This window comes from Uloborus diversus, chromosome 2 (genome assembly GCF_026930045.1).
Source record: "Uloborus diversus isolate 005 chromosome 2, Udiv.v.3.1, whole genome shotgun sequence".
Lineage (NCBI taxonomy): Eukaryota > Metazoa > Arthropoda > Arachnida > Araneae > Uloboridae > Uloborus > Uloborus diversus.
The window spans coordinates 37,359,990-37,427,553 of record NC_072732.1 but is presented as its reverse complement, the minus strand read 5'-3'; the positions used below and the strand labels follow the sequence as shown (position 1 = coordinate 37,427,553).

Genomic DNA, 67,564 nt, shown 5'->3' with positions numbered 1-67,564 from the left:
TACTGAATTGAACAGTAATTTTGGAATAAAAGCAAGAAGGAAAATCTGTTTCACACACATCAAGAAAGATCTATGTAGTCTTGCCTGTTGAAGTTAAGATTGTATAATGCAGTGTAGTTAAATTTAGAGCAACACATTCTAAAAAGGAAAAATTAATTGATAAAAATAAAATAAACTGATTTTAATTAAGGATTTTGATTAAAAAAAACAATTGATTCAAATCAATTAATTTAAACCAATGATTAAAAAAAATCAGATGATTTAAATCAACGAACCCTGATATGTACCCACAAAAAACAGCTCCATTATCCGTATGATTCTATAATGCATGAAGTAGTGTTGTTACATGTGAAGAGTAACAGCAAATGAATTTTCATACACACAGGAATTAGTGAAAATGAAATACTCCAGTAAGAAATTCAGCTGTCAGAGCACATTTGGAAAACTATCAGAAAGTCCTACTACAATACAAATACAAAAGTGACGACCAGCAACAGGCTCTGGGCCCAGCTAGACTGGTCCTAGTCAATTTACAATCCCCAGTGAAGATCAATGGCCCTCTTAAAACTGTCTACTCCTTTGCTCGTTACCACCTCTTCCGGTAAGCTGTTCCAAGGTTCCACTACCCTGCTAAAATAATAATTTTTTCTAATATCCATGTTAGCCTGAGATTTAAATAGCTTAAAACAATGACCCCTTGTCCTGTTTTCAGTGCTAAACTTTAGCCCCGTAACATCTTTCGTTTTAATAAATTTAAACAGCTGAATCATGTCCCCTCGGTCTCTTCTTTGCTCAAGACTGTACATTTTTAGCCTTCTAAGCCTGGAATCATAATCTAAGTGGGAAAGTCCACTTATTAGCCTTGTAGCCCGCCTTTGAACCCTTTCCAATACATTAATACCTTTCTTAAGATAAGGAGACCAAAACTGAACAGCATACTCCAAATGGGGTCTTACCAAACTTCTATATAATGGCAGAAGAACTTCTTTAGATTTATTTGAAATAGATCTATTGATAAACCCAAGCATAAATGACCGCTGCTTTATGAATCATGTTTGTTTGAAACAATTTTGTTTCAATGAAAGGGCTGATTGACTAAAGCAAAAAGTCTTTTTCTTTTTAAATGTGGAATTCTACACACAGTTTAAGATAACTTTATTTAACTTTTAGTGAAACAAGATAAAGTATCATTTGATTAGAAGCATGCTGTTCAGGGTTGTAAAAAAAACCTTTTTTTTTTTTTTTGAAAAACAAAAAAAAAAAAAAACAAAAAAAAATTTTTTTTTTGGTTTAAAACGGGTTTATTTGGTTTAAACTCTAATTCTTAGAATAACGAATTCAATTTGGGAAATTCATGAATATTTAATGATTTAATTGTTAATGAATGTTTAGTATTCACATTTGTACTTAATTACTTGATGATTAATTAAATAATTAAAAGTAAAATCTTGTAAATTCATTTCCTCATACATAGCGCTTTCTGTAGGAGAAATATTGTTTGAAAATCTTTAACTGCTAAAAAAGTACATTAATGTAATAAATAGACCTTGGCACAAACGAGTAATGAAAGAAATAATTTGCTGTGAGAGTTAAGACATAATTATAGAAACAAAAAATAAAATCTTATACTATAAGCATAGGAAGTAGTTTGCAGTATCTACAAATGAATCACAAATCTGATGTACATTACACTATAATGTAATAGTTTACGTAATGTATTGTTGAGAGAACTTATACAAATAGGATAAATTAGGCAGTGAGGCAAAGTAAGTGGACATTTTCAAGTTTTGAGTAAAACGCGCTTTAAGGTGTCTAAGGACCCTTAACCTTCAAAATTGTTGATTTTCTGGAAAAAATATATGTCATGCATAATTTAATTCTGAACAATTTAATATCTTATTTATTACCACATGTAAAAAAAATTTCAAGTTATCGTAAAAATGCGTAACCTTTCCCTATAGAGATTTATGTTAACAGCAGCTGCTTAATAAACAATTTTAAATAGTAAAATGTCTTTATTATTCAGGCGCATTAAAAGAATAGTTTCATCATTTGTATATTGTAAAAAATAAGGAATACATTTAGGATTGGAAAACAAAACTTTAGAACTTTTCTTTTTATTTGAGGGATTTAATTGAAATATTTTTTTTTACAAAGAAAATGTATTACTAAACACATTAAATCAGGAGAAATAATCTATACAGTAAAAAACATAATGATTTTTTAAAGCCTATTTGAGGCAGTCAGAAGCAAAGGGATGTAAATGGCAAAATTAAAAATTTGGAGTAAAGGTTAGGAGGGGAACCTCAACTCTGTTTTGGGGCAAGAGATGGTGCCAGTTTCTCGTTTTGTGTGTGTGATATCTCAGAAAGTTTCTTATATATTTCCGTAAAACTTTTAGTGCATGTTTGTCTGGCTTATTTTTATGATCTGAACCTAAATTTATTTATTTATTTTTATATCATTTATATATTTTTTTGAAATTTTACAAGTTAATATCAAAATTTTGGGCTAAAATACATATTTTTTAATATTAACTTTCATTTTTGGTTCAAATTTAGGTTCAGATCATAAAAATAAATCAGACAAACATGCATTAAAAATTTTACCGAAATATATAAGAAACTTTTTGAGGTATCACGCACACAAATCAAGAAACTGGCACCAGATAAAAAAGTCTTAAACAACTGCTGTTAACATAAAAATCTATGGGGAAAGTTAAGGCAATTTTACAATAACTTGAAAAGTTTTTGCGTATGGTAATAAAAAAGGTAGCAAATTGTTCAGAATTAAATTAAGCATAACATATATTTTTTCCAAAAAGTTTAAAAATTTGAAGGTTAAGGGTCCTTCGACCCAGGGTTCGAAAATATCATGATATTTTCAATTAGCACAAATTAAAGTCTTCAAAATAGTAAATGCATCCTCAAATCACTCTTTATTTTCTTACATTATTATTACAATATGTATAATTTAAATTAAGTTTTCTTTTTATTATTTATATCTAATATTTTATTTTACATTTTTATCAATTTTAATGCATATACTTAGCTCATTTTTCTTCAGTTAGCTACTTTTACAGTGTTATGATTCAGATATAAAAAATATGCATTAGTCGGAGCACAGTCATAAGACTTTTTTTGACCAATGTTTAATAATTAATTACTCACTTTTAATACGAATTAAATTGCTACATTACTAATGATTTCGTGAATATAAAATGAAAAAGGAATGTTACATTACTCTGTTATATTATTGTTGTACTAATATATCATTAAAATAAAATATATAACTTTTTCTTATTTTCAATAATAAATGAACATTATGATGGTAATATAATTTTTATATTGAAAATATTATACTTGAAAAAATAAACATCAAAATATCATGATATTTTTAAAATAAATATCGGATATATATCATGATATATATTGGCGAACCCTGCTTAGACCAATTAAGATACTGTTCTAGGTAGGCTTTCATTGAATTTTTTTTCAAAATCATGCTATACAGCAGCATTTTCCAGGGCTACTGGTTCTACCATCTTTTGCCCCAAAACAGAAGAGAGGTTCCCCTACTAACTTGTACTCCAAATTTTTAATTTTGCCATTTACATCCCTTTGCTTCTGACTGCCTCAAATAGGCTTTAAAAATCATTATGTTTTTTACTGTCTCCTGATTTAATGTGTTTAATAATATTTTCTTTAAAAAAAAAAATACTTCAATTAAATCCGCCAAATAAAAGTTTTGTTTTCCAAGCCTAAATGTATTCCTTATTTTTTACAATATACAAATGATGAAACTATTCTTTTAACGCGTCTGAATACTAAAGACATTTTACTATTAAAAATTAATGTTTATTTATTCTTACTACCTACGTCCTTTTACTATATTGAGATGAAAAAAGTTCTTTAAAAGGCTCTTATAAAAACTTGTAATCTGAGCACAGAGTTACACACGTTTTTTTTTCTTGCTCTGACTGCAGTCTATCATTGATGTCAAAAAGTGTGTGCAATTTCTGAGTTTTTTTCTTGTCATTTAAATATTCTACTGAGTTTAGATTTATATACACACTAGATTGCTTAAGTGATACATGATTTATTGCTATAAAACTTAAGTAATGAAGCAAATTAGGTATTAAAATGAAATAATGGCTGATATGCTTTTTGGACTATTTTGAAATGTAAAAGAGAAATGAAAGGAAAAAAAAAATAATAATAGATAAAGATAAACTACTTGGATTTTTTCTCTATCTAATTTTAGAAAAACATAGTTTGTCTGCTTTATATTTATATACCTAATAAGAAAAGTTTCATTGATTTAAGAAAAAAAAAGAAAAACTATTGAGAAAATTTAAATTACATTAAAAAAAAAGTTTGCATATAATAATAATTATTAATATGTAATTTATCTCTAAAACTTTGCCAGTTACTTTGCATAGAGTAGATTTTATATCTTCCAATCATATGTAAAATTTATGGAAATGTTTGGGGGAAAACAGTTTAGTTTTCCAAAAAAAAAAAAAAAAAAAAAAAAAAAAAAAAAACATGAAAAAAAAAAAAAAAAAACATTGGTTTGAACCATACAACCTTGACGCTATTCACTCAAAATACCCATTCTCTGATGATTTAAAGAACTTATCATAAAACAGTGTGAAAAAGCAATAAAAAAATTCACATGTGCTTCAAAAATATATCTGCTATCGATTGCTAAAAATAGGATGTAATTAAAAATTTAGAAATTCCTTTTTCAATTTCATAAATCGTAACTTTTATGTTTTGCTGAATTGCATGTGCAATGTTCAAAACCCCCTTTCAACAGCACATTTATTCTGTAAAAGGTAGTTTTGCATGTCTCTTCTTGGTATCCTCACGCCCACCGATAGCCAAAACGAAACTGCATTCTTCATCAAATGTTTACAGGTTCAGAAAATAATTAGCCGGCTAAAATTATAAATCTTATTCGAGAAAGTGCGAAATCACGCTCGATTAGTTGTTAAATTTATTATTTATTTAAAAAAAAATCATACTTGTTTTTGCTTCATTAGATTAAAAAAAGTTGGATATTGATGTTAAATAAATTACTCTGATAACACTGATTCTGACAGCAAATTAATGATTAGAAATTAGATTATTTTATAAAAATGTCACATCCGCTTGTTTCAGAAATAATTCTCCCTACTATAGTTAAAAAAATTATCTCATTATTCCCACAAAGAGGATTCTAAATTCAAAGCACTTGGACCCTTCATTTCTTACCTCATCGCTCAAAAATAAGCTTGAAATAAACACTAATTGAGCTCATCAGTTTGACATAATTCATCAGAATGTTACTATATTCGAAAAGAGAAGTCTATGTAATAATTTTAGTTCTTTGTGGCGATATTGAAGTACTAAAATGAATATGAAAGGTTTTACAAGATTTGAAAAACATAAACCAAAACTTATGCATTGATGCCAAACATATTTTAGTAATAATTTTCTTGGATTTTTAACAATGCTTCCTCATTTCCCACTATTTTCATACTTGAAGAAATTCTAGCGACAATCATTTTCAACTGAAATACTGTAGTTGAAATGTGTTTTTGTAAAACATTTTACTTCGAAATATAAGGAAATAACAACGATCGAATAAAAATAAATACATCTAAACATGCATAAACATAATATTTTGGTCAATTTAGTTGTTAAATTCAGACTAGTCTCTTACCTAGTGACGTCTTAAGCCATTCGGTAGCGGAAATTGCTATTTATGCTGCCATCTAGTGATCAGACATGCATATAGTTAATAAAATTATTTCCTGTACATACTTGTTTTCGGAGGAAAATGAAAGTAAACTATCAACATCGTCAAAAAATAAACAAAAGGAGCCGTTTCTAGAAACATTAACTCCAATGAGTAGGGTCCTGTCTCAGTTCGTGATTGCGAAAAAAATAATTTGAATTCGAAATTTCAGAATTCAAATCAATTTTCTTTTTTTAAAATCTTAAGCTCGAAAGAAGGATTTGATAACATTAGCAGAAGAATTTTAGAGCTTAAATTTCCGCCTAGTTTGAAAATAATTAATTTAACTAACCTTTATTATACTGCAGCATTTAGTTGGAATGGATAGTACTATGCAAAATATTTTGTTGAATACGTAGAACGAATACGTAGAACGTTTCGTTCTATAATCGTAGAAGGAAATGAAAAATGTTTAACCGAGAAAGAACGTTTAGAATTAACAAAAACAAAAGCTGAGAAATTTTATCGCCAAATTGTTTAGGGTTATAGTTTTAATATCGTGCGAGCAAAGAGTTCTTGGCGAGAATTTGCGTGTCAGTTAAACCATTTTTATTTTCTATCATGAGTGGATTAAAATGGTAGAAAGAATACAGAATTCGATAAGTTTAAAGCAATAATGGAAGATTAACTAAAAAGAAAACTACCACCATGTATCCCTGAGAATTTTATTGATGATTTGCATAGCGTGACGGAATTAAATCATTTAACCGACAAATTAAAAACTTGCCAAACGGAAAAAAATAAAATTTACCGATTCGACAATTTGAGAAATAATTCAGCTACAAATGTCAAACAATTAACGCTTGACAAACAAGACAACGAAGTATCATCTTCCTCTTTTGATAATGCTCAGATCATGAAACAAGATGGCGGGCGCTAACGTGTAAAAGAGCATTAGTTACCCACTAGATGGCAGCACGAATCGCGAATTTCGGATATCGCCGCTTACTAATGTCCTGGTCTCCTGGTCTGGATTTAACTGTTCGAATCGATAATAAATTTTGTGTATGAAAAGTCACTTGTAAAGTGATTAATGGCATGTGTTTCTTCAGAATTTATTTGAACTGTTCATCATGTATTTGTGACATGTATACAAAGATTTAATGTGACGTACAGTAATATTGGATTAACTTCATTTTTCAACCAACCATGAAACAGGACATGACATCCACTGAACTAAAAGAGCAAGGAAACAGACTTTTTAGCGCTAGAAAGTTTGAAGATGCTGTGTCTTGTTACAGTAAAGCTATTGTATGTTAAGGTTCCCCTCTGTTAAATTAATGTTTTAAGTTTTTTTTTTTTCTATTTTGACAGATACTTATTTTTACCTGTCGTTCATTCTACAGATAAACTATCAGTGGCTATACATTGAGGTGCAATAATTTTTTAAATCCCGTCCTCAACATGTCAAAACTGATAAATTCTTACTTCATTTTGAAATACAGAGCAAATATAGTGACTGGAGAGGCGTAGCATTGGGTTTAAATGTTGCATTGTTTGTAAAGGTTTTCCTATGAAACTCTAATTTTAAAGATAATCATGTAGTTTTATAATGTACGTCATTTTGGGGTCAAAATAACATTAGTTAATTCTAAACTTTTAAGTGAATTGGTAATTTTGTTTGATAATAAGAAATAAAGTTTGAGAATGTTTGGTCAAGTAGGGATTATATCAGTAGCGTATCCAGACGATCCTGTTGGGAAGGGCGAATGAATAATGCATTATGGGGAGGGGGACTAACGAAAATAAAATTTAAAAATGTTTAAGAACTGAAACATGACGTGTTTTTTTATTTTTTTCTCTTTTGAAAAATGTTAATGATTCTTTAGTGATGCTAAAAACCAAGGGGTTGAAAAACCCGAATTTTTTTTCGAAATTTAAGTCTTAAAACCGCAATTGTAGGCCACTTACCACCTTTGATGACATAGCAATTCGAGGGCTTCCCCCGGATTTTTTCAAAATTGAAGTCTTGAAAACATAATTGAAGGCCTTTAAAGGCATGAAGTTCAAGACTCTCTCGGCAACAGTGGTGCAGCTACGGTAGGGGTTTGGAGTTAAAACCCCTCCCAGAACTACAACATATTCATTTCACTCTCCCCCTCCCCCCAAAAAAATTAACGGAGGGGGGAAAGCAGTATTTAAACTTTTCAAAGCAAGGTAGGTTTGAACAAAATATTTCACTGCTTATTGATCGGGAAGCAGTCACAAATCACTTTCCAATTCTTAAACATTTAGTAATATTTCGGGATGAGCACCCCTACTTTTGTAAGAGGGCTTAAATGGTCTTTACGCAGCACAAAAGGGGATCATGTTCCCGCCGCTGCAGACAGTGTTGCCAGATTGGGGGAAATTTCTCCATTTTGGAGAAATCTGGTGCTCTCTGGGGAAATTTGGGGGAAATGGGTTTTGAGGGGAATTCTTTGGGGAAAAAAAAACCTCGGGGGAAAAAAGATTTTTTTTCAGATTTAAATTCGCGTCAAGAAGTAGTGGGAACATTGTTTGTATCAAACAGTGTTGGGTTAGCTTTGCTCAACGTTATGGAATTTGCATTTCGCATTATGTGGAATATTATGCTATGGAATTCGCATTAATGTTCTGCGTGAATAACTGATTAATACGTGAAACAGGTAAAAATAAGTGATGAAGAGTGTTCTTAAATATATACAAAAATCATATTTTAAATGTACATACAGAAGGAGAGTAGTAAATGCGAGTAGAAAAAAAAATTTGGTTATTTTGTATCTCTCGTTCAGGCACTTGTATTTATGACTGGTGGCACTCGCACGGCTTTGCCCGTAGTAGAAAGTTAAAAGGTCTTTTGGTCTCCCTGTATATTTACAAATAATGCATAATGAATTTCTCGCCAATTGGCTTGCCCATGTTATGTTTCCACGTTATGGTAACTTGGTAATTTACTCGTCTATCTTATGATAATTTTGCTCAGGAAAATGTTCTTAAAATTGGAATAGAAAAAGAACAAAATCAAATTTTGAAATGTGCACACCTCCATGCTACAAATAGTCCAGTCATTTGGTCGAAAAAAAAAGGGGTTACCTGGAAAGTTTTCCGGGAGTTTTGAAAATTGGTAATTTTATAGATTTTGATGTGCTCTTTTCGAATTTCTACTTTGCCACCTCGTATCTTTGCCGCTCGCGCCACCATATTGAAAAAATGGCGTCTAAAAGCGGTATTTTGATGATATCTCTGTTCTGACTTATTTTACGATAAAAACATATTTTACAAAATTAAACTAGAGAAAATTTCCTACAATTTATATCACAACAATTTTTTCGTAAAATAAATAGTTTCGGCGTACGAGCGCCGCAAAGTATTATTTAACACGCGTTATCGCAGAATAAGTCGTTCCACACTACTTTGAGGTTTAGTTATCATAACACATCGAGGAGACGCAGAGTTTAATTAATAAGCAATAGTACAAACACAAATTCAATCGATTTACAAGTTAATTTACTAACTGCATAAAAACTCACAATTCACAAATTAAAATTATTTTTGTGGTAGAAATGAGCGAGAGGAAAAAGGCAATATGGAAACCGAGTTCCAATTATTTCTTCCTAGCTGCACTAAAACACTGATTCTTCCATCCAGGTGCCACATGAATTCCCCCCTCTCTCCCTTTCCGAAATTTCTACCGGTAGAACTCAATAAAATATTTTAGTCTGTGTCATCGGTATACTTGTTACGAAAAAATTATTGAAAAAATGGCGTCTAAAAGAGGTATTTTGACGGTATCTCCTTTCTGACTTATTTTACGACAAAAAAATCATATACAGAATTAATTTAGGCATTATATATATTAATTTACATGACTCCTGGAAAACTTTCCAGGTAAAGCTACCAGATGACTGGACTAAAACTAATTCTTTGCCAAATTTCATGAAAATCAGCCGAACGGTCTTGGCGCTATATATGCGTAAGAGATCCTGACAGACAGAAAGAGATCCGGACAGAGAGATATCCAGACAGAGAGACTTTCAGCTTTATTAGTAAAGATAAAGAAGACAAAAAAAAAAGTGAAAATGTGAAGAAAAAAGAGTTGGGGAATTTTATAAGAAAGTTTGGTTATTTGGGGAAATTTTTTTTTTCAGAAGACAAAAATATTAGAGGAAGTCGATTCATTTTATGAAAATATTAGTGGAAAAATAATTTTTGCATTGGGGAATTTTGGTAGAAAACATTGCTTTTTGGGGAAAAGTTGGAAGGGAATTGGGGAAATCTGGATTTGACCATCTGGCAACACTGGCCGCAGAAATCTTTTTTAGAGAGGAAGCCTACCACACTTGATTTTCTGTGGCTCCCTCCTAATTCTCATTGAAAGATCGGAACAGTTATTAGCTAGCATTTGACATTCATAAAGACATTGATCTATAAAAAGGTGATTTTTTGAATGACCTTATGAAAAATGAATATAAGATTAAAATAAAGGTAATCAAAACTGTATTGCGCATGTTCATGCATCCCCTCCTTTTCTTCATTTCATAGCATTTGTAATATCAATGTACAAACTATTTCAAAAGAAATAATAAATGAATAAATATGAAGCCACAGAAACTGCTTGATAAAATGTATTGAAAAATATTTTAGCATCATTAAATGAAGGAAAAGGAAAGCAAAAAATATTTTTTGATTTCGAAAATCCCTCCCAGAATTTCTTTTGGGACGCGCCACTTCCCCGAAAATATGTTGATATTGAATTTCCAAAAACATAGTTTAAGATTTTTTTGTGATGTTAGGGAAGAGGTAAGGTTTCGTAGTCCTCTCCTGGGGTACTAAGTTTTGGAACTGGAATATTGAAAACGTAATTGCAAGGGTAATTGCTTTGGGGGGGGGGGGATAGCCCCCCCCCCCTGTGGATCCGCCACTGGGTTATATATCAATGTCATAACATAGTTTTATTTAAATGTAAATTTTTTTTACTAACACTAATTTCTTATTTCACATTGTATGATTCGGTGCTCCTTCATTCACTCCGACTCTGTTTAGTCGAACACAGCTTAATCCAGACTACCATTTTGATGTACATGTATACATACATAAATAAGAGGAAAGTTAACGTAATAATGTAACTTTGTAGGCCTGTGCTATGCATTGTGGCGCAAAAAGAGAAAAGACACTATGACATCAAGTGGCATCAGTAGCAGTAAGCTGGAGTGTTTAAAATTTTTCTGTGGCATAGTGTTCTTATGTACCTTGGCCCAATTTCTAAGTTATTTTGTTTTATTTATACTTTCACTAACTCGGACAATTTGGATCTGCCATTAGTTTGGATTAATGAGGTTCTACTGTAGCAGGGTTCGCGTTTACGCGCTATAGCGGGTTTTTTACGCAAATTCGCGGGAAAGGGACGCAACTTCCGCGAAAAATCGGGTCCCAGGGACCCAGAAAACCAAAAGATAAGAACCAGAAAAAAAATGGGAGAAAATGCTAAAGATCTATATAGTAAATGCTTTTAAGCTTCAAAAGGACCAGAAGAATCAACTGAAACTGACTAAAATGACCCTATCTGTTTATCAGCTATTCAAACACACCCCTATTGTGGACCAGTCAATGGAATTTTAGTGATAAGACTGGAGCTTACAGTGACCTCCTGGGCAGAGCTCAGGGAGCAAGTTCACAAATAGCCCATTGTACTGTATTCTAAGAATAAGCTCTCCCTCAACTTTTATCTTGAGGAAATTCCTAAAAACAGAAATGAAGACTAAAAATGAGAGAGGTTTTCAATGCAATCTTCAGGATTAATACAAGACAATTGTACAGTAAAAATATTGCAATTTGGTATTCATGTAACCAGAATTACTTTTGAAAATCATCATTTTGCATCCCCAATAAAAAGAGGGGAGAAAAAAATGGCGAATATTTTCCAGATCGCGCTAAACACAAAGAGTTCGGAACTTTACATTTTTCTTGTTAAATTGCTTATGAATACTTGAATTTTATACAAAAGCACTTTAACCTTGTTCTTTTTCTAATAATTCATCTCTTTCTGATGGGTTATTTTTATTTGGACTTGCAAAAGTCGGGTATTAATCGATCGCGCCATTTTCAAAATGGCGCGATTTTAAAAATAGAACAAAAATCAAAACAGATATTTTGAACAAGTCAAAATAAAGTCAAATATACTGATTTAAGATTGCAAATGAGCAATTTTCACACTCATATGAGAAAATGTTTCGTTTTTGCGATCGCGATTTTTGCGTTGGGTTCATTTGCTTGCGATTTATTATTATTATTATGTAATTGCCAATGATAATTGGGAAGGGGGGGGGGGGGTCTGTTTGCTTTTTTCACTAAGAAAAATTTCTAGGAAAACAAAAGTTAAGGGAGTGCTTTTTGCTTGATCAATCAGAGGCACTTGTTTTATATTTTATGGTAAAACCCATTTTTAAAGTAAATTTTGAGTTAATCTCATTTGAGTCTTGCAAGTGTATTATTTGAAAATAATTTTACAATGATAAAATCACAAAAAAATTAGGGCAAAAATAACCAATATATTTTATTTCATGCCTTCCCCCCCCCCCCAAGTATAAATATTTTTATATTATTCATTTACGCACTAAGATTTTCTGTTTAAAATTTAAGGGACTCATTTTTTCCACCAAAGGACCCAAATCTATTACATTAATGGGTCCCTGGGACCCATGTTACGGATAGTTGAGCGCGAACTCTGACTGTAGTTCTTATTTGAGACACATATATTAAAAAAAATTTATATTAAAAAAAAAATGCACATTTTTAATGATTGCTATTGAATTTATTAAACCTTAATGATAAACATCTGCTTTGTAAAAGTGTTACCATAAAAGGAGAAAGGAAGCTTTTAAATATACTCTAATCAATATTTTACATAATATCCTACAACATATAAACGACTAATAATCTGAGGTAAAAATGTTCATTCATTGAAAAGAATCAAAATATTTATTTATTATTGCTAAGTTATCATTCATATTTCTACATATACAAATATGACGATCAGTTACAGCCCAGCTAGGCTGGTTCTAGTTTATTAGTCCCCAATGAAGATCTATAACCCTGTTAAAGCTTACCCCTTTGCTCATTACAGCATCTTCTGTAAGCTGTTCAAAGTACCCACAAACATAACTGAATAATAATTTTTCCTAATTTCCAGGTTAGCCTGAGATTTGAATAGCTTAAAGCAATGACCCCCTGGTCCAGCTTTCCATGCAAAAAGTTAACACCTTACCTTCGATAAATTTTAACTACTGAATGTGTCCTCTGACACTTCTGAGTTGCAGACTGTGCACATTAAGACTTTTAAGTCTGGCACTAACTAAATTTGAAAGTTCCCTTATTAGCCCTTCATTGAGCCCTATTAATAAAGAATATAGAACTATCTTTCTTGAGACACCAAGACTGAACATGATACTCCAAATGAGGTTTTACCAAACTTCTATGTGAAGGTCGAAGAACCTTTATAGTCTGGAATTTTTTGTGTAAAAAAAAAAAGAATACCTAATGGTATTTTTTCTGTTTTTTTTCCCACGGTGGAAAAATCCGTACTACCCTAGATTTGGGAGTGCTTGCTAAAGGGAGTGGTTTGAAACAAATTTATGTTACATTTGCGTATTTTTTACAATAAAAAAACAATTATTTCTAGGGATGGTATCCCTCTCCACGTACAGCGTTGCTTATCAGACTAGTTGCTTTGCCCGGAGTACCTTGAAAATACGAGTGTCGATCCAAAAGTAAGTCTGTGCATTATTGTCGACGGTGCCCTAACTTCTGTATTGAGTGTCACAAATTTCACCGCCAACCTGTTGAAAAAGTGTTTCACCCCTTTTTTTGACTTCGTCGTCGTTCTGGAAACGTTGGCCATCAAAGTGTTCCTTAAACGAAAGCAGCAAGTGGTAATCGCAAGACTTGAGCTCCGAACTGCAGTCAAGAACAGAGTGGTTTGTCGACTCATGTCTCACTCAGGGAGTGGAATTCTGTGACACTTGATGCAGAAGTTAAGGAACTGTAGACAATAATGCACAAAAAAGATGGCAATTATGTATAAAATGTAGAAACGTTTTTTTTCTCCAACGATGTAAATTTCAATGAGAATAGACAGTGTTGTATATTTGTAAAATTGATAGGAACCTTACTGTTGGATTGACCCTCGTATAAAATTCTGTCAAGTGACGTACATTCAACAATCAGGCATAACTATGAAAACACAATAAAATAAGTTTAAGGAATTAAAATGGAAAGAATGGAAATAAACTATGGATTCAAAAAGCATAGCCGTGGAAACGGAAAATAAAATGGTTAGCAACTTGAATGAAGATGAGATTTTTCGAACTTGATTTAAAACGGCTTGTAACTCTTTTCTTTGGAGGCAGAAGCTTTGTTTTTCAACCACAGGTCGAGATAGATCTGAAGTAGAAAATGTCGCTTTTTCCAATGGTGTTAAAAAGAAAACTGTAAGAGAATTTCTTCACTTTTTATTGCTAGGAAGCTTACTTTTTATTGCTAATAAGAAAGTAATGCCTAAATTTATGCTTTTTTATTTTCTCAACGCCAATGCATTGAATCTCAATTTACTGCAGGATTCACCAATAGAGACCCCGTTGTTCTGTAGTCTGTAAGGTTATTTATTTTACATAGCTTGAATTATCTTCTTACAGGATTCAGACTGTGTAAAATAAACAACTGTTTGCTCCTTTGTCTTTAAGTAATTAGTGTACTATAATCATGATTTCAAGAAGAAATCATTATTTTTTGGATTAATTTTGCACAAGAAAAAAGCAAAGAAGACAGGGCAAGAATAGCAGACAGGGAAATATTCAGAAGAAACAGAAATAAACTGGGATTTTTTTTAAAATTAACGCTTAGTAATTTAAAAATATTTTCTGCAGAGCCAAAAGTTTTCTGCGAACGCCGTTCGTGTGTGTTCGTCTATATTATGCAAGACTGCATCGCACTTGGTACACAAAACTAGACAAGAAAAGGATAGAAAAAAAGATTTCCATGGAGGATGCATTTGATGAATATTAATATAGTTTTAGACACATGTAAAACTTTTGCTTTTTATCTCAGTTTGTTGTTGTTTTTTTTTTTTAACACCAGACTTTATTATTTCGCTAAAACAAGACGAGAGAAAGAGGAAAATACACAATATATTTTCTTAAGATATTGAATTTATGAATACGGACTTCACTAATTATTTTTGGCACTTTTGTTATATTATTTTTTACTACCACAAATCAGTTTGGAACAAATCTGTTTCACTTGATTTACATTTTCATCGCTCTAAACTAGTCTCAGGATATTTATTGCAGAAAAGACATAAGTCCAAATAAAAAAAAATTTTTAAATTAATTTCAGTGACAAAATGAAACGTAATTTAAGGTGAGGTAATGATCCTACCTGTGGCTATATTAGTCATAAAAATTTTTGTAGAATTTAGTTCATTTTTGAATGAAATAATTAGAGACGTACCGAGTAGCACTTTGGCCGAGTAGCCGAGTACTCGGCCTTTCACTACTCGGCCAAGTTAGGAAGTACCAATTATGTTTTAAGAAGAACCACCGACACACATGTGATGAATTTTGAACTTATTGGAATAGTAGTATAGAGCTCCTTGTCCGTATAATAGTTTTTAAAACTGAATTCCAGTGAAATTTTATTACACATTATATTTAAACAATTTTGTTTGTGTCAAAAATTTTACAAAAAAATTATTTTTAAAATTAAAAATAAATAAATAAAAGGTATGATTAATCAAGTTGGAATTAAAACAAATTACATTGAAATCCCTCTAATGCGGACAATTTTTTTTTGTCCGCAATAGAGAGGTGTCCGGTTATTTGCATTGGAACTGGGGAATTAAAAATTGTCCGCATAAGCGGGGTGTCTGTTAGGAGGGGTTTCACTGTATACCAATCAATTATAGTTCTAGTCCACCAAACATAAATAATTTTTAAAAGCAGATAAAACAAATGTACAGGAACACTGCAGACACGTGTTTCTGACCCCCCGTTACAAGGAACGTCTTTTTAAGTACATAACATGTGAGTTAAAGAATTTAAAGACATACAACAAAAAAATCCGACTTTTGTTGGATGCCTTTAAATCCATGAGCTCCCATTTTGTGCATTGAAAAAGAAATTCCTTGTAACGCCAAAACATGTGTCTGCAGTGTTCCTGCACTGTGCTTTTAACATTGTTTTATTTAATTTTATTTTTTAATCAAAGGTATTTTTATATTTTTTATAACTAATTTTTGTTTGTAGCAAAAACCCATTTTTAATATAAAAATTCCATATTTTCTATACTTACATTTTTTGCATAATTTTTAATAAAAAAGTTTTATTAACTTTGGGGACAATGGAATAAAGATTTATTCCATTAAAGCATTACAAACTTCATTTTTCTCAAAATTTAAATTTGACTTATAAATTTTAATTGTAAATGATAGCAGAATATAATGCTTGCTCTTTTTTTTATAAATTTTAATATCTCTTGTACAATATTCAATTTTTTGCAACTACTCGGTATTGGCCAAGTATCTGATCAGAATTTGGCCGAGCACCGAGTACTCGGCGAATTGGCCGAGTAGGCCGAGTACCGAGTACTCGGTACGTCTCTAGAAATAATCACTTTTTATAGATTCCTGAAAAGTTGCATTAGTTGAACTTACCGCCCTTTCTGAAATAATAGATTCAGTTTTGATATAGAAAATCAGCCACTGAGTATCATAACCATTATCATGTTCTGTTTTTTATGCTGCTAAGTTCAATTGTGGAACATTTGTATACTTTTAATGCATTAAGAAAAGTTAAAAATTTAGTATTTGAGCTAATATTTTAAAATAATTTTGGAGAATGTAGGAATTTGATTTGAATGTTATTAAGCTTCCTTTTCTAAAAATTTTTAAATTATAAATATTTATGCCTTCTTTCAAACAAAAATTTTCCACAAAAATGAAGCATTCTATTCAGCCCACAATTTTATTATATAGTTGAGGCTTCATTTTATGAACTCTCGGGGACCTCTAACACTAACCACTAAAAAAACCGAATAGTTTTGTTTCAATAGAAGGTTTTTCAAAGGCAGGTAAACTGTTGTAAAATCATGAGAGTTCGTGAATTAAAGCTTTGTAAAATGGAGCATCAACTGTAATAACATTTCCAGTGTTTGAAAATATCTGATATTTCACTATATATCCCATATTTTCAATCAGCACAAACTAAAGTCTTGAAAATAGTAAATGCATTCTCAAAGCACTTTATATTTTCGTATATTATCATTACAATACGTAGACTTATATTAAAGCTTCTTTCATTATTTATATCAAGTATTTTGTTTTTATCAATTTTAATGGAGAACTGAAGTTTAATGGTAATAACTTATTTAGCATTAGCTGTTTTACACATTTTTCTTCCATCAGCTACTTCTACACAGTTATATGATTCAGAAATAAAAAAAATATGCATTTCTGAATCATGCAGCAATAGTTGGTGCATATTCATCAGTCATTTTCTTTTTTTCTGATCAACGTTTATTGTTTAATTAAGCACTTTTAATATGAATTAAAATTGTTATCTTAATTTTTATTTTATGAATATAAAATAAAAAGGAATATTTTATTACTTTTTTTAATACATCATAAAAATATAGTACATACTTTTTTGGTGTTTTTTTTAATAATAAATGAACAATATTATCGTGATTAATATAGTATATTTTTTGAAACTACCGTAGTTGAAAAAATACAGAAAATATCATGATATTTTCAAAATAAATATCGGACATACATCGTAATATATATCATGATATATATATATTGACTGGAACATTTCATTTAAATTGCTTTAATTGCAGTTGTTCAGAAATATTTTCTGTCAATGGATTACTTTGTAAAGTGATTTTTGAGCCTTTAATTTGAAAAACTTTTTTTTTTTTGTAGATTTTAAATCCTCAGATTCCTACATACTTTACAAACAGAGCATTATGTTATCTAAAGCTTCATCAGTGGGAACTTGCTTGCCAAGACTGTAGAAGAGCACTCGAATTAGATTGTACGTCAGTTAAAGGCCATTTCTTTTTTGGACAAGCTCTACTAGAATTAGAAAATTATGATGAAGCTATAAAATATTTTCAGAGAGGTATGTATCTCTTTTATACTATTTTTAAAATTAAGAATCAGCCAGTGTATTAGTTCCATGATTGAATTTTAGCTCTAAAAGATTAACTGATGTCTATTTTCTTGTCAGTGCTTTGCAAAATCAGATTAAACCCGAGTTTTAATTATGGTGTTGCAGTGCTGTTTGACAACCAAGTTATTTTCTTGAGAATGTTTTCATGGTTTTTGCTTATTATTGGGAGATGTAAAAACCAATTTATGGAAAGTAACCAGAAAAGCTTTATAAATAAATTACAGATGAATAAATTTGCAAACTTATTTTTGTTTAATGTTTAATGCAAATTTGCTGGATAATTTTTCATTCCTTTTTTTAAAAATAATCAATGTAAGATTTCTAATCTATCTAACTGTAACTTTTCTTATTAGGTACAAACATGTACAAGGCAGACGAATTAAGTTTTTAAAAAATATATGAAGAAAAAAATCCAAGTAGTTTGTCTATTTTATTATTGTTTTTTCAATCTTTTACATTTCGAAGTAATGTAAGCCAATAAAGCATATTTCAGCCAAAACTTCATTTTATTACTTAATTTGCTTGACTGCTTAAGATTTATAAACACAAATGACGTATCATTGATAAAAACCATTGTGAATATAAATCTCAACCCTTGAAAATTTTTAAATGACAAGAGAAAGAGAAAAAAAAGAAAAAAAAAAGTCCAAAGAAGTCCAAGAGTACTTAGAGGCATAAAATGGATCAAACTCTTGGATTTGGATGGAAAACAGCAGAGTCCTTTACCCCAAAACGACCCTTACTCCACAGTCCTGGTTATAGGAGGATAAAAAATAGGATCTGTTACTTTCCCCTGGTTATTTATTGTAAGTATGGTTCCCAAAATGCAGATTAAGGCTGTCTTTGACATTTTAAGGGGGCGGGGGTCAGTTCTTGAAAGGTGCAGGTAGTAGTTGACTGAAGCAGATTTTAGTTATGTGTTGAGTTACCAATTTTTAAAAATTATTTTTTTTTATACTTGTAAGGATAGCATTGTGCAAATCAGTGGGGGAAAATTCCTTAATTTAATGGGACGATCAAGTTATCCTTGAGTAAACAAGGATCCACTGTAATAACACATTAACTTCATTATATTTACTTAAACTTGGAATATTTGGTGATCTAACCTTTGATTTTTTTTTTTTTTTTTTTTTTTTTGCAGCTAGTGATTTAGCAAAAGATCAAAGTCGAAACTTTGGTGATGATATTGCTTGCCAGCTAAGGATAGCAAAAAAGAAACGATGGACAGTTCAAGAAGATAAAAGAATCGACCAAGAAATTGAACTGCAAACATATCTGAATAAACTTATACTTGAGGATAAAGAAAGGTGATTTGCTTCCCTTTTCCTTTTAAACAACAATTTTATTTCAAATATTTTCAAAAATTGCAAGAGGTAAATGATTGAATTAATTAAATAATAAAAGATATTTGTTTTGTAATATTGGATGAGAAAAATTTATAAACAAATTTATTCCTGAAGAAATATTATTTACTATATAGTTCCCCTATAATTATTTTAATTAATTTGCATAAAACAGTGATAAACTTATAATTTTTGAATTAATCCTGTTGAGTTAGCTGTTGAAGCTAAAAGGGACACTGAAGAGCAGTTATTTTTTTATGAAAAATATGTTAACATAGGTATAAATACTTACATTTTACCATTTCGCTAGCCAAATTTTGTTAAAAAAATATTATTAAATGCAGTGCAGCATAAAAATCTCACATTTAGAGGGATGGACTGTGGGAGTGGAGAAATGATGCTGGTTTCATGCAGTTATCTAGTCTTTACTGTTTTCAAAAATTTTGCTGTGTCCACAACAGTAGCGCACACAGGAGTTTTTCAAGGGAGGGGGGGGGGGGGGTCCAGGATCAAAGCTCCGCCATTCTCATATCAAACTCCAATATGTATCCAAACTTATGCTTTTGATTTTACCGATTTTCGAGAACAGAAAACATTTAAAAAAAAATAAATAAATAAACTGAACAATAACTTAGCATTAGTTAATAAAATAAATTTTATAGTAAGAAATTCTGAATTAAAATACCACAAAGCACGGTAATTAATGCATTTACTTTTCTCACAATCTTTACTAATAATAAAGCTGAAAGTCTCTCTGTCTGGATCTCTGCCTGTCTGTCAGAATCTCTGTGACGCGCATAGCGTCTTGACTGATTGGCCGATTTTCATGAAATTTGGCACAGAATTAGTTTAGCATGGGAGTGTGCACCTCAAAGTAATTTTTTGAAAATTCGATTTTGTTCATTTTCTATTCCAATTTTAAGAACATTTTCCCAAGCAAAATTATCATAAGATGGACGAGTAAATTACCAAGTTATTAAAGCATGAAACCGTAACATGGGCAAGCCAGTTGGCGAGAAATTAATCATCAGGGTATGCTCTGGGAAAACCTGGAATTGTCAGGGAAAATGAAACAGCTAAAAATGTCAGGGAATTTTCCAAATTTGCCCCCCAAATTTTTTTTTCCAATTTTTTCCCAGGGAATTTTGTTTCATGAGATCTAATCTTCCTTTTTATCTATTTTTCCTAAATTGTAAAAATTTTGAGGTAAAATGAAACTGGCAATTAAAGTGGCGACCCAAAAAAACTTTCGCAGCCGCCATTTTTGACTCTCAATAGTTCTCAAAAAAATAATTCCTTGGGGCAGGGGCGTAGCTAAGGGGGGGGTTTTGGGGACAAAACCCCCCCCGAAACGTTAGTCTCAAAAAAAAAAAAAAAAAGAGAAAAGGAAGAGAGATGAGAAAGAAAAAAAAAAGAAGAAAAGGAAAAACGATTATATATATATATATATATATATATATATATATACTATATATATATATATATAATATATATATATATATACTATATATATATATATAATATATATATATACTATATATATATATATATATATATATATATATATATAAAAGAAGTAACCCCCCCCCGAAAGTCGGGTCTAGCTACGCCACTGCCTTGGGGGAATAGGAATTATGCACAAACTTAACAGGGAAGAGGACAATTTACAGCTTCGGAAGCACAAGCCTGAAAATGGGGGTGGGGGGATCTGGGAAAATCTTTTTTTTTTAAATCGGAAAGTCTTTTAAATACGTGTGAAACATAGTCGCCATTTTTGGTCACTCACAAGATAGAAGTTGACACGATCCTTAAATGCCTAAGTTTTCAAAAGCAAAGCATAATTGGATGTTTTCTTTAATTGCAAATTAATGAAAGTATCACAAAAATGTGCTGAAAATTGTTTTATTATTATTATTTTAAATAATTTTCTTGAGAAATGAAAAATTTTGTTCTTAAAACTTAATCTTATCTTCATTGCATTGGATGCAATTTGTGCCAAAAACTTTTCAACTGAATTGTAGTTCCATGAAGATTTACTATTTTTTAATTGTTTTCATGCTATAAATTCAAAAAATTACTTCTTTTTCTGGGGGGGGGGGGGGGGCGCAGCCGCCATATTTGGTCATTCCCAAGATGGAAGTACACAAGACTTTTTAAGTGCCTAAGTTCCCGAAAACGGCATTGGATGATTATTGCTGTGCAAAGTATTGAAAACAACGCAAAATGTGCCTTTTTTTCGAATAATTCATAATTATTTTCTTGAAAAATGCAAAAATTTATCTTCAGAACATTTTTTTAAAATTCTAATTAGACTCTTATGTGCTAAAAACTGACTATTTCGTCTTAACTGCAGTTTTTTAAGGATTATTAATTATTTATAACTACTTTTATGCTACAAATTCAAATATCTACTTATTATCTTAAGTTTTTACTTAATCGCCATATTTGGTCGTTTGCATGATGGAAGTAGACGTAAACTTCCAAAAACAGAATTGGGTGTTTATCTCTATGTGAACTATTGAAAGTAACATAAAATGTGCAACAAATTATGAATTTTTAAAAATTTATTATATTCTAGAAAAGAAAAATTTTAATGGAAGCATTCTTTAATAAGCAAAAGAAAAAAAAAGTTTATTGGAATTGGCCTATAATCGGCAGATGTTGATTTTTGTTATTATGCATTTTCTGGTATGGCGAGCGATGCAACAAGTTAATCATATTTATACTGTAAAATAGCTTTGTATTTTGCTCAATATGTTTTGTGATATACTAATAAGAAAAAAAAAATAAGTATTGTGAATCAAAAGACCAAAAGCAGATGCTAAAAGATTGCTGCACGACTACAGGAAAAGGCTAATATTACGCATGACACATGACATCGAAAAAATGCTAAAATAAGTTGAAAGCAGTTTGTTTTCATCAATTAGTAAACCGATTAAAACAATTTTGAACAAAGTGTTTAAAAAAACTTAAAATTTGAAAAAGGAAAAAAAATCTAAGATTTTTTTTAAATCTAAGGAGAAAAGTTTCGGTTCTTCCGCATTGCTACTTTAAACAATTTTAATTATTTTGAAAATATTGCTATTTAAACTTAATTTTGAATGAAGCGAGTAACCTGTAATTTTCTAAAAAAACAACCTGGAAAAGTCAGGGAATTTTTTTTAACCACAAGTGTATGAACCCTGATCATACATTATTTGTAAATATACAGGCGAACCAAAAGACCTTTTAATTTTCTAATACCGGCAAAGCCCTGTGGGTGCCACTAGTTAAAAATAAAAACAGCGAAGCAATAATCATCATAAAAGAACAATTTATGTTCACATGCAGTTCAATTTTGCAGGGGAAGCATGAGAGAAAATAAACTTTATTTTTTCATTTGCTAAATCTGAAATTATTGTTACCTTTGCTTGAAATTATTTTACGTACAGCATAAACAGGATTATAATCGATCAAAAAATCTCAAGGGAAATGGGAGGGGTACGGCCCAACCCCTTGTGTATGCCACTGGTCCACAAGTATAAACTAAGTAATATGGCACTTACTTCATTGCTTTCAAAAAGTGCAAGAGATTGAAAGTCATATACATCTGTTACTTTTTATTTAAAGATCTATTTATTCTGTGTAGTATTTAGTACTGTGCTGTTCAGTTTAAAAGCAAACAACCCTTGCCTAGAAAACTAGTTATATTTTTATGAATTAAGGAAGTAAGGGAAACTTTTCTGATTTGATTTTTTTTTTTTAAACTTCAAGACATCAAGTTTAAATAACATTTCATTCTTAATTTTTTATCTTACAAGATTTCAAGTAAGGTATTTTGTTGTAGATCTTTATCTATACCATTCTAATTTTTATTTTTTTCTCCAGGCAATTAACAATGTTAGAAAATTTGGGTGTAAAAAGTAAAAATGAAATATCTAGACTTACTGAAAGATATGTAAGTAATTAAAAAAAAAATATTATTTCATAGTTTTATTTATTTATTCATTTATACTCTTGTGTTTTTTTTGTGTGATTTGATTCACTAGTTTACTGTAAGTCATTAAATTTAGATGAAATATTTACTGAGTTCTGCAAGCATATTTATATTAAATGTTCATTGATATTTCCTGTATATACAGTGTGATTCAAAGAGAATGGTGCAGTTTCAAATTCTTATTTTTCTGAATGTAAAAATGGTACAAAAACTAATTATTATTATTTTTACAAACTTAAATTATTCTAAATATCTTCTATTTGCCTTCCTCGCTTCTCCTGATGCCTGACCAATATTGCACATATATTCAAATTCCTACTATACACGTTGTAGTATGTACACAGTCGCAGAAGCAATTGCTGTAGGGATCCAACTTTTCTGTTCATCAAGATCAGCAGTTAAGGGTTATTAAACAGTATCCTTTACATATCCTCACAGGAAAAAATGCATGGTGTTATGTCTGGTAACCTAGGAAAGCCAATCATGCAGTGCTTAAATCACCTATGATCATCGTTTTGAGTAACAGAATAATAAATAATGCGAGGGACGCATACAGTAACATACAACAAAACCATTTAAAAACGGCCAATTGAAACTTTACAACTCTCTCTTTCATTCAAGCTCCACCAGAGTCGAGAGTTGTTGGCCCAATATTCCCAAACAGATACCTTATGAAACCTCACCATTCTTTTTGAATCACCATGTACAGTGAAACCTGGCTATAACAACAAACCTGTCTATAACGATATTTTCCTTGGTCCCAGCAAAATGGCAGCATAAATAGTCAAACTGTCTACAACGATAACCTGTCTACAACAATATTTTTTTAGCTCCCAACAGGATTGTTGTAGACAGGTTTTACTGTACTTTAAATCTATGTGGTGGAACCTCAATCAGCCAATGCGATCCTGCGTGGACGACCTGTCGTGAATTCAAAAATTTCAAATAAAACAGAGTACTTAAATATTGCTCTCAGCAGACTACGAAAACTCTTTATTCTGGATTTATTCAGTACATGCAATAAGAGTGGCTGGCTCTGGTGACCATCCAGTGATATTGTTTACTTACTAAAAAGAGTGTATGGAATTCAACGAAAATCGATCATGGGTTAAATGAGTTTTGGATAATCAAGGTTCTACTGTACTTTAAAGAACTTTTTGACTTGTTCTAATGAAATTGAGGTCTGTTAAGTGAACCACTTAAAAAAATTCCATTCTTGCAATTTAAAATTTTCTTATATTTTCCAACAGATGCCAATATTGCCATATTTCATAAAATAATAATAAACTTGACTCAAAAAAGAGATCACACAAACATGTGTGATTTCTTAGGAAAAGTTTTTTTTACATGTTTTAAAATGCAATATAGACCCTGTCAAAAGCAGGACAAAAGTCTAATTTTCCGTGGAATACCTCATTATTTTTCTTGCCAAAAAATTTAGAAATCTAAAGATGAGTAAAGTAGATTTTTGAATTGAGCAATTTTTAGTTTTATGTCTTTTAATCAGGTTTAAATCAATAATCCTTTTTTGATACTAAATCTAAAATCAACACTTTGACTAATACATAAATACACCACCAGCTCAGTCGATTCCAGCAGAGGACTGCAGTTTTGTGCTTATTAGCACTCATCAGCCCGGCATAGGAAATGACTGAGCTGGAGGTGGAAAACCTCTTAAGGAAGCCAAGAGTGCCAAACAAACAGGTAGCTACTGTCCAACCTTGGATTGTATGGAATTTTCAAACTTTCAGATAAGACGAATCTATCTGAATAAGGGGGAAAAGTAAAAATTTGATGCCGGTATTCCGCTCATTTGAATGAGACTCTGCTTTTGCAAAAGCTGGCATCGCTGAAAAATAATAGATTTGTCCATTTCCGGCTGTAAAACGGATGTTTGTCTTTCCATACAATCCGTTGTCATACAGTAATATAGAATTAGCACTGACCAGTCCTTGGCTAGAATTGACTGAGCTGGCGGTGTATTTATGTATTTCTGCTGCCCATTAGCTCTGGCTAATGGGCGGTAACTTACTGAACATTTTGACTAATATTTAAATTACACTAGTATCTTAGGCATTAAGTACACTGTATGTTTTTATGCTTGAAATAAGTGTTAAAACATTTATCCTTCTCTTATTGCATAATATTTTATGTATCAAGCAATTATGTATTTAAAAATACATTTTAACATTCATGTTTTAATCTCATTTTTTGCAGGATAATTACCAACATGAATTAAATAGTATGTTTGAAAAACTTGATGAAAGAAGAATGGTAAGCAAATATGTAGATGTGAATTTTATATTGATTTCATTTGAACATTCTAATTCATACCCTTATTCAGTGTTTACAGATATTTATTATGTATCTGATATTATATCTATCATAAGTATTGTGGTGAATGGATGGTCTTATGCCGTGAACCATCATCCATAATGCAATTTCTACGATGAGAAGGTTCAAAGTTAGATTAATGTAGAAAATTATGCATAAACCATATTTGTATTCCTTTCCTAGTATAAACTAGGAAAGAAATACCAAGTAATACTTGACATGTTTGTATATAATTAATACCAGCAGCACTAGTTTATTACTGTTTTTAAGCATTCGTAATCAGTGATAGCAGCACAGGAAGAGAAAAAGGAAATAAATGGGGGCAATCCCTAAATAAAATAAAACTAGTATGTTGTGGCCATCACGAAACTTTCTTCTATATCTTTCTTATAATTCTGATCCCTCCCCATGCTTAACGAGGAAGCAATATTCCCAACGAAAACAAAATTACACATGCCAAAACTTGATGACCATCCCAATTCCTGATTTATCTCAAAAGCAAAGCAAAGAATGAAAATTGAAAATTATTTTAAAAGCCTTGCTTAAAATAATTACAAACATTTATCTGTTAACAGACACAAGATGGCAACAGTTAAAAATTTTAAATCATTGAGATAATATTTCGGATCATTTCCATGCAATTAAAAGCACGAGCTGAACGCAGACGACAGTCTGTTACAATTTATCTTTCTTATTGTTGCAATTAAAAAGCTATTTTTATTCACACAAATAAAAAAAAAAAAAATCAGCCCCCCCATGGAGCGATTGGCGCCAAAATTAAACCAACGCCTGTTTACATATGGATTCATATTTATTCCAAATTTCATCCAGAACGTAGCATTACTTCTTGAGATATGGCACTCACAATGGAAAAAAAAGAACGTTCGATTGCGCCACCCCCTTTTTAGCTGTTGACACCAAAATAGAACCATTTCTTATACCCTCTAAGGGCTACTTGTCGATAAATTTTTGTTTGATTACGTTCATTATTTATTGAGATACAGCAGTCACAATTGACGACAAAAAACGTTCTATAGTTCAACCCCCGTTTGAGCTATTGACACCAAAATTGAATCAGCACCTGCTCCTGTTAGGGGCAACAGATGGACCAAATTTTGTCTGATTCCGCCAATTACTTCCTGGGGAATAGCAGTCCCGCGCAACTCAAAAAACGTCCCATTGCTCCACCCCCCTTGGAGGAATTCGCGCCAAAAACCAATGGGCACAAGTTCACATAGGTGCACATATGTGTACCAAATTTCGTTCAATTTCATGAGGTAGTTTTTGCTGTAGAGTGGCCACAAAAAACTGGTCACACACAGACGTGACACACATACACACACACACACAGACAGACAGACATTTTCCAAAAATAGTCGAAATGGACTCAGCACACCTCAAAACATTCGAATCCGTCAAAATTCGAAATTCGAAAATTTGCACGAATCCAATACTTTCTTCTATATATTAGATATAGAAGAAAGTAAAAAGGAAAGAAAAAAAGCAACCGTTGCTGGAAGGAAAAAAAAAAGCATTGTAGCGATTAAAAATTCGATGCCACTGTATTGAATCGAAATCCAGGGTGTGATGTCACAGATAAGAGAAGAATTTTTTCGACCAATTTGACTGACACTTGAAGATTTGATAATGTTGTTCTGCATTAAAAAAAATTGTAGAAAAAAAGTATTGCGTATTTTGAAAAAAAAATTCTTTTGAAGTGGGACAAATGTTTTGATTATTATATAGTTAAATTTTTTTAAAAAAGATGCTTCTATACTTTTTGAGGGATGGGTTAAGCAAAAAATAAAACCCAGAAAAAAGTGCAAAATTAAGTTTTTTTTTCAAAAATTCATAAAAAATACAAAAATTGGTCAATCTGCTTTAATGTTATTCTTCATCATGTTAGAAATTAAATTTGCTACATTTTAGTACAAAAAATATTTTTCTGGCACAATTGGTTCGGTTTCTGAGGGGTAAAAAGAGCTAAAAACTGCTAAAAATCACATAAAACAAATAACTTTTTTCGAATTAAAATATCAAAAATCGAAGCCCGAGGTGCTCACAGTCGGCAAAAGTTGCACATGCATACCAAATTTCATCTTTCTGGACCGTCCTCCCTGAATGCGCGCCACAAACACACACACAAACATCTTGTTTTATTACATGTTTAGATTATTATTTTTTGATAATAGTAACCAAATTTCTTTATGTTTAAGCATGTGTGCAAAGGAAAGGTTTTTACCGTCCTGTTCACAACCCTTGTGTCCAAAACTATTTTTTGAAACTTTATTTTATGAGAAAATATCGAAAACAACAAAATGTGTCAAAATTATTTTTTTGAGTATTTAATATATTTATTCAATGTGAACATTCAAGTATAAATATATATGTAACTTATTTATGCAGCTGATTTTAATTTAGTTGCGTAAAAATTAAATTCTTCGTTAAAAATTTCAATTTGTATGCAGGATTTTTTTTTCCATGAACCAAATTTTTTTACATTTATGGCTGTATGCAAAGCAAAAGGAAGTGTTCAAAATATGGTGCAATAATTGACTTAAATGCAATAAATTATAATTTTTTGTAGTTACAGACTATTATATTAAAAATATGAACTAAAAAAAGAATTGCGCAAGTTTTATAAGTGTTCAATCATCAATTTCTTGTTCTTTAATCTATGATTAAAAGAAATATAATTAAAAAACTATGATTTAAAATATTGCACATTTAATAAGATTCTTTTGTGTTATAAATGGAACTGAAATTAGTTGTCTTTGTTGTGTTGTGAATTTCCTCTCATAACCGTACCAACTGTTACATAAGTAAGTTTTATGTAATAGTTATTGGCAATTTTTTTAAAGTAAAGTATCTCTTAATAAATGGAAAAAAAAATTATCAAATTAAACCTCAGTAATGTCTATATTTATGCATTTCAAATATTACAGTAAATACAAATTGATTAAATTACACCCCTTGAGATTTAGCATAGTTCTGAACAGCTTAAGACAGCTTCAGACACTTTTGGACGGTAAAAACCACCTGTCTTGTCCTGAATCAGTTTTGGACAGTCCAAAATTTAACCCTGTTTGCTTGTTTTATTTTTCTTCTTTCTTGATAAAGAATTCCTAGGTTTAATGCACCCAAATTCACATGTCTTCCTTTTAATCTTTTTATTCATATTTACTGAAGAAAACAGCACGCCATTGTTGTGGATGTATTTAAACTCCATAACTCCTGGGTTATGTTGCCTAAACTTCATCCAAAGTCTTTTTGCTTCATACCAATTAATTCAAATGAAGTTAAGTTTCTCTTAAGTTTTCTTAGTTGTAACAGTAAGTCATAATTTTTCAACCTTGTTGCTCTTGAAGAATTTCAGATACTCATTTTTTAACTCAATGCTCCTGAAGCTACTGAAAAATGGTTTGCAACACTGTCAGTGTTACTTACATTCAACATTATGGACATGTACTGATGAAGTGTTCTTCTCTGGATAAAATTGGTTTGCGCTCATTTTTTCATCTGCTAGAAAATAACCTAAAATGACTTTTGAGTTAGTGAAGGTGAAGCAAATATTTCCCAATGAGCAAGTGTCTTTTAAGGAGGCTTTTTCTTTTTATTATTATTATATTTTTTTTTCAATCTGGAAAATTATATAATGGGAAATATTTGAATTTTGTGAACCTTTTAAAATCTATCTTTAGCAGAAAACCATTCATAATATTAGTTTTCTATCACCCTTTACAAGTTCACTGATATGTAATTAATGATGATGTGCTATATGGAATCTTAAAAATATATTTTAATACAATATTTAACTGTTCAGTACTTTTTTCTCCTCCAATCCAGAAAAGAGAAGTACCTGACTACTTGTGTGGGAAAATCAGTTTTGATATTATGCGTGAACCTGTAATTACTCCTAGCGGTATCACTTATGACAGAAAAGATATTGAAGAACACTTACAGGTCAGTATATCCCCTTTCTCTTTTCAGGTGCAAGAAAGGAAAAACCTTTATTTCTGTTGTTTTAAATTTCCTCTTTGTGATGATTTTTTTTTTTTGTTACTACATCCAAAATCAAGTGGTAATATTTGAAATTTCGTAATGTTGCAATAAAAGTTGTGCTCAAAATTTAGTATTTCTTTCTGTTGATTTTCTAATTTTCTCCTTCCAAAAATTGTAAGCTTTTTAGGTTTTAGATTGATGGCTGTTTATGTATCAGCCATTGCATGGTAAATTACTTATAATGCTTTGTTATTTCTATTCTAAGCTGTGGTGTAATTCAGAGGAGTTCTCTTCTGACATTTATTTGATCACAAGTATCTCCCTATGTTGTTAATGTCTTTTTAATTTCAATAAACTTGGTAAGAAACTGCCAGTGTCCCTCTTCACTTATTTTTTTAAAGCTGTCTCTATTTTATTCACTTATTTTTCTCATGTATTAATAAGTTAAGTTTACTTATTTATTGTTTCATTATCTACTCAGTTATTCATTCATTGTTTTATTTACCCATTCATTTGGGTAAAAATATTTTAAATAATCAAGTAGAAAATATTTCAGAAGAAAAATGTTTTATTTTTCACTTTGTTCATTGGAAAAAAAAAAAAAAAAAGTCTACTTTTGTTTGAAGGAACAAATTTACTACCTAAAATAAATGTTTTAATACAAGTTTTATAATGAAATATATTGTTCTTTATTTACAAACTGTAATTTTCAAACCAAATTTTTAATTCGTTTATTTTGAAAAAAAGTAAGTTATCTATAGTCGGGGCAAACCTAACCTGGCAGCATTATAATGCTGTGATTAAGACCTGTTTAGCCTTCATAATGCTGCCAGGTTATATTTGCCTCAACTGTAAACTAAGTGTTTTGATTTGTCTCGTAACTATTTATTTTTGATTTTTACAGAGAGTTGGGCATTTTGATCCAGTGACACGTACTCCTCTTGTTCAAGAACAGTTAATTCCAAATTTAGCTCTTAAAGAAGTGGTTGATGCTTTTATTGCTGAAAATGAATGGGCTGTGGAATATTAATTCTACTCATTGTTCAACATTATATGAGTTGCAGAATTCAAGCGTCTGTGCACAAGTACATCACTGGTCATTTATTGTTAACTTCCTAATTTTATATATTGTTCATGTTGCAGAGTTTTAAGTAAAAAGAAAATATGAATTGAAAATTTAATTATTGAATGATGAAAATATGTACAAATTTATGCAAACATTTAGTTTTCTGTTTTTAAAAATCTGAGATTCAGGTAGTAGAACCCTGGTTAGACATTTTTCTGGAATGTTTTCAACCATCTTCTGATTCTCTAATAATTTTTTCTTCTTTCACAATTGCTAAAAATATAAATATTTTTAATTCTTCCAAAACGCATAAGATTTCTTCTTGTAGTTAAGTCAAGGTAATCAAAAAAATTTTGAGTGTGTTTCCTTTGTTTATTTAAAACTTAAATGCTGTCTGACATAAAAAGGTTTTTTGTGAAGTCTAAAAGGAGTTTTTTAAACATTGTATGTGATAATCAGTTGAATTTTAGTGTTTTTATTTTTGCAATTTTAATCTATTTTTCAAGAAACTATTATAAAGTTACCATCTCATGTTTGATGAAACAAGAGATGGGCACTTTAAAATGTTATTTATATTATCTGTAGTATTGTATATTAAAAAGTACAGACTATTATTTTTTTTATACTCATTGGAAATTTTATTTATGCAAATAAGTTGAATTTCTGTGTATTTCAAAATAACACCTACCTTTCTGCCACGAAAAAAGGGGGAGGGGTTTTAAACCGAGTTTCCTCTGTATTTGATTCTTTTAAAACCTGAATCTGGGGAATCACCAAGTGAAAAAAAAATCGTAGTAAGACCAGTGAAAGTTGTCACTCTACTTTGCCTACAGTTTCAAGTAGAACTAATGGCAAACAATTCATTACAATATGATAGTTAAATTTATTTCAAATATTTTTAAGACTGGAATAATTTAAGGAGTGATTAAAAAGGGTAGCCATCAAAAAACCTGGAAATAAAGAATAGGCCATGAATGTAACAAAAAAGGCTGAAATTTAATTCGTGAGGAGACTTAGCATCTTAGCAACAATGAATGATTTTACATTTGAATTGTGATGTCCTCATTTGCAAGAGAAATTTGAATAAGCATAGCTGATATTTTTTCCAAGAAATTCCGGCAATTCTCAACATACTAAGATTGTTAAATCTCTCATATTTCTTCTGAAATACATTTTGTAGCATCAATACTTTTATTTTCAAAATGCAATGACTGTTAAATAGCAGAAATTAGTTACAAGGTAATTTTTTCAAAAATGAAATACTTCTAATTTTTTGGTCTTCTATATATAGTCAATTCGCTTGAATATTACTGCAACTCGAAGTTTTTATTAAGCCTTCCTTTGTCTTTAATTCTATGCTAATTATTCTCAATATCTCGTAGTTAACTTCCTTTAACTCGAAGTATAATTCGAAAGAACGAAAAAAAAAAAGAAAAAAAAAGAAACAAACAAGTGACTATGAGAGAAAAATTAATTCACCTTCACTTGCAATTCCAGCATAATAGACCTCTAAAGCAAGAAGAGCATTCTGTTAAGCCAATGTGCGATAAAGGAGTTACATGTGCGGAAATGAGTTCGCTTGTTTTTCTTTTGTTGTACTGTACCGTTTACACTTTGCCATGTTGCTGAACTACGAATTTGCTTTTAAGCAGTCAAGTTGTCAACTGATTGTTGTACCTTTATTCAAACGCTGACCTAAGTTAGGATGCATTCCCCTTCATTCCTTAGTTCGGTCATTTGCAGATAACTTCCTGAGAGACAGAGTGAGCTTTCTTAGTTATTAAAGATGTCTAGGCAAGTACTCTTTCAATGATATTTCTAAAGCGGTAGAATCCATCAATCCTAATTTGAAACAAATAAAGAAGTGCACCTTTCCTGAAGCATAATCAGCTCTATTTAAGTGGTTCCAGCAGTATTGAAATCATTTTGATTTTTTTCTTTCAATATTTTGATTAAACTGTGCACATTGCCCTTAAAAACTTTTAAGTTCTGTAATTTTGTCTGTTATATGTACATATTAATTAAAATATTCAATGGTTTTTTATATTGAAATGTCGAAAACTGAAACTAGCGGTAACTTCGGATAAGCAGGGCCGCTTCCGAACGGGGGGGGGGGGGGGCAATCGGCCCGGGCGCCATGAAATGAGAGGGTGCCGCATGGCACCCCTCGTTTCAATGGAACACGAAGACATTCACATAAAATGAGGGACGCCGTCGTATAAAATGCCCCAATTTTATAAAATAAGGGGCTCCTTGTGGCGCCCTCATTTCGTGTATCATAGATGCACAGTCATAGACACACAAAATAGAGAATCATTGCAATGATTCTCTATTTTTTCCTAGGATACGAAAATATTCCTCTCTTTAAGTCTCCAAAACATTCGTTTGATTTGTATCATTGAAGCAGATACAATTTCTGAAAATATTTGAATCAAACAAAAGGCACTTCTCCTTTGTCTAGTTCTCACCAAATTTGCTTGAATTCTGCCCCTTCGTGCAGGGAAGTAACCAGAAGAAAGATTTAAGGAACACATTGAAAAAACAAAAACCAGCAAAAAAAAATTTTTTTTTTGATCCGATAAGGAAAAGGTCAAAAGGTGTCTGGTCAACATTTTGAAACTTTTAATTTTAAAAACGCAATTTTAGCCTTAAAAACGCGATTATAGGCCATGTTTATTGACGTTAGGGTAAGGGAGGGAGGAGACTGTTTCCGATTGATTATTTTTTAAAATAGATTGAAATCAATTCCTTCTCCCCCTGGAAGTTTTTGAAATTGAATTTTCAAAAACAAAACTTTAGACAAACTTTGAAGATTTTATGGATAGGAGGATCTGGAGCATTTTCCCAGGAAAATTGTTCAAAATTATAGTCCAAATAATTTAAGCTATTTTTTACATTTAGGGGCTGTTCCGCTTAAATTTTTTGTAAATGTTGTTTAAAAAACCCATTGCTTGTGATATTAAAGAAAGGCGGCATGGGGACCCTTGCACGAATATTTCCTTATACTCAAGTCTTAAAACGCAATTTGTAAGGCCATATTTTGTAATATTAGGGCCAGTGATTTTTCGAAATTAGAGCTCCAAAAACGAAGTTCTGCGCGATTTATGATGTTGTTGAGTATTTGTGGGCATCTCCCTAAAACTTACAAATATTTGATGCAAAAGAATAACATCTTTGTTTCTAACATATATGAAAGCTGGTATTAAGTTGGTACAAGTAAAACCAAAAAACTCTTGAAAAGAATCATTATATGAGTCCAGATCGAAATTAAATTTTGGATGTATTTTATTTCGGTAAATATATTTTCCATTTATAATCAGCAAATTGTTTATTCGTGTTCTTAGTTTGATCAATATGAATAACCAATTCAGTTTTAATTGTTTGTTTTTTGTCTAGTGGAATAACATTTTACTAGATAAATATTTGGTTTTTTTAAATATTTCCATTTTTCGAAAAGTTTTTGTGGCATTAATGTTTTACATACATTAGAAACAGATTCTTTGCTTATGTGTTAGTTTGTATTATGCATAGCCCTCTGATTTTTCTGTTCTTAATACGTAAAAAATTCAAATATGATGCGTTCACGCATATTATACTATATACACACTAATGTTATAACAAATGATTTTTTTTTGTTCGTAAAGGGGGTAGGGGGCGGCAGGAAACTTTCACCCCAGGCGCTCTCAGCTCTTCGGACGGCCCTGCGGATAAGTCAAAGTCTATCGTCGATCCCTTTAGATTCAGTAATCGCGAATTGGCTGTACAATCTTTTGTCTACAGGTGGAAAGTAGCATAGGAAATTCTCCATTACACGCCAATTCAACTGCAGCCGTTATGCATATGATTCATGCTTAAAATATTCATTATTTCTTCATATTGAGCCAAATATAAAGCTATATTTTATCCTTAAGTCTTTCTCATAATGAAAACTAATTTGAAATGTAGACTTCTTGCTCTATTTGAAATAAAATGTAATAGTAATTTAGAATATTAAAAGCATAACTATCGTTGAATTCAATGTTTCTACAATGTTTGCCTACTGCAAAAAATATGAAGAATTCAAGTTCTTTCTGATGCAGAAAGGTGGAAAAAATTTCTGGGTATTACTAATAAGCTGTAACAATGTTATAGCATTTGCTTTTGAAAATACTATTTAAAGCTTGTTTTTTCTCACTAAGGCTCTCTTTTCAAAAAGTGGCAATGGATCAGGGGACTTAATGTCTATAAATCATAAAATGAATGAAATACAGCAAGTTTAAAAACATTAATTAAAGGATAGATTTAGATTTTTGTACTTTAATTTGATTTTAATGCTTGCTAAAGCTCATACTGGAGTAAAATGTGTTACTAAACTCAGTGAAATAAAAAGCTCCTTCTAGCTGTAAATTCGAGTAGGAACATTTGAAGTTTGATTGCGGAAATGTGACATCTACCAAACATTGTGATGTAGGCAGAAACAAGTCCATTAGGTAGAGTAGGAAAAAAAGCCTTTTGCCACATTTATGAGTTTAGCGACATTTTGATGATATGACTATTTTTTAAACAAGGTTATGTTAAAGAAGAAATAATTCTGCTTCCATCACATTAGTTATATGTTATAGCAATCAAAGATAACAGAAGAATACCCTGCTGTCAACAAACTGAATATCAGAAAACAGATGACACAGTAGGGAATCATTCAAAATGTACCCTATGCAACATTTATTTTTACTGAGATTGCAGTAAATATCCTGAACAAGAGAAATTAATTTTCAATTTACTGTTTGCCTGGTTGAAGTTTTCAGATGTTCATTATTTATTGTGAAGAGATAACGCTTGTAATTTTGATAATCAATTACTTAAGATTTTTAGAATGAGTTGAACTTAATGAAACTATATCAGGAGAAAAATTCTTATGTGTTAATTTATAATTGAAATGTTTAAGTTTTGGCAATAACTGCGGCAAAAAAGTAAAAATGACAAGCTTTATATTCTTTATTGCAGCCTACTTTCGCTGTTCTGTGTTTCATTTTTTCTCCACGATACATACCTTTATGAAAACAGACACTTCTGATATGAGGCATGGCGAAGTGCAATCTCCTTACAGCCAGACTTAAAATAAATGTATATAAATGAAATATCTAATTTTGTTTCGACATATTCCCAAACCTACACAATTTAACCCTTTTAAAGATTCTTCGTTGGACAAAGATACAAAATAATATGCGGTCTGATGCACTAGGGTTTTTGATCCATTAAAAGTCACAAAAGTGAAATCCTTCCTTTATAAATGAAAAAAAAAGTCACTTAGCTGGTGGTATTGCATTTAGTGGTTATTTCATACCAAATGAGAAAGCAGTAAAAATTTAGTCCCGTACTATCAACGTCATTGATTCCAGATAATTTAACTAACACTGTCTCATATTGCCTATCACTTATGCATTGAGATTTTATTACTAACAGTGTACACTGGAATAAATTAGTATGTTTTGTTGAAAGATTTTTTTTTCTCTTTTTGTAATACTTGAAACTTTATATTGATTTTATCACAACAATCAAAAATAAATAAGTCAGTTTACAAAACTGAGAGATAAAAAATATGCATTTAAGAACAATGGATTTCAAAACAATGATGCATTTTTTAATTCTATCTAAATACAGTTCTTAATTGAAGAAGTGCTGATTTCAAAATATCTTAACACAAATAATTTTAATAATGCTTTTTGTAACAGTGAAGAATGAATATTTATTTTTAGAGGCTTGCAATTATTTTGAAAATTCCCATTTCTTATTCACTGTACTTAATTTCTAAGTATGTGTTATAAATATTTCAAAACAGCACATTTGGACTATTGAATTGAGATCTAATATATGTATGAGCAAAAATTTTAGTTTACCTTTCTTCTACAGTTTGAAAATTAGAATTCCTTGTACTCTTAAAAATTTACTGCAATTTTTCAAAAAAAAAAAAAAAAAAAAAAAAAAAAAAAAACCCTTAAGACTTTACAATCTGTATTATGCATGTCTTAAATTGAATTTATGAAAAAATTATTCATACTTTATTCTTTAACTAAATACAACGACTGAAACAACTTTGTGAAACATATGTCACTGATAAAATTTAATTAAAAATGCTCATGTATATAATGAAATATACAAAATGTCAATAAAATTGTATATATTTGATATTGTTCTGTATAAATTTGTTTTGAAATTCTTTTGTAAAGCAGTTTTTTGTTAGACTAAAATAAAATTATCTGGGCATGCAATTTTAACAAGTCAAAGAAATGTAAGTATTCAATCTCAACCTTCAGTATGCATACAAGAGAGAACAGGTTTTTACCAATTTGTATGCAAAAGAGAAAGGATTCTAAGCAAACTACTTATAACAACAAAAACAAGATTTATACAATTTTAATCTCTAGAAATCATTTAAATTTTGACTAGAAAGTGTTGTTCAGTAAGATTGTACAATATATCACAAAAATGAAATATTTCAGAATAATAAAAGTACTTTCTAGGTGGACAAAGCATTGTGCAAGCCGTTCTCTGTAAAAATTCTCATTTTAACATCTATACAAAACATTAATAATTTCCATGTTTCTTATTAAATATATTATCACAGTTGTCACAGTTTTTGAGAAATAGAAAGTCTAGATACTTTCCTCAAAAGCAAATTATTTAAAACATCAGTTATTCCAGGGAGATCAAAAATGGTTTCGATAAATTCATCCATTCCTGATCTGAAACACAAAAATAATCTCATTAAAAAAAAACCAAGTGTAAGTAAGAAAGTTAAGATTTTTATGAGCAAGATATGTTGCTGCAAAATAGTTTCATCAACTAAATAGCTTAAAAACTGAAAGACTTGTTTTTCTTACAGCAATGTTGGGTGCACAATCAAGCAACCTATTTTGTGTAACAGATCAGAATCTTGTGGAGAAAATTTCAGCTTTACATTCGATTTTTATGCTGAAAACATAACATTTCATACATACGAGTTTTTTTATTATTAAAAAAATGTATTGCAACGTCTTCTAATCTACATAAACTGTCCAATCATTAAAAAAAATACTGAAGTCATCTACTAAAACATAAGAATTGCTTGCATGACTAAAAATTATTTCTCTGATTGGAATATTAAACAATCTGTAATTTTGTAGCAAACTGACAAAACTAAAGTTCACTTCCAAAAATCTTGAAACAAGTTCTGTGCTTTTATACAAAATTTATTTATTTGTGAGTTACATTAGTTTCATTTTCTACAGCTTTATGACATACTAGTGGTACCCGCATGGCTTCGCCCGTTATAGAAAAATTAAAAGGTCTTTTGGTTCGCCTGTATATTTACAAATACTGTACGGTGAATTTTCTTGGCAATTAGCTTGTAACCATGTTACGGTTCCACATTATAATAATTTCGTATTTCGCCAATTGGCTTGTGCCCATGTACGGTTCCACGTTATGATGATTTCGTAATTTACTCGTCCGTCTCATGATAGTTTTGTTCTTAAAATTGGAATAGAAAAATAACCACATCGAATTTTCGAAAAATCGCTTCAAGGTGCACACTCCCATGCTACAAACTAACTTTGTGCCAAATTTCATGAAAATCGGCCGAACGGTCTAGGCACTATGCGCGTCACAGAGATCCTGACAGACAGAGAGACTTTCAGCTTTATTATTAGTAAAGATAAAGATAGCCATAAAATAATCACATATCTTGTGCATTTCAGGTAATACAAGCCTTTACAATGCTGCAAAAGATTTGAACTTTATTCATCAAGTAATAATAATGGATAACCTTTTAGCTATCTGCTAAAAGTTTGATTGAAATTTTAAATATAGGAGGTTTTTTTGCAACTACCTCAGCTATTCTTTGCACATATGTTTCTAAAAACTCAAATTGAAGTACATTGTAACAAGCTGAGCTGCTATTTTAACTAAAAAACAATTAATGCACCGATGACTAGCGATACTACTCATGAGACAAATATTTAGATTTTTTACTTAGATTGCCACATATTAATGAAGCTTAAAAATTCGACAACTCTTTTTATGTACAACTCATACAAAAATTTTCTATCCTTAAAAATTTACATATAAACTATTATTTTGTCTCAGAAAAATCTGACATGGTACACAATAACATTCTTCCAATCGTCAAAAGTATTAAATAAAAGCATTGATTTTAAAATGAATTTCCTAAATAAAAGGATCTTCAAATTGGCAGCAAATCTTATATAGTTAAAAACTGAGCGTATGTATCTATGTAGTCATCTATGTCTAAGTTTCTTTTCTTGAACGACAGTGAACTGACCATCAAACCAGGTATCGAAGGATTGGTAATCTTCTCCTTTACGTTTGACAATTTAACATAATCCTCTGATAATAATTAGCAGTGATATCAATTAAAAACTATTAATTATGACACTTAGATTTTGACATAAAATTCCTATTTTTCGAAGGCTCTCCTCCATTCAAATTATTATTCAGTGCTTCATCTCAACTTTCCACAACAATGCTTTTATTAAAATTTATAGCGTGAAGAAATCATTGAGACAAAAGATTTATTGCCATTTTTTGTCTCGAATATGAGCAAATAAAATTCTGGGTTTTGCTTTAAAGGCTTCTCCTGTAATCGGAGAATTTAAAATGTTTACTTTTAGGTTATTTTTACGAAATCTGCCACAAAATTTTAATGTTTTTGTTTTTTTGTTCAAGCCTGATTTTTGAACATGTGTCACTTGACATAACTTTTATTTTCGAGGTGGACCGTGCAAAGCCGGGCGTAGAAGCTAGTGATATAATAAACTTAGTAGGGAAGAGGGAACCATTATGACAGTTTTATAAGTAAATATCTTTTTTTATTTAGGGAGATTTTTGATACATGTCTATGAGCATTCAGTAAGCCAATAAATAAATTAATTAATGAATAAAAAATAAATAATAAAAATAAATAAAAATCTATCCTCAAGCTTTTTTTCCTGTATTTTTGTGGCCAAATTCTTGGATTTTTCTGTTCATGGATGATAAATAAAGTGAGTTTTAACTGTTAAAGGCGTTCCAATTTATACAGACTGTCTTATTAACTATGAAAAATAGAAAACTCCAAGGTGAGAAATTTAGAAATCTTTTAAATGCATGTTTGCTAATGGGGAACAGCAGGAACAGTGCACAAAAAAGTTTTTATTTGGTGGTATTTTAGAGAAAAATTTGTAAATGGTGCATTAGAGAATTACTTAAATAAATCAGTAGAATTCTATCAACAGTATTTTAAAAAATTACCAAAAGAATGCAACTTACTGAGATAAAATATCCAAAGTGAAAGTTGGCTCAGAAGAGAAAAGATAGTTTATAAGTCTACAGCCATGAATTCGAGGAGCTTCTGATGTGGATTTCAGTAATTTTAGAGCAATGGTTTGCAAATTATGAACCTAAAAAAAATCACATTAAATGTAATACAGTGAAATCCCAATTTCAGGACAACCAACTTACCAAAAGAGAAATATATGCTAAAATAAAATAATGTTTATAATTTATCTAAATATTATAACAGCACTTTTTTTTAGATTGTCCTCTGGTTAATTACATGTTTTAAAATTTTAGAGCTCTATACATACATAGAAAATGAATGACACATGCATAGGAAAACTATTACAAGTTAAAAATGGTAAATTTAAGTAAAATTGTTTGACTTGTGACTTGACAGTAACACTGTTCATAAGGAATCATAAGGTCTTAGATTTGCACTGCAGCATTGATTTAAGTAAAAAGAATGTAAAGTCATCAATGACATGCTTGTTTAATTTTCATCAAATTTTCTGCTGGGTGTTATCTTGGTATTCTGTCCAACAGAATACCCAAATGGTGGGAAAATCCTACTCCAAAGTCTAGAAAAGCAGTGGTTCTCTACAGTGCTTTGTAAACTTTTAATAAAAAATGCAACATCCACCGCTCTTATAATTTCAGGGATGAAAACAGTATGAAGTTGAAAAAGAGGAAAAATTGCGAGACCTAAAATTTGAATATACATATATATTTTACATTACGCAAAATTATATTGATACTATACTGTCTTTTAAATATTAAGATATTTTTTTTACTAGTAGAAATGCTAACAAATGAATAAATAAAAAATGCTTTCATTTATTTAAGATTTTAACAGATATATCAATTCCATTTACCACTTTCGATTTCCCATAGCCCACAAAACAGGTGAAATCAAAACTTTATAATGTGACATCTAATGCTATAAAACTTCCATATAATTAAACACAAGCTGAATCATTGGACACCATAATTACAAAATGATATTATCAGTGTGGCTAACCTTGTAGAAACAATATGAGGAGCATTTTGAAATTTTGTGGAGCTATTGGGTACATTCTATAAAAATCATTAAAAAACTAAACCCAATCTAAAACTTTTTGAGCTTTGATGGTCGTTTTAAGCACTAGCATAAAAATGATTATTTTTAAATTGATAAAAAGTTTTTAACACTATTTCATGATTTGAGAATATAAGCATTTTTAATTTCCTATATTTACATGTCTGCCATAATAAGTTAGCACAGTATTATTAAAATAAATTAGAATTTATTAAGATCTTCAAGAGCTATATCTTTTGAGGGCCTGATAAGCATTCAAACTAGATTTGAAGAATTATGTTGGCTTAAATTAACTCCGATGGAATATGATAAACATCTTTGAATGGGCTTGGCAGTCTTTATAAAAAATAAATAAATAAAGTATAAGAAGTGTTGAAAATATTAGTCTACAAAAAGGTATTAATGTCTAAGCAGTAGAATGGTATAGCAGATAAAAATGAGAGAGTCTTACAGAAGCAGATGCAATTGGGTTTCAAAAGCTACATCTAACGATTGCACCGCATCCACGGTCACTCTCCAGCATTTCCCCCTCAAATCTGGGGAACAATTGGTTCGATTTGAATCACTGCACTTAATCAATCAGATATTACACTATTATAGTCAAGGTGCCAGACGGGTGCAAGTGGACTCAAGTAAAATTTTCGGAAACTATGAGAAAGCTTGACCTCCCCCCCCCCTTGTAAAAACTCTTCAAAAATGCATACAAAAGCGTTGAAATCATGGAAAAAAACTTTTGATTTTTTTTTTTTGAATAATTTTTCAGTTTTACAAGGTGATGTCAGCCCAAAATTTTTGGAAATGGCAACCCAAAATTTTCGGATCACAAACACCCCTGGTGCCAGAATATGCTCGTAAGTTGCACAAAACAGTAATCAATCCTTATACAAACTGAAACTTCTTTTTTTTTCTGAATTCAAACATGGAATACAGTGTGGAAAAAAAAATGTGTTGAAAATAAATAAGCAATCTTTTGCTCACTACGCAGGGCCAGATTTAGGGGAGGGCAAGCGGGGCTACTGCCCCAGGGCCTCCACAACAAAGGGGTCCCACAACAAATTTTTACTTCCTTTTCCAAAAAAGGAAGTATTGTATTCGCAAAAAAATTTTCACTCAAAATTCGGCCTTAATTTCTATTTTGCTCACCCCCGAATTAATGTTGAGTTTTTTTTTCGACCCAACCACACGTGGATATATGCCTAGAAACGTAGAGACACCCGAAATATCCATTTTGACGACCCCCGAGTTAATTACAACGAATTTTCTCATGACGTCCGTATGTACGTATGTATGTGCGTATGTATCTCGCATAACTCAAAAACGGTATGTCCTAGAAAGTTGAAATTTGGCACGTAGACTCCTAGTGAGGTCTAGTTGTGCACATTCTCTTTTGGTTGCATTCGGATGTTCCTAAGGGGGTCTTTTGCCCCTTTTTGTGGGGAAATCATTGTTAATTTCGATGTAAACTCAAGTGGTGTTATAATTTGTCGGACACTTGGCGATATATCGCCAGTCTTTTGGTCGTCAAGTTTTGTCGCCAACTTGGCGACAAATTTGGCGATTTTTTTTTTAAAATTTAATTTCACTTTGTCCACTGTTGGTGATATTTAGAGAGTAAACAATTGAATCACATTAAAAATGCCAGTAATGGGGAAATGACATTAAATTGGGGTAAAAGGAAGTCATGTGATGCACACATCAGCTCGTTTTACAAAATATCCTAACTTTCACGGGTCGAAAATATCGGATATATACATATATATCAAAATATTCGGATATATATCAAAGTATTAGATAATTTCGAAAATATGATCTTTTCAAACCCAGATTAGGGGCCTCCACTCCTTTGTTGCCCCAGAGCCTACACACTTACAAATCTGGCCCTGTCTCTATGAGCAAAATGTGCCTTATGGGGAGATAACATTTCCGGGCTTATTGGCCGTGGTCTAATTGGAGTAGAAATTCCAGACGTTTCGGCTTGCTTTGCTGCAGCCATCATCAGTGGTTTCAGTTGGTGAGACTGATTCCTGGCTTTGATGGCTCCGGTATTTAAGCAAACTGCTGCTGGGCTGTTGGTCCTGATTGGGAGGCGTTCTCAAGCCACAGGTGCAATAAGGTTCCTGATTGGATGAGATTCAAGCCGCTGGGTGATCCTGGTACCTGATGGGATGGGATTCACAAGCTGTGGTGGCTACCGGTTTGATTGGAAGGGACCACGGTATGTTTTAGACTGTTGTGGCGAGCGGATCTAAGGGTAGGGTGCCATGTTTTCGGTAAATTGAAATTCCCCTCTTTTCTGTTGAAATTAATGGGGTGTTTGAAAATTTCTATAGCTTCACGATGAAGACAGGCAAAGTAATGAGATGTTGTAGCCAAGATTTCTGTGTCCTTAAATTTGACGTTGTGGACTCCTTCTTGTTGGCTGTGTTCGGCTACGGCTGACTTATCATAGTTTCCTAAACGGCAATGACGCACATGCTCAGAAAGGCGTGTCTTGATGCTGTGCTTTGTAGTTCTGACATAAACTGATTCACAGGAGCACGGAATTTTGTAAACTCCAGATGTGGAGAAAGGGTCACGGGGGTCCTTCACCGGGCGATAACAATTCCTAAGTTGAGTGGTGGGCTTGAAAATGGTCTTGATGTTGTGTTTTTCAAGGAGTTTTCCAATTCGGTCAGTAACTCTGTGTAGGTAGGGTAAGAATACTTTCCCTAATGGTTCAGATGGGGTAGACTTCTGTTCTGGGGTAGACTAGCCACCAAAGCCAGGAATCAGTCTCAACAACTCAAACCACTGATGATGGTTGCAGCAAAGCAAGCCGAAACGTCTGGAATTTGTACTCCAATTAGACCACGGCCAATAAGCCCGGAAATGTTATCTAACCATATTGACGCCAGCCGTGAAAGCCTTAAACAGTATTTAACTCGCCTCTACGGGGAGGAAGTTAACCTACAAGTCCGCCACTTCGAGTCGCTCCAGAAACGAAAATGCGGCCACCGAAGCCAGGAATCAGTCTCACCACTGATGATGGCTGCAGCAAAGCAAGACGAAACGTCTGGAATTTCTACTCCAATTAGACCACGGTCAATAAGCCCAGAAATGTTATCTCCCCATATTGACGCCGGCCGTGAAAGCCTTAAACAGTATTTAAAATGTGCCTTAATCCATGTACATTGCGAATGCTTTCATTATACACAATTTAAACCTGTTCAAAATAATAGTGCATCCAGTGTGTTATGTACGTGGTGCTAAGAAAGAATCCAAGTACTAAAGTAAAAGTAAATTCCGTTGCCAAATGAGAAGAAGAAACTTAGACCCTTCTCAGCAATTATGCACAAAGATAGACATTGCAATAGTTCTCTAAACCAAAAAATGTAGTTTTATAAAGATGTGCATTGTGAATATCATAACTTAAAATTTATAAAATGTACATTTAAATTACCAAGTGAAGTGAATTTGATGAGCACTCAGCAAAATTTGCAAGACCTCTTCCTACATGTGCTAACACATCACTGGAATCATCAGTTAAAAAATGTAAGCAACTCACACAAAGCTGTAATATATTTGTGAGAAAACTCCTGGAAGAAAATTAGAATTAGTTAAAATAATATAAGAAGCTAATTTAAAGTTATATATAGCAAAAATCGAATTTAATAAATTTATAGCAATTCAATCATTTAAAACATACACACTTCACTGCAGCCAATTTAGTACTGCAAGAAATGAACAAGGGTTTCTAAACCTTCTAGTTTTTGTGTATATGTGCATACAAAGTGATATATATTTTTTTTACCATTGCCTAAGACAACATAGAAAAGAAAGCAGAAAAGTGTATTTCTAGTTTTCACAATTATTACTATTAATGTTTTGATCTGAAAATTTCAGATTTTCCTAAGCAGTGGCTATCTGGCATTTAATGCAATGGCCTAATAAATAGCTGGAAAAAGAATGAATTGTACCTTTCCGGTATGAACCCCTGAATTTCTGTGAAGTGGCAAATTGAGCCATAGAGGTGATCTCTTGATTGTGCAAGGTCATTTTACTTTCATTGTTGTATTTTGAACCATGGTACAAGCTGCAATTTCATGAATTGCATTGTAAAATCATCAAAAATTATTAATCCTTTTTGATATGCTAGTTTATTAGAATGCAAACCAGTTCTTTATAGAACATGATTCTTATATATTAAACTACAACAGAAAAGAACTGTTTAACCCCCCAAAGTGATCCCTCCAAATTGAAAATCAAAATAAAGCACCCAATTTTTCTCCAACCCTACATGAGCACAACAAGAATTTCTTTTTCAAATACAAGAGAAATTGGGAATACATAAAGTATGAAAATCTAACAAGATTTATACTTGGTTTTTAAAGATCTGGGAGGGGTGCACATGAAGTTGTAAACTACAATTAAATGAAAAAAAAAAAAGACTGCATAAGAGTACAGTAACAGCTAAAATACATACATTTTAAGCCTACTTACAGTATACAAGACAGATCCAGCTTCTGGTTTTGAAGGGGGGTCAGTATTAAAAGGGGGGGGGGGGGGGTCAGAGCAAATAGGGGTTGAAGGCAAATTTTTCAAAATATTAGTTCTTAAAACTGTACCTCTGAACCAGAACGATGTAAGTCACACAATAGGAGCTAGGAAAAAAGGTAGACTGGCGCATGCAAAAGATGGCCCGTACGCTCTTTTAACGCTGGTAGATAATTCCAAAGGCTTTTTTTTAAGAATTATGTTCACATGACTTGATGCGGAATAGGATTCTACATAAAAGACACTAATAAACTGAAAATCACAATTGTTGGACTTACGTCAGTCTGGCTCTGAGGTACAGCAAATGCAGCTGTATGTTTGGCAGTTTTAAAAGGGAAGGAGGTAAAGGGATGTGTTCGTAAACCCTATATTTTCTGGATCCACACCTGACTGCATAATAGTTATCACTTACACATTTTCAAAGTAACTGGTAAATCAAACTTGAATTATTTTGAAACTATTAACGAACATTTTTAGTTTTCTTTGGAAAATTGTTAAAATTTCAAACTGCAAAAAAGAAAGAAAAACAATTGGTTTGACAGTTTGAAAGAGAAAGAGATGATAAGGAAAAGGTGGAAAAAAAGGCAGGGGAGAACAATTGTTTTTTTTTCTCTTGTAAAGGATTTTGATTAAAATAAATAAATAAAAACATATAAAGAACTATGAAAAATGAATTAAATATTGCTAACTCAAAATTAAGCTCTTTTAAAGCTCCTATAGTAAAAAATAACTGAAATTTAATCACTTTGAAAGACTCGCAAGCCCCCGGTTGGTTTAATGACTAGCATGACGCGAAACTTAAATTTTACCTCAATTATTGTGCTAAAATCAGGTGAGGTTCTATTTCATTTCCCAGGGATTGGTAAAAATCTAAAAATAAAAGTATTTTTTTTTACACAGACCAATTGCACTGGTTCATTGGTGCGTTATAGAAGGGAGTTCAGAGAGAGGGTAGTACAGATGTGAGAGATCGAAATTGAAGGTGCCAAAAATATTCAACTTTACAATACCGCAGAAGATTTATGAGAGTAATAATATATATAATAAAATCTATAAGCACATTCTTATTGTATGAACAGTAAGCATCAGCTTCATCACAAAAACTTCAACTCCTTTTTACACATGCACAACAGCTTGAAAATGATCATGGAAGCACTTACTTGGTTCATCTGCAGAGAGAAATTTGCAATTATACACACCGCATTGATCAGCACATTTGGAGAAGAGAACCTTTCAGAAGATATAATAGAGGAAATCCTCTTGAAATATCTTCCTATGAAAGATAATCAGATTTGTCTGAATTGAAATCAAAACATTTGGAGCACACACTATAGAAAATGGTTACAAATGCAACACAATTTAGAAGTAGTCATGAAAATATCAAACCTGTAATATTAGTTGGCGAAATGTGTCTGAACCAGCAGAAAAGTGCATCAGCATTTTCGATAAACATGTCTGCATTCTAAATAAAATGTTAAAGAATCAGTATTTCTAACAAAGTATGTAGTTAAGAGTCTATTACAATAAAATAACTTTTGAATTTGTTCACTAGATAGACCTATTAAGGATTAACAAAGAACCAAATTATTTTAGGGGTAGATAGAACTACAATAAAACAGAGCAATTTATTGTCATGTGTTTTATAGTGGTCCCTTGATAATTGGTATTCCCAAATAAATTATGTAGTTACTGTCTATTATAATAAACTTTGATAAGGAAATTTGTCCATGAGGCAGCTCAAGTAAAGTATCAACATGACTTTAGTGGTGTGTCACTAGGGCTACTATAAAACACAAGACCTGCAACTGACAACATTAAAAAGATAAAAATTTAAGCAGACTTTGCATGAATAAGTTAGATAAAAATTAGAGCGTAAAGAAAAACTTTTAAAATACAAGTAAGAATTTCTTAAATTATGTTTGAATACGATCAAAACTTTGGAAACTAAAGCTATTATTTTTACTTTTTTGAAGTTAAAAAGAAAAAAAAATGTAAAATTGTTTTAATAGAGCCATAAGTTTTTTTTCCTCTTATAAGTGATAATAAAAATTTCATGCAACAGGTAAAAGTTTCGGAAGTTCAGGAAAAAAATCGGGATTGTTTTAGCATTTTTGGGAAACAAAAATTTTAAAAAAAGGAAAATAAAATAAAAATACTTCAAAAATTATCAAACATATTTAATTTTCATACTTTTGAATGGAAAAGTTTTGTTTTTGCGCTCATTTTACTGTAGGGATTTTTTCTGACATTCTAATCACTAAAAAATCCCTTTTAGGGGTCCTTTCGTCATTTTGATGATAATTCAGGCGATATTTATTTCATTAAAGAGTTCTAGAGTAGGCATCAAAAGGTGGGAATGAATCTCTTGAATGAATGAGTAAGGTAGCCATGTCATCACCACCATTCTGATACCAGAAAACATGAGTGGGCTACTATATTTGCAAAATCATCATTTTTTTTTTCATAATTTTTGCTTTTGATTCATATTACTATTCAATGTAAATATTTGAAAAGTTTGAAAACTCAATTAACAATAATTAATGCTGCCAAACTATTAATGGAAGGCAACAAATGTCTAATCAATCAGTTTGTATTTATACAGCCGTAGAGTGAGGAGGTGCCAAAAAATACTACATTATGCCTTCTAGAGAAGCGATATTAATGATAGAACATCAATGTTTAAAATTGAAACATTGATGGTATCAATACATCGATTGTTAGATTAGCTAATTTATGCTTAGTAAACTGTAAAACATGCTTTTGTAGGAGGAGTGAATTTACAGCCTGTATTTATTAATTTTTTAATCAAGATTTTTGTACTTTCAAAACTATGTTTATAATAAAAATAATAATGAATTATTAAAAATACTTTACTTTCTGAATATTAAGTAAATACAAAAGAGTAAAAAATTCATGTGTATACTAGAGGACCCGACAGACATTGTTCTGTTCAACACTATGTAAATTGAAAAGTTAAAAAATTTCAATAAACTATCAAGTGTTTGAACCGTTTTATTGAAAAAAATAATCTAAAAGGAAAATGTTTTAAGCTGCTTGGTGTCAGAATGCATAAAGAATTTATTACAACTTGATTTATCTAATGCCCACTGAGCAGTTGTTTTATTAACTATTTTTTCTCCCATACTTGATGCCATACCTCAAAGGATAAAAAGCGTCCTCAGATATTAAGTGTAAAAAACCATCTAGAACAAATGAGAAATCCCGCTGCAACATCCGCCATATGAAAAGGAACAAAACAATCGAAAGGATATTGTTTTAAAAAAAATGATAAAGGTAAAAACAGTTCTCTGAATAAGTGAAGCCCCCCTCCAGATGTAAAATGAACACTTTCTGCAACTAAAATGACTAAACAGTCGTTTAAAAACGAAAACCCATTCTTTGCAATTTGAAATATTCCGCCAAAGAAACAAAAAATACAATAAATTACATTGACAGCAGCTTTAAAATGTAAACAAATGATCACGCAACTCTATTGTTCATAGCCAAAGTCGCGAAGCCACAACGTTACTGCAATCCAGCCAATCAGTGAGCGAAGCTGACGCCGACCGATCAGCGGTCCGATCTTTTGAACGAAAACATTTAAAACTTCATGTATAGCATAATTTGTTCTTTCCCCAAAAGATAAAGATCTTAAACTGCACTCATATTTTGTGTACAGAACTACCCTGTTGTAATTTATCTGGACGAAAATAAAATTTGTTCGTCTTTAAATTCCATCATCTTTTCCTTTAATAATGTACTGATTAGTTTGATAATCCTTCAAGTATTCTTGACATTGATGCCAAAACTCAGATGGATTTGAGCCGCAAAACAAATGTTGCTAGGTAAGGTACTTTCTGATTATTAGGTTAGGAAAACCTAGAACCACTATATAGTTAGGCCAATGCATCAGCTTAAGTTTAGCCATTCTGGATCGAATTTTTAATTTTGCGCTGCTAGGGTTACCTCAACAAAGTTTCGGATTTTGCCAAATTTACCGAAAATAATTAAATTGTTTATTTAATAAACAATTCACGTGCCGCTAATAATTGCTCTCAATGAACAATCACCAAACGTGATAACTTGCCAGAAAAGGCAACCACTCAAACACGCGCTCCGATCCAAAATGGCTAATCTTAAAGATTATGCGTCAGCTAATATATCTAGGGGCCTTAGGAAAACCTAAAGCACTGATCCGGTCACATAGTTCAACTACGGCGACAGAACACACGTTTTGCGTTAACCTTCCAGTTTCTTTAAAATACATCAAGGGACCTAAAATCGTTGCTTTTAAGAGAGAAATGAAGGCTTCGCTCTCTACGTTTTATCTATTCTCAATTGACATATCCCAATAGGAAATTTCATTACAAAAAGCAGAGCTGGCTTTCTTTGGCAACAGGTTAAATATCTATTTCAGTTCTCGCTCAACAATAGGTTAAAATAAATATTAATCATTTGGGACATATAACCATCCAATGTTTAAATTAATTAATTAATTAACAAAAACATTTCCGATTCGAACCATCGCGCTTTAAAACCATGCTTGCCACAACTTAATTACGCACAAAAAATTTGATCAAAATCAGTCCAGCTGTTTAAAAGCCTTATTGTGACAAACGTCCGCACAGAAGATTTTTATATATTAAGATTTAAAGTACAAAACATCAATACAAATTAATAGAAATAACATCACATCTTTTAATTTTCTACCTGAATAATATAAAACTAAGTATTGGTATTCAATGATTAATTGGAACTAACTAGAGAAAATGGTAGCATATTTAAATTAAATAAAGTAGTGGGGGGGGGGAGGCAAATTATAAGAATAAATAAGTGTTCTAGTAGATTTATTCAAACTGAATTAGAAGGAAGAATTATATAAATTACATTTAAAGTGTATTAATGTATTCAAACATTAAAAAATATTTATAATGATTTGGAATGCCTAGTATGTATAATTTAAGATTGAAAATCAATCACTTACAACATATAGTGGATAAAAATAATAATTTTCATATATGTCTTTGGGTGAAAACTATAATAAGGCTCCATATTTTGATTAACAGTGTGTTGGAAAAATTTTTTTTTTTTTTTTTTTTTTTGTTCCAAAAGAAGTCTACAGTTTTCCTTTGAGAGATTACAAGACAAGTAAATATTTGGAAAATATTACAGTAGCTTTCTGGCTGCTGGAGAGTTTTTGAAATTTTGTTTTTTAGTAATTAACGTTACAACAACTATTGTTCAACTTTCATGTGCAAGATGAAAAATGAAAAGCCTAATATATTGTTAAAAAACTGGATTTTCTTTTCACACAAGAAGAAAACTAATACCTGATAATCTTCATTTTGAAAGCCATCGAACAAGTCTGATATGATATGTTTATGATTCTGAAAAGATAAAAAACAGCTTAAAGTGTGAAAAAACATCTAAAAGCTAAAACTAAAACTCACTAACTTTTAAGTTTGATCCAATTTTTACTTAAAAGATTTTTTTTTTGAAAAATTAAATAATAAAACTGTAGTTCTATTCAGCTGAAATAGTATAAACAGAAAATAAACATTTGAGCACACTGAATACCAGTAAGGGTAACAGGCGCACGAAAATTGGTTTACTGTTTGGTTCTTAGAATTGTCATGCTTACTGAACATGCACTTACAAAGAGATTGGTTATAATGAGGTAAAATCCTGCACACTTTATTACATTTTTAATAATTGTATTGGTATCTTAAGCCCAGCTAAAATAAAATTCAAAATAAAATACATAAACAATTTTTATCTGATTTTAGTATAGGAGCATTTTAATAAATATTTTTAAATTTTTGTTCACTAAAGTTTGAAAATTTTAAGAGCTGATTTAAGTACTTGGTTGAACACGTGCTGAATGTCGAATGTAACTAGACTGAATTCACCCATACCCTTCATTTTTTCATTAGTTAGAGGAGGGAATCTTACCTGCAGTATAAAGTCATGATGATCAAAATTACAAACTAAAAATTGCAAAATTCTTGCAGCAAATACAGCAGCTGTTCCAGTACAACGAACAACAGCAAACAGTGAGGGGACAAATCCTTCCTTTAATACTGTAAAATAGTTTGAAAGGATCTATATATATATATATATATATATATATATATATATATATATATATATATATATATATATATATATATATATATATATATAATAATTATAATAAAAGTGAAAAATATTGAAAAGACCACACCAAAAGTCCATAGATGAGCAACACAGCAAAACTAAAAAGCCAAGTAAATATAAAAAATATGCAAGTCAAAAACCAAATATTAAACAATTTATATAAAAAATAATGATGAGAAAAAGAAAAATTGTAAGCAGCTATTTAATAGGAAAAGACAAAGTATGAATCCAGAGTTCATCAGCTGTGGAGGATTCAATAACTATGGTCAAAAGACCAAAAAATTTAACAATGAACTAAAAGAGAGTGTCTAAGCTCCAGTATATGCAATATAGAGTAATATTGGGCAAAACGTACCACATGGTAAACTATAAACAAGAGCTTAAACCTAAAAATAAAAGCAGGGGGTTTCGCCTCAACTAATTAGGAAAACAAGTTCCGAATAAATTGTCATCCATGGGACAGTACTTGCCATTATAACAAAACCAATCCGATATTCAACTTGACAAATTCATTCCAGTTATCAACGTAAAATCTTAAAAAATAAATCCATATCCAAAGAGAATAGTCCAAAAACATGTCAGTCGTCTGTTTCCCACATGCAAAAACCATCTACATCAGCGATCCAAAAAAAAAAGGTTAGTCACGGTTGTACATCACACATTTGCACAGTTAAACGGTTTCAAGAGAAGCGAAATGTTCATCGAAGGCTATACTTAAGCAAATGTTTTCAACCAGATTTTTTAGGAAAGTTATTATTAAAAAGTATATTTTTGAGTATTTTTGAGTACAGAAATTTTTTGATTAAAAGCGGAAATGGTGTTGCAAATTCCTTTTATTCTGATAGCTTGTGAAACAATGATGCCAATAAAAACCTTTTTACTTAAGCAGGATGAAAAATCTTGTAAGCTGTTAACTTTGAAGTTAAATTCACACCTTTTATCATAGATTGTAGTGTAACAATTTGAATCAATTTGTATGTTAATATCCAGGAAATTGAAGTTATTTTGAGAAAAATTAGTCTTTTTGAGTGTTCATGAACTATGATATATAGTTTTCTTAAGTTCAGAAAAATTCGAAAAATTCATACACAACAGGTCATTGATGTATCTACAACAAAAAGGTGCAGAAGAAGGATTTGCAATTGAAAATTTCCTCTCATAATATAAACGAAAAAGGTTAGCTAATGTAGAGCTAAAATTAGCTTCCATTGCAATGCCATTAATCTGAAGAAAACATGAATTACCATTTTTGAAAAAGTTATTGAATGTACAAAATTTAAAAAGACCAAGAAAAAACTTTTCATTAAAATCAAGGGAGTCCTTAACCGAATTAAAAAGCTCTGAAAGAGAGGAAAAAAAGTTCATTGAGTGGGATATTGGTGAAAAGGTTTTCAAAATCAAAGGTTTAAAAGTATCCTGAATATCAAGCATGCTCAGTAAATTGATCACTTCAACACTGTTATTAACAATCCAAAACCAATTCTTTTGTTGAAGTTTAAGTTATTAAATTACTTGGAAATCTTTGATTGATGGATACGGATCTACATTTGCACCCAGACACATAGGTAAGACTTTTTGATTTTTGCTGGTGGTATGGCGGAGGGATATTATCGATAGCCTTGGCTTCTAATGTCCGAGACGAAACCCCAGTGCTTAGTTTTAGGTCTTTGTTCCTTAAATCTGCATTCATTTTCCACATGTGGTGCGTTTTGCCCAATGTAATCCTGAATGTTGATTTTTTTCGGAAATTGACATCCTATTGTTAGTTTTAGTATAAAATTTTGTTCTTTTGACCATAGGATGAAGTTTCCACTGCTGAAGAGTACTGGCTTCATCTCTGTCATTCATCTATGTTGTAACTTTGTCTGTTTGTTGTTCTATTGATGTTTATATATATATATATATATATATACACACACACGCCCAATCCTGTTTTTGTGCGGTGGAAAGGGACCACATAAAAGAAGTCTCACGTTGAAAATAACCCAAAAAACTTACAAAGTAATTAGGAATTGCTTCTTTACAGGAAGTCAAAATTAACCAAATGATGATAATTTTGCTGAATCGTCAGGCAAAATTTCCCGAAAAAAGAAATTTTAGGTGGTCACAGTGACTTTCCATTGGGGTGTCTCAGTGATCACTTGAAGATACTACCTCGTCACTCATTTTATAAATAATTTTGTCAATTGAGTCCCAATCCAATTGAAATTTTCATATATGCACAAAGAAAAAAAAAAGACTGCACAAAATCAGGTTTGAGTGCATATATTTGCAAATAAATTAAGATATGTATCTCTATCTAGGAAACAGAAAAGGCAAGAAATATTTCGCACAGTAATGAATTTGAAAAAATAATGAAATGAATTAATAATATGTATATATTTTTTAAATTCTCCCCAATGCTATCTATATCTGCAATTAATTTATGGAATACTACTAATTTATAACACAAATCATTTTAGTCTTAACTGGGGAAAGAAAACTTTAAATATATATATCTCAACTTTTGAAACAAACTTATTTATAATAAAGCAAAACTAGACTGGAAGATTAATAACTTTATGAATAAAAAAAAGTGGACTAGAATACAGTGCAGCAGTTATTGTGTTTATATGATATTATTGTTATGCTATATTATTTTTATTCGAGTGTACCAATAAAAATTTCTTGCTATAGCAAGAAATTTTTATTGGTACACTCGATAGTGCAGATATCCCCAATGCAGATATAGATAGCATTGGGGAGAATTACATTTATATGCATACAAGGAATTGATTAAATATAAATAAAGCACAATGAGGAACTGAACCATTTAATTGTAGAAGGACATGCTCATAGTTAAAAAAAACCTAATTTTAAGATCAAACAAATGCAGATCCAATATTTGAGGAAAACCGAGATGAAGAAAGGGAGATAGAGGCAAACCAAGAAATAAAAGACAAAAGCTCCATTCAAAGTTAAATTTTCTTCCTTTTACATTCTATATATGTATTTTTTAATTTAATTTATTTATATTAATGTTTTTCCAGTAGTAACATTTTGCAATTCATTTTAAACATTATAATACCTTAAATTAGTGCTTCTCAACCTATGGTACATGAGCAATTTTCATGTGGTTCGTGAACAGCTAGTAAAAATTAATTCATATCATTTTTATAGTACTAATCAAAATTATTCACGAAAACTTTTAGATTCATCTCATTTCACTAAATATATATTCTATACCAAAAAGTCAACGCACCTAGAAAGAGTTGTCTGAATAAAATGAAAATTTTCATATGTAACGACAACATTGATACACAAATGATCATTTATTAATGGAATAACCTTAAATGAGGGGAAGTTTTAGTTAATCTGTTCAACCACCTCGAGAGTGAATGTATGAGGCGGTACATTCATTCTAGCTTATTGAGTGTAAGTCTTGCATGCAGGGCTGGATTTGGAAGTGTGGAGGCCCCGGGGCAACGAAGGAGTGGAGGCCCCTAATCAGGGTTTGAAAAGATCCGATACTTTGACATATATCCGAATATTTTCACATATATGTATACATCCAATATTTTCGACCCGTGAAAGTTAGGATATTTTGTAAAAAATTTAGTTTGGGGGCTCCGGGGCAGTAGCCCTGCCTGCCCTCCCTTAAATCCGGCCCTGCTTGCACGATGTCTTACGTCATCTCATACCACAGTCCATGCTCTCTACCTACCACAGATACAGTAAACGTTCCACTAATTCAGTCAAACTCACAGGTTGTTACCGTACCAAGCGATTTCAGATATGCTCTGTCAGAGACAACACAGGATATCGAGCAGGCCAGAGAAGGAGATAAAGAGGAAGAGTATGTCCTCTGACACCCTTGCTCTGTCCGACCGATCATTAGCATTATCCTGTTAAAAAATGGTTCCCGAGATCAAGCCATGAGGGCCATGACTGAACATGGTACAAATGTAATGGTAGGCTATCTTGGTGTAGTGGAATCATATCAGGGATGCCATTATCATCTGCAGCTGGGGTGGTGTGCCACTGAAAACTAAGGCTGAACTATGGTTTTCACACTGTCGTCTCTATTTGGTGTAATATTGTGTTCGACATAATTGGACTGCAATTGAATTCATCCAGATTGCCTTTAGTGCTGTATCCAGCTTCAATTTGGGCCAGAGATGGCAAAACAGGGTACTAAAACCTCCATTCATTTAGGATTTTTCTAACAATAAATGATCATTTTGCTTTTATTTAGTAAACACTTTCTTATATCGTTATATCAATGTTGTTCTTAAGTGTGTAAAATTTCATTTCATTCTGACAGCTCTTTCTTGTTAAGTTTTTTTTTCTTATAGAGTGTAATTGTTGCAAAAATAATATTTCTATCATATGTGGTCTATTTAGGATTCGGGAGGGTACCGAGTGGTCCTCAGTAGTGAAAAGGGTTGAGCACCACTGCTTTAAGTTACATGCTAGTTTGACTTAAAGAACTTTCAAAAAAGATGATAGGATATATCTAAAATTTTTACCTTTTATTCTAATGTTAGGATCCATGCATAACAAATTTAAGGCACTTAAGGAATCATTCAACAATTCATTACAATCATGAGATGTTTCCAACAAACTATAATGTTAGAAAAAATTTCATGTAGTTCATGCAAAGTTTTACAAAAAGAAAAAATTCTCTTGTATATGGTACATTTACATAAACCACATTTCAACTTATTAAAATATGTGGTGAATAAACCAGCTATTGTAGGCAGTTCTAAATCTGTCTATGTGTTACTCAAGATCAATGAGTCAATTCTTTGTCTGTACTAATAACTCATTTATTTAACACAAACTAAAATGAAAATAACTGCTACTAGTATAAATTTTTGTTTTAGATTTAAGATGGACCGTTTTCAGGAGCTTCAAGATAAGATTGAAAAGATATTTCTCAAATTAGAACTGTACCAGCATTGTACTGTAAACTCTATTTAATACCTCTAGTCAATTTTTGAAATAATCTAAATGAAATATTGTAAAAAAAAATAAATAAATAAAATAATTTTAAAGATACAGGAAATTTTTTATAAAATATGTTTAAACGTTAGAACAAGAATAATTGGGACTAATTATTTGTGCTAAAATGTTCTTTGCTGAAACAGAGACTGAGTGAGTTATGCTATGTTTTATTTGTCTAACCTATGACATCAGGTTCATGAGGCATATGAGACAGGGGCTTCAAAGTCGGTTGTACAGTCAGGGCTTGATTAACGCATGGTCCTGCAGGTCCATGAGCCTGGGTACAATTTTAGAGCACAAAATGGGGCCTTGGTCAAAATGAGTACTTGCCACATTTGAGTGCAGTGCATAATACAGAGTGCAAACAACGACATGTGAATATTTATTGGGTGAGTGCAAAATTTCATGCAGAGTTTGTGAGTAAAAGTCACACAGCGATTATGCAAACAAAGTTCCTTATTCAATCAATGATACATTGATTGAAAAGGAATCTCCAACATTGTCTATAATTTGTTTTCAACGTTCTGGCAGCATATGGATGTCCCAATAATAAAACTAGCACAGTTTAGATTAGAAGAACAAAGACATTACGCTTCGTAAGGCATCCAAAGAGTCAAATCTTTTCTCCATGTTAATGATTTTGCAATGACCGGAACAAGTGATAATCAGATGGTGTGATATCAGAAGAATATGGTAGGACATTCTAGTTCAGGCTGTTCAGTTTGCACAGCTTCTGTCTTGAAAAGTGTGGTTTGGCATTCTGACAGAATCGGATGTTCTGTTTAATTTCTCGGTTCAAATTGGTTAATCAGCAACAGTATTTGTCCAAGTCAATCACTTGACTAGCGGGGAGAAGCTCAAAATAAATTATTTCCTCGCAGTTCTACCAAACAAAGAGCATCATCTTCATTCGATGCTAACTGGCCTTTGCCATTGCGTCACCGTGCTCACCAGCATGTTTTCATGTGTTTTTAAGCTGAATATTGTTGTACAGGACCCATTTTTCATTGCCCCTCACAAATAGATCTGAAAATGGCTCGTTTTTGAGTCGCCTGAGTTAAGAAATGGCTGCAGATATTCGCTGGTCTTTGTTCCTCTCGGTTAGCACATGGAGCACCCAGTATATCAAGCTTCAAATCAAATCTTTTTTTTTAAACGATGGACAGTGGTTGATTGGTCAATGTTACGTGCTGTAGCAACTTCCTCTATTGAAATTTGCAGAATATTCTGAACTAAAATTCGCATGACATCATCATCAATGTCCGAAGATCGATCTGGCTCATCTTCAAGATTAAACTCTCCAGGGCGAAATTTTGCAAACCATTTTTCATTTACTTGTTTAGCTGGAGCTTGATCTTGATAAACCTCCTGAATGTTTTTTATAGCTGCTGCAACCTTTATTCCTTTCTGAAACTCGTAAAGCATAACATGCCGTAAATGCACCTTATGGACACTCATTTTGCAAGTAATCTTTCTCGAAGCAGTTTGTATCTACAAATCATTTTGTTTGAAATGAAAGCTGCACATATCACCTTTCCAACAATCTGCCCTATGTAGATGCCGGTATTAATGACAAAACTTTATGCCGCTTCTAACAGTATCTATTGCACCTCTGTACGAACTTTTGCATTCACCCAATATATGCAACATATATAAGTTATATATGAATATTGAGCCTCATAAAGAAAACATAAATCCATTATTCCAACCAGGGGTCGATCCAGGTTTTTATTTTAGGACCACATTTTGTGAAAAAAATTAGGTCACATTGCATAAAGTTGTTCAACAATCCTAAACCTACTCAGAAATCCCTTTGGCCTAAAGGAATTCACTGGGAATTAGTTGGAAGCTGGAGGTGTTTTTACTGATATTTTGCTTTCAGACAAACTGATTGAGCTTAAAAGTGATGAACAAACTGTTTTTATAAATAAAATTACATGAAAGATCTAACATTAAGGGATGAAATTTTGGGAAGTGGCCACTTTTACGATCTAGAATTTTGCGAGCGAAGCCTATTCCCGTCAGAATCGACCCCTGCCAACACAGCAATAACAACAAAGAGCAGTTGTAAAACAAACGAAGGAATAAATATTAATATATATAAGGGTTCTACTCTTTGTGAAAAGTCATTTATCAAAAACTACATCAACATCATACAATCATAAAATTATATCAGTTCAATACAATACACTTCAAAAGGAGAGTTTAACAAATTCTTTGCAAATAAAAAAAGTTTACTTTTTTAGAGCTTTCAAGCACCCAGCTTCGACAAGAAATGAGTTTAACATCATACTTTGAGTTATACTGTGCAAGGCAGAAGCAATAGCACACTGAAAACAGAATAATTCATTAGTAAAAATAAATATTTAAAAACTATAATTAATCAGCAATACTTCACCCTTGTCAAAAATGCTTATAGAACTATAACAAAGTGCAGGCATAGAAGTGACATTCGACAAAGAAAAATATAGGAAATTATAGGAATTGTTCTTAAAAAATATAGGAATTTCTCCAGAAATATGTAGGAATTTTTACAAATAGATAGAAACTTCCCGAAGAAAATAGCACAGGAAGAACAATACAAAGTCCGGTATTTTGAGTCTTTGGGACTCCGGTGGGATCAAATCATGGATTTTTTTTCAACTTTTGGAACGTAAAATTTTTACATTAATTATATCAGTCTTGAGTAATATAGACAAATGCGGCGAACGACGTTCGGAAATTTTTTTTGGCTCTGCAGAAATTTTTTTAAAACTACCAAAGTTAATTTTAAAAAAAACCTCACACTTTATATCTGTTTCTTCTGGATCTTGTGCTAAATAAATCTAAAAAATAATGATCTCTTCCTGAAATCATGATGATCATAGTATGTTAATTACTTAATAAAAATGCGCATTATTTTAGTGTTGTCTATATTATCAGTTAAAAAAACTTTCTGAAATAATAAAATGTAAATAAACTGCCAATTATTTATTTATTAGAAAATAGGAAAATAAAAAACAAATAATTAATGAAAAGGGCACTCTAAACTACAATACAACGAAATTTTGTTCATAATTGAAAAGAATTGAAAAATTTACGGTTCGCAAAAGGATCAAAATAATAATTTATTCAGAAAATAATTCTAAAAATAATATTGCCTTTATTTTTTAATGCTTTATTTAAAATACTTTTCCAGTATTTGTAAAAATTTAAAAATAAATCAAAACATGAACAATTTTTTTTTATCCTTTCAAGCTCTTATAATTCCCACGAGAAAACGTAGATGCTAACAATATTAATTAATAAGATAAGAAGTTAAGATAAAAAAATAAAAAAAAAACCTGCAGGATGCAAAAGAATTTACATCTCAACTACGGTAAGCAATTATTGGAGGAGTATTAATTTATCAATAATACCATGTTTAAATATTGTATTTCTTAATTTTTGTATTCCCAACATTTTTTCACAACGCATTTTTTATTTCAATTTAAAAACAGATGATGAATAAAAAACAAGTATTTAACCCTTTTAAATTATGTAATTTCCATGAAAAATGTGTAAATTACAAATAATAATAAAATATTAATTGGTAAAATAAGAAAAGTTGTAAAATGAAATAAATTTTAAAAGAATAAATTCAAACAAATCAAATTATGCTTGTAAAAATAAAATCAGTGCTGGTTTGTAATCAATGATTTTATAATTAGTTTTCCATAATTGAACAAATTGTAAGAAACATTGTCATCACAAAAACTTTAACAGGTTGAAACAGGGACGTGCACAGGGGGGGGGGGGGACACCTGTTGACCCGGGCTCGAGCCTGAAGTGGGCCCAAGATGTTTAAAAAGAGGGGTGAAATACCAGACACGTTTTTAAAGTAAGTATTGTTTTGAAATAAAAAAAGAACAAGCACAGGATAGAGCAAAGAAATTTATTGGATAAAAATCTACCACCCTTACGCTAATTTTCAACATTGCTCTTGGATTTTCCAAGCATTTGTCATAAGGTGGTACAAGGTTGCCTGTGTAAACAACCTTGGGGACTCTTAAACGGCTCTGGCTGGGACATTTTTTAGCATTCTCCACACTGTTCTGGCTTTGCTCGCAGCAACTTTCATTCATTTTGGCATCTAAAGTCTTTCCTTGGCGGTCGATGGCACAACATGAGTGATGAGCTCAGAGAACATATTACCCAATGGTTGACTACACAGGTGGCAACTTTCTACAAATAGGTATAGAAAAACCTGTACTACACTATGACAAAACTTTGGAAAATCACGGGAGCAATGCTGAAAAATAGCGTAAGGGTGGTAGATTTTTGAGCAATAAATTTCTTTGCTCTACCTGTACCTGTTCTTTATTTTAAAATGGTTCATTACAGTTTAAATGGTCATTTTTGACGGACCCCAAAATTTCTGTGTACACCCCTGGGTTGAAACACCTAAATCAAAGTTTCATCAAAATCCGAGATTATGAGTGTTAAATCCTATTTTATTGGTTGAATAAGGCCCAACAACTAAAATCAATTTAAGAAGTAAATAAACTATTGAAATCTATGTAAGGTAAAGAATAAAATAGACCGACTTAAGGTAGCTATGTTGCTATACTAACAAACTTAAAAAATAATTAAAAACTTCACAGAATGCAAAACGGTTGAAATCTTAAAACAAGGCATGTAATTTTCGGCGAATCACCTATTTGTAACTGGCATGTTTCTAAAAAATATGTTTTCCAGCAGAAATTATGTTGTTTGAAGATTGAGGTTGGAAAAATAGGAGCTGCAAGGAAGCAGGGACTAAAAAATATAGGAAAATGTAGGAATTATAGGAAAATAGGAATGTTTTTTAGACTTATCGGAAAATATAGGAAATAGGAACACTTCTACGCCTGAAAGTGACGAAATAGGCTTACAAAAAGGATGATATGGGAAAATCCTCCCTTTTGTAAACTTTCTGCATTTTTTCCATAAACAAATTACAGATTTGTCAGAAAGAATAACCAAAGATGGAATTTAAATAAATAATTATTAGAAAGATTAATTAGAACTTGTTTATTAATTTTTCTGTAGAATTGAAAAAGGTGGAATCACCAAGGTGCATCTTACCTTTAAATTCAAATCTCCATTGACAGTCATGGATAACATAATATGGATGCCGCCTGATTCTATAACCTGAAAATTCAAAAAAACTTTATAAAATAAACTTCACAAAAAAATACTCTTTTCATTTAACAGAAAAAAATTTATAAAAAAAAAATCATAAAATGCTCCCCCAAGATTTTTAATTAATAAACATTATTTCAAAAAGCAAAATACTAAAAAGAGAAAAATTGTTTCAAAATTTTAGAAAAATAGGGTGCAGATCATTTAGAGGGAGTCATTGAGTACAGCTTGAGGACTTTGTATTTTCCAGGGATGAAGTTTTACTTCATTTGAAAAAAATTAAAGAGACTAAGGCTCCGAGACCTGATAATATTTATCCAAAAATTTTAGTTGAATGTGCGGAGGAATTAGCAGATGTAATCGTAAATATTTTCAATGCTTCTTATAACTCGGGGACAGTGCCAGAGGACTGGAAGCTGGCTAACATTACACCACTCTTCAAGAAAGGGTCTAAAGGGAGTGCGGGAAATTATAGACCTGTGAGTCTAACTTCGGTGGTTTGCAAAATTTTTGAAACATTGATAAAAATTAAGATAGTAAATTTTCTAGAGACTAATAATCTATTGATTAGTTTTTGGTACGGTTTCAGGAAAGGTAAAAAAATCTTGTGCAACTATTTTATTACATTTCTATGACAAAGTTACCATGGCTTTGGACAATAAGAAACCTGTAGATGTTTTCTACATTGATTTTCAAAAAGCTTTCTATTCAGGTACCGCATGTTGCTCTACTTAGCAAATTAGCTGATATAGGAATAGGAGGGAAAACTTTCATTTGGGTAAAAAACTGGCTGACCGGAAGGAAACAAAGGGTAGTTGTAAGGAGAAATTATTCTAATTGGAGTGAGGTTTTAAGCGGGGTTCCTCAAGGATCAGTGTTAAGGCCTGTTTTGTTCATTGTTTTTATGAACGATATTCACAAATATATTTCTGGGAACATGAATTGTTTTGCTGATGATGTCAAAGTTATGGGGACTGTAGAAAATGAAGAACAAGCAAAACAGCTGCAAGAGGATCTAGACCATATTACGGAGTGGGCTGATAAATGGGGTATGGCTGTTAATGTTGGGAAATGTCAAGTGCTACATTTAGGGCATGGAAATAAGTGTACCAGTTATTATTTGTAAGGTTCAGTCATTAGTCAGGCTGACAAAGTTACTGATCTGGGGGTCTTAATAAGTCAGGATTTAAAGTTTAGCCAACAGTGCAGTATTGCTAGTAACAAGGCCAATAAGATGCTTGGGTTTATCAATAGATCTATTTCAAACAAATCTAAAGAAGTTCTTCTGCCCTTATATAGAAGTCTGGTAAGACCTCATTTAGAGTATGCTGTTCAGTTTTGGTCTCCTTCACTTAAGAAAGACATTAATGTATTGGAAAGGGTTCAAAGGCGAGCTACAAAGCTAATAAATGGACTTTCTCACTTAGACTATGATTCCAGGCTTAGAAGGCCAAAAATGTACAGTCTTGAGCAAAGAAGAGACCGAGGGGACATGATTCAGTTGTTCAAATTTATTAAAATAAAAGATGTTACGGGGCTGAAGTTTAGCACTGAAAACAGGACAAGGGGTCATTGTTTTAAGCTATTTAAATCTCAGGCTAACATGGATGTTAGGAAAAATTATTATTTTAGCAGGGTAGTGGAACCTTGGAACAGTTTACCGGAAGAGGTGGTAATGAGCAAGGGAGTAGATAGTTTTAAGAGGGCCATTGATCTTCACTGGGGATTGTAAATTGACTAGGACCAGTCTAGCTGGGCCCAGAGCCTGTTGCTGGTCGTCACTTTTGTATTCGTATTTGTATTTACAGTTATTCATTATAAATCAGTGGTGCCCAACCTTTTTTTTATGTGAGGACCAATCATACTTTATATTAAAATGGTTCTGGTAAGCCAGAACACAAATGAAAACTTAAAAAATATTATAAAACTTACTTAAAGTACTATAAATCTTAAATATTTTCATAACTAGGGTGTCTGCCCCCTGCTGTTTCAAAGCATTGCTAACGTACATTAGTTATTTTGGTCAACAGACTTTGAAATTAAAAAAAAAAAAAACAATCACTATACACAGTTATTAAATTCACAATCACGTATGCATATAAAGCAACCAACAGCTTTCATCTACATTTAAATTGAATTTTTATTAACATTCAAAGTAAAATGAAAAAAAAAAAACTGAATGGCATATGTTTATTAAATAACACAAAGTAAACATTAGCACCATATAATTGTAATGGTTATTAGCAAGCATGTGGTTAAAAAAATTAACAAGTCACCCCCCCCCCGGAAAAAAAAACTTTTCATTATTAATAGGGTTTAAATGTTACAAATGTGAAACAAGTTAAATATTACATAGTTTAAGTGTAGAAAACACACTGTAGTACTTTATATGGGGCTTTAAATCACAAATGCTGAACACTGCTCTTAAATTCCATTTAACTTTTTCAGATAAAGCTTTCATTTTCAAATTTGCAGAAAAATGAAAAAAATAATATAATAAAAAGGCTGAAAATACTCTATGTTTATTAAATGACATCATTCGAATATTGTAGCTGCAAAGAAAAATGGCAGGGTTTCCAGAAAGATCCAGAGTAACTAAAATATTCTTAAAAATCGCCTTCGGCCCCTTTAAACTTTGCTTGGTTATTGAATCAGCATTTTTTGAAATGAAATTAAGTGCATTTGTTTGTGAAATCAGAACTACTTCCTTCCGTACCAGGAAATATAAGGTGCAAGGTTGTAATTGCGAACCCGCCAAAACCAAAACCAATATTCCTCTTCATGAGGTTAGTATTGTTATTCTTGTTGGCAATAAATATGCATCAGGTGTCTCATGCTGCTAGGAGAAAATAAAAGGTGGAAGGGCTGTTATATTTATCTTTGGCAATAAACAACGCGACTTTTGGCAGACCAGAGCGAGTTAAAAGTTTGGCACTATAGTTCAACCGATGATATTTGAAGTTGAAGTGGTTTTTTTTTTTTACATTTCCCAACTTTTTTTTAACATTCATCATATTTTTTACATTTTTTAGTTGCTTTTAAACTGAAATAGTAGCAATTTTTTTTTACAAAATAGTAGTTTTTGTCTTATTTTAGGCTAAAATAGTCATCATAGTCTACAACTCTTCAAAATAGTCGCTTTTTTAGTCTGCAGCGGTACCCCTGCGTTTGGAGAGAATCTTTCTGCTTTTACTATTCTTAAAATTCAAAAGCATCTAATAATCCAAAACGTTAACTTTTAGTAAATATATTTCAGAATTTTATTCAGACTATTTATATTTTAAGACAGTATGCAGAATGACTGCGATCAGTTAAAATCAAATTATAGAACTTTCAATGAAGTAAATCTTACTTTGCACAAACCAGAAGTGGTTTTTGTAAGGTTACACAATCCAGTAACAGCTTCATATTTCAAACTCTGCAAACGATAAAATATTATAAATATGCTGATAAATCTGTTTAGATACATACTTTGTTTAGAAAACTTTCACTGAATAAAAACCTACCATATCTTCAGATTTAGATTTAGTCATCAATTCAACAATTAACATGCAATTAAGGCACACTTTTTCTGGCTCATTTATGTCAAAGTGAGGCAAGCACATCTAAGAATATAATGAATAAGCAATTAATCACACACATTTCATATAAACATTAACAAATAGTAATCTAAAAAATTACAGTGAAGTTAGCTTGAGTGGTGACTTCTACAAAATAAATAGCTATTAATAGACTTTTGGAACATAGACATTCTCTACACACAGATCATTTAAAAGAAAAAAAAAAGAAAGAAAGAAATACAAGCATGCATCAGGAAAACTTATTGCATTCCTAGAGTTTTGATTATTTTTTAATTTCCTTAACCAGAAATTTAAATTTGATTATAATAATAAATATCAAAAATACAAATATTTAACTATATTAACTATTGTGTTAACTTTACAACTATTGTATCAAGAAAATTCCTTTTTAAAAAACTATTATGCCAACTATAAGAGTAGTGAGTGTCTTTTGGTGTCTATGAGCTGCCAGAAATTAAATTTTGTGCCACCCAGGCTATCCTCAGGTTTGTGACTTCTTCCACTGATTTTTTTCTCTAATTTTGAAACACTGGTCTACAGTCAAACCTCGTTAAACTGCCAACCTTAGTGATGGGCCAAAAATTGGCCAAAGTCAAGGGTGGCGGTTTAACGAGTTCTACCCAAACCTACAAAAATACATGTTTTCATGTAAAGACATTTTAAGGCATGTATTTTACTTTCCAAATGAAGTTTGAAAAATAACAGCCATTGGATTTCCAGCAGTGTGTCATAGCTCACGGACGGTTCTTTGGCTACCTTTTTTTTCTTTTTGCAGAACTTGAAAAATGTTCATCTGTAACTTATTATTCATCGTCAATGAATTGATGGCTTGTGAATTGGTTTTTATTCTTAAACTCAAATTGGAATTTTTTCGTGCATGCTAAAGATTATTTTCGGCATCTTAGCAGAAGGAAGCAAAAGAACACGATGTTATAAAATGTTGATACAAGTTCGTTTGCTGAAGTATTCACACAGTGTCAATTTCAGGTTAAGCCTCAGCACAGTCCCCTGCTGACCGGAACAGAAAAAGGGGTAGAGAATGAATGCTCTCGTAGCTGAGTAGTGAAATGTCAAAATGAAAAGGTTGGAAAAAGTCGGGGAGCAGATAACACCCAGATAAAATTTGTGGAGATGTTTGGAACAATGCTCTTTCTCGACTGAATGTGGCAGGAGCCAGATTAAACAGAAAAAGAGATAAGAGAGCTGGATAATTACATAGTGGCTAATGTAGGTGCATTTATATGGGACATTAGTGGCAGATATGTGTGACATTCATGATTTCTCTCTGTGGCTCCTCATGGACATTCACTCTGGCTTATCGCTAAGTTTGAATTGCTTAACATGATCTTTCAAGATCAAGATGGTGGTTAAAACAGCAGTATTATCATACCGAGTATGCAGTTTTCCTCATAAATCAGTCGCGGTTGGCAGGCCTGTGCTGGGCACCCAAAGAGGGCGGTGGAAAAACCAGCTTGGGGGCGCCTGTTTTTTCAAGTCAGGGGTATATCCCTACAATAGTTGGGGGGGGGGGAGATATAACTAATTCATTATATGGGGGGGGAGAGGCTAATAAAAATAAAACAACATACGTAACTGATTAAAAGAATTTAAATGAAAATTAAGTGTTTTTCGAGAGACAAGAATGAAATAAAGAAAAATTCAACAGTATTCTGAATCCATTAACTTTTCTCAAACCGTTCAACTATAGATTCGTTTGAGGACTCGGAAGCTAGAATTGATAATCAATTAAATCTTTATTGGTACTACTTTTTTATAAATGAAAAGTAGTAATATCAAGATGACATCTCTTTTTACCACTTTCAGTAAAAGTGAAAAGGGGGCTTCGGGGGATCACCCCCAGAAAATTTTTGGAATTGAAGTTCAAATTGTGAGTTATCTTTGATGACGCTAGAAGAAAAGGCATTGGATTCAGAACTCTCCCCCACATATGTTTCGATATTGGAGCTCTAGAAACACAATTTTAGACTCTTTTTCTCCAATGATTTTAGAGAAATGAAAGTTTCTGAAACCTTTCCCCGAAAATATTTCAATGTTGAGGTCTAAAAATGGGATTTTTATGGGCCATGACGTTAGGGGAAGAGATGGG

At 31.5% G+C, this 67,564-nt stretch overlaps 2 protein-coding genes across 2 annotated transcripts in view; one reads left to right on the top strand and one right to left on the bottom strand.

The window, feature by feature from the left end:
• Positions 1–6,903: 6,903 nt before the first annotated feature.
• On the top strand, positions 6,904–31,212 carry LOC129216971 (E3 ubiquitin-protein ligase CHIP-like). Its single transcript, XM_054851195.1, has 7 exons — positions 6,904–7,035; positions 17,720–17,918; positions 19,111–19,276; positions 23,180–23,249; positions 25,506–25,562; positions 29,469–29,585; positions 30,529–31,212. The coding sequence occupies exons 1-7, from the start codon at positions 6,934–6,936 to the stop codon at positions 30,652–30,654; spliced, it is 837 nt and encodes a 278-aa protein (XP_054707170.1). The 5' UTR covers positions 6,904–6,933; the 3' UTR covers positions 30,655–31,212.
• A 5,437-nt stretch (positions 31,213–36,649) lies between these two features.
• LOC129235224 (uncharacterized) overlaps positions 36,650–67,564 on the bottom strand; it is a 31,694-nt gene continuing 779 nt past the window's right edge. The window contains exons 2-12 of the mRNA XM_054868929.1: positions 65,383–65,481; positions 65,229–65,294; positions 61,820–61,885; positions 58,973–59,064; positions 56,257–56,351; positions 51,545–51,672; positions 50,923–50,979; positions 46,807–46,865; positions 44,499–44,634; positions 39,976–40,106; positions 36,650–37,412 (exon numbers count right to left, since the gene is read on the bottom strand). Coding sequence (XP_054724904.1) covers positions 37,298–37,412; positions 39,976–40,106; positions 44,499–44,634; positions 46,807–46,865; positions 50,923–50,979; positions 51,545–51,672; positions 56,257–56,351; positions 58,973–59,064; positions 61,820–61,885; positions 65,229–65,294; positions 65,383–65,481 — 1,044 coding nt within the window. The 3' untranslated portion in view covers positions 36,650–37,297. The remainder of the gene's footprint in view (positions 37,413–39,975; positions 40,107–44,498; positions 44,635–46,806; positions 46,866–50,922; positions 50,980–51,544; positions 51,673–56,256; positions 56,352–58,972; positions 59,065–61,819; positions 61,886–65,228; positions 65,295–65,382; positions 65,482–67,564) is intronic.

Coding starts and splice junctions, on each gene's coding strand:
- LOC129216971 (XM_054851195.1), top strand. CDS start 6,934: ATGAAACAGGACATGACATCCACTGAACTAAAAGAGCAAGGAAACAGA. Junction 7,036..17,719: donor CTTGTTACAGTAAAGCTATT/GTATGTTAAGGT, acceptor TTTTTTTTGTAG/ATTTTAAATCCTCAGATTCC. Junction 23,250..25,505: donor CTAGACTTACTGAAAGATAT/GTAAGTAATTAA, acceptor CATTTTTTGCAG/GATAATTACCAACATGAATT.